This window comes from Mercenaria mercenaria, chromosome 9, assembly GCF_021730395.1.
Source record: "Mercenaria mercenaria strain notata chromosome 9, MADL_Memer_1, whole genome shotgun sequence".
NCBI classification, from domain to species: domain Eukaryota; kingdom Metazoa; phylum Mollusca; class Bivalvia; order Venerida; family Veneridae; genus Mercenaria; species Mercenaria mercenaria.
In genome coordinates, this window is record NC_069369.1 from 27,941,843 (window position 1) to 28,013,931 (window position 72,089).

Here is a 72,089-nt window from a genome sequence, read left to right on the forward strand (position 1 = left end):
CCAGCATGTCTTTTATAATTTCATCTTCTTCTTGATGAACATTTTTCTTTGTGGTATAGTATTCAGATTCAGCAAAGCCCGACAATTCAGTCAACTGTTTAGCAATAGATAAAAGTTCTTCATGTTCTGGTTCATTCTCTTGAACACGTACTACTTGGTCTTGCCCAAACTCTTCAATTATTACCTCTACTGGTTTAATGCTTGTTTCACCCTCTACATCTGGCTGACTGATATAAACTGTTTCTGCAATGGGCTGATTACTTGCATACACTATCTCTGGACCAGCTGGTTTCATAGAATTTCTCTTTGCTCTAAATTTCCTTCCCCTTTTCTCAAGATCCTTTACTCCTTCCTGAATTTCTTCTAAGAGAAAATGTTCTTCCTTAACTTTGTGGAAATACATAGAAACAAAGTTTGAAAATTTCTCTTTACAAGCCACACACTGAAAGGGCTTATCAGGATTATGGGAATCAATGTGTTTCAACAGCATTGGATAATGTGGAAATGATTCTTCACAAATGTGGCATGGATAACTCTTTTCAGATGTTTCTGTTTGATGACCTTTGTTGTACTTCTGCATGTGTCGAGAAAGCTCACCACGTGTAGTGAATCCTTTTTGACAATACATACATTTGTAAGGTTTAAGAGTGTCGTGGAAAACAACATGTGATGTAAGACCTCCACGCTGCCGGAATTCAGTTTTGCAATAATAGCATTTATAATCTTTGGAATTTGTATGAACTCTATAGTGGTCTCTGAGATTTGCTTGTTGTTTAAAAGCCTTATCACAGTAGCGACATTTGTACGGACGAAAGTCTGAGTGTGACCGAGAGTGTTTCCTGAACTCTGTTAACCGCACAAAACCGGAACCACAAACTTTACATCGATATGGCTGATCCTCATCTCGTACATGGGCACGTCTTATATGCAATTTTATGTATTTTGATTTTGTGAAACTACGACTACACAGTAAACATTTATATGGGTTTTCTGCACCTTTTTCAAAGACAAGTAACTCTTTAATGACAGCATTCATACTGGATTCACTCAACTTCGGTAAATACTGTTTTCCTTCATCCTGACCAATGTGAATAACATGTGTTGTTGGATCATTACTGTTGTAAGTACTGGTACTGCGACTAGCAGATGCTGCAGGACTTGGAATCGATAGTTTCTTCTTATGATGTTCATGACAATGGGCATCTTTCATGCGCTTTGTAAAAAAGTACTGAGGGCATGCTTCACAAGAGAACACCTTGAATTTTGATATATCACAATGGGTAAGTTTGCTGTGCACATAAACCATGGGCTTCTGACAGAATGACTTGTTACAAACTGTGCACTTGTAAGCATTTTGACTACATGCCATGTCCCCTGGTCTACATATATCACACATTGACAGTTTAAAATTTCTTGATGCTCATTAAACACATGTCTGTTAAACATCTTTACTGTGAAACACTGATCACAATATGGACATACTTTATTACCAGACTGGTCTTCCTCATGAGTTTTTATGTGCTTCTTCAGGTTAGCTCTTGTATATCTGAAATTGAACAAGACTTTCCATTAACAAGAGTAATGTCAACATTGTAAGATAACAAGAGCTGTCCGTAAGACAGCCAAGCTCGACTATTCGAAATATTGTCCCAGAAGCAGGAAAATATTACCCAAAAAGGTTAAATATCAAAAGAGTTTTAAGTTTAAAAGGGGGCATAATTTGACCAAAATGCATATCAGTTATGGGACTTGCTGCTATCAACTAGTTTTATAACCCCGAAGACACATGTGAAGCTTCAATTCAATATCTGCATTAGTTTTGTAGATAGAAACTCGCATGTAAAACTTTAACCAGAATTTTCAAATTCGAAAAGGGGCATAATTTGCCCAAAATACATGCCAGAGTTATGGGACTTGACCCAGTGAGGTTGGTAATTGATCTAGAAAAAGAAAAAATAAGTTTCAAATCTATATGCCTTTTAGTAATAGCTATATGTACTTGCAAGCATAACTTTAACCAGAATTTGCTAAGTCCAAAAGGGGGCATAATTTGGCAAAAATGAAAGTCAGAGTTATGGGACTTGATGCTATCAACTAGTTTTATAACCCCGAAGACACATGTGAAGTTTCAAATCAATATCTCCATTAGTTTTGGAGATAGTAACTTCCATGTTAAACTTTAACCAAAATTTTCTAAGTCCAAAAGGGGGCATAATTTGCTCAAAATACATGTCAGAGTTATGGGACTTGACCCAGTGAGGATGGTTATTGATCTAGAAAAAGAAAAAATAAGGTTCAAAGCTATATGCCTTTAACTGATGGCTGTATGTACTTGCATGCAAAAACTTAACCAAGGTTTGACGCCGACGCCGACGCCAGGGTGAGTAGAATAGCTAGACTATTCTTCCAATAGTCGAGCTAAAAATAAGCCCTCTGAAAACAATATTTTAAAAGTCCAAAAGAGGAATATTTTTGAGTTTTAAGTTGAAATGAGTTAGTTTAAATGCTCATCATAACAACCTAATTATCTCCAAGAACAAGATCACAATTATCCTCTGATTATTACATCTATAGACAGGAATCATGATACTTTAGAGATAGACACAAGGAAGGATGGATAGACACTGTGATTTTTATATCCAACACTTCATGGAAATAAGCTTCAGAATTCATTTATTTTCAATCCATCTTTGTTGCAAAACCAAAATAAGCGAAAGAGATTAACAATTCATAACAACTTGCATCCTTGTGAAATTCAGCTAAAAATATCATTTTCAATGCAAATCTTTGATAAAACTAACACAACTGTTCTAACGTTCATATCCACACTCCATTATATATGGCTCTTCTATGTTCTGGCAGTTAAAGATGTTGACGTTAGTGGGAAAATAAATGTTTGGTACGGTTTATTTCACACCAATATAATTAAGGTCAAGCAACTTTGCAGGTGCCTCTCCAGGCATTATTATTTCAGCACCTCGGTAAAACCACCGACCTTCCACAAGTCAGTTGGATGATTTTCTCAAAAGACTGGGCTTGAACCCACACAGTTTGGCGGCTACGGATTCACACCCGGCCAACAAATCCACTAGACAACAGAGGCCTTTAAAATGTGAAACTTTTTTCTTTATATATATATATGTTCTGATATCTTAATGTTAAAACCCAACATTTACAAATACTCACAGGTTTCCACATACATCACACATCTCTAATTTGTCAAAGTGGAATGTTTCAATGTGTGTGTCTCTGAGACTGCGAGTCAGGAACTGTTCCCCACATGTTCCACATTCAAACCTTACTGGACGGCTTTTTTTGTGTAGGTCAACATGCTGCTTCAGCTGGTCTGCACTGCTAAATGTCCTCAAGCACATTTCACATCTGACTGAACCCTCAGCACCTACAGAAACAGAAAGCTCTTGCTGCTTATTTCTTGCATTTTTTAAAATACTTACTGTATTTTATATTTAACCCTAAGCCTTCTCAATTTCTAAAATGGACTGGTCCATCATTCAACTTGGGCAATACCATTTATGATTTGTTCACTGAAAATTTACAGACTGAATAGCGAACAGTGCAGACCATGATCAGCCTGCATGGATGTGCAGGCTGATCTTGGTCTGCACTGGTCGCAAAGGCAAAATCATATGCCGCTAGCAGGCTAAAGGTTAATTATCATAACAGCTGTCTTTTCAGTGGTGTGTTTTACCTGTAAAAAGTCTCCCCATACTTTGATTCAGTGTTGTTATACTTCCTAGTCCATTGGATTCATGGAGAACATTCAGTTTCACTATTATAATAGAATTCCTACTAACATTTACCCTGCTAAATTTCTATAATGAACTTGTCCATCTTCCAATTTGGACAATACCATTAACTGTGAAAAGGACTGCTTACCAAAAATACACTGACTGAATGGCGAATAGTGCAGATCTTAATCAGACTGCACTGATGTGCAGGCTGATCTTGATCTGCACTGGTTGCAAAAGCAGAATCAATTGTGTCTAGCATCATAAGGGTTAAGTTGGTGCTAGGGGGCATGAGGGGAGTTGTACATTCCTCTACCTCTCAAGTACAGACTCAAACAAAGTCAGCTATTATTTCGATTGGTTCTTTCAAACGATCTTCTTATAGATTTTATTCATACACTTCAGTATTTATCAAGATGGACTGCATTAAGAGTTGTAAATACATCTGATTAAGAAATGATAAGGATTTTTTTTCTCAGCTATTGATTTAAGGCAACTACATCTCTTGCTAAAGAACTCTTTGCTATCTGCGTAAGAAAGCTGTAGTAAGTCTGGGCCTCAAACCTGGGACCCTTCTACCAAAGGAGCTAACTGACTGCCTGACACATATTATACACAAATGTAAAAATTTGTCCTCTATTTCCAGAGGTACAAAACTGCAAGCAAAAAACTGACAAAGTAAAATATGCCATGGTCCAATGTAATGATGTTTGGCACCAAATGTTAAAACTAGATGCCCACGGGCAACATGTCTAGCCTGCCCTTTGACCCCTAACTGTGTACTTGACCTCCGAGACTGAGTCCGTCTCGCTGAGTTAAACATTCATCCCAAATATATTTATGTTAAAAGTTGCACCAACACAATAATAGGTCATATGGCAACTTTCCAGCTTTGATGGTGGAGAAAGACCCTAGATGCCCCTCCGTGCATTATTTTATCATGAGCGGGCACCTGGGTTGAACCAACGACCTTCCATAAGCAATCTGGATGGCTTTCTCACATGAAGAATTCAACGCCCCGAGTGAGGCTCGAACCCACATCGATAAGGGGCAAGTGATTTAAAGTCAGCGACCTTAACCACTCGGCCATGGAGGCCCCCTTCATTCCAAATAAACAAGATTCCTCAATGCATGTCAAAGTTATGGGCCAGACAAGATCTGACATGAACTTTGATCTCCAACTTTGACCTTGACCTTTGAGATATAGGAACCTGGGGTTTGTGCATGACACTCCGTCTTACTGAGGTTAACATTCATGCCAAATATAAACAAGATTGCTCCATGCATATCAAAGTTATGACCTGTACAAACAAATGCACCCACATACACCGAACCGCCACTTGGACAACTATATCTTCGCTTCTGTAATGGGGCTCGACAAAAATGTACAACCTCTGCTAATAAGCTGCCTAACATATTTTCCCCTAATGTGACTAAGTTGATAAATTCTATGTTTTAATGTGCCTTGAACATAAAATCTTAATTTCACAATCCAATATAACAGTATTACTTACCATATGTTGAGAAGGTTGTATTTCCAAGTATTGGTATCTTTAAATTGTGACTGTAACTATAGTGATTCTGTAGTACCTTATGGAACTTACATCTGAAAATATAGTTCCAATTATCATCATGATGTTCCACAATAAACACCCTGTGTTTAACTTTTCATATACAGTCTAACCTGCACTAACGGTCACCTCCGTTTAGCGGTCATTTTCTGACGTCCCCGACAGATTTTCCTCTTTTTCATCACTTTATTCAGCGGCCACCTCTTGTCCGCGGCCAGCGACCACAGAAATTGCCTCCTGACCACCGTATTTGACCCCTTTCAGCGGCTATGTTTCTTCCAAAACCTATCATTTTTAGGCGATAATCGCCGAAGATAACCGATTTTTGAGAAAAACTTGATTGCTAAGTTTCGCGTGACTTCACCACAAGAAAAACAAAATGATATGTGCTTCACAATTAAAACTGATAACCAAAGGTATGATCCCCTTTTTGTTACTATCAAGTGGCCAGTAATTATCGGCAATTAGCGTGTCACCTCATGTCAATTTTGTTGTTCACAGTTTGATCTCGGTTAAAGATAATACTCGATATCTAATTAGTGGCATAATACTGGTGATTTTTTACATTTTTTTTATCATAATACGTTTAAATTTATACGAAATTTATTATGTTTGAACGAAATATAAACCACTCGATCTTTTGCGGAACGTTACGGCAATCTTAGATTTTTAGCACAGACTGTAAACGCGGAGAGTAGCTTCCCTTACCAAAATGGCGAAAATTGAAAACAAACTTGTTTTCAAATTGGAAAATTGTCTGTAACAATTTTTGTTGTAAAAAAAAGATAACGCCGGAGTTTTAGATTGCTAAGAAGACCATTCGTATTGCGAAGGCAAATACACGTCAGTGTATCCTGAAATAATACTAGAAAACAGAACAAGAGATCACAGAGTGATCTTGGCGCCCACCAATGTGCCATTTTTGAGTGTTCCAAATTTCAAGACTTACTGACTAGCTCAAGGTCAAATTTCATTTCCGTACACAACACTGTGCATGTGGTCCAAATTCAAAAGCTGTAGCTTGAGAAATGTAAAAGTAGGTCACTAGATCAATTTCAAGGACAAAGTTCTTTGTACACAAAACTATGCATGTGCATCAAGTTTGAAGGCTGTAGTTTGAGAAATTTGAAAGTAGGTCACTAGGTCAATCTTAAGAGCACAGTTTATTTTGGTACAAAAAACTATGCAAGTGGTCCAAATTTGAAGGCTGTAGCTTGAGAAATGTGAAAGTAGGTCACTAGGTCAATGTCAAAGTTTGTTTCGGTACACAATCCTATGCAAGTGGTCTAAATTTGAAGCCTGTAGCTACAGAAATGTGAAAGTAGGTCACTAGGTCAATCTTAAGATCAAAGTTCATTTCAGTACACAAAACTAAGCAAGTGGTCCAAATTTGAAGGCTGTAGCTCGAGAAATGTGAAAGTAGGTCACTAGGTCAAAATCAAGGTCAAATTTTATTTCGGAACACAGAACTATGCACGTGGTCCAAATTTGAAGCCTGTACCTTCAAAAATGTGAAAGTAGGTCACTAGGTCAATGTAAAGGTCAAAGTTTGTTCGGTACACAAAACTATGCAAGTGGTCCAAATTTGAAGGCTGTAGCTCGAGAAATGTGAAAGTAGGTCACTAGGTCAAAATCAATGTCAAATTTTTTTCGGAACACAGAACTTTGCATGTGGTCCAAATTTGAAGCCTGTACCTTCAAACATGTGAAAGTAGGTCACTAGGTCAATGTAAAGGTCAAAGTTTGTTTCGGTACACAAAACTAAGCATGTGGTCCAAATTTGAAGGCTGTAGCTTGAGAAATGTGAAAGTAGGTCACTAGGTCAAAATCAAGGTCAAATTTCATTTGGGAACACAAAACTATGCACGTGGTCCAAATTTGAAGCCTGTACCTTCAAAAATGTGAAAGTAGGTCACTAGGTCAATGTCAAGGTCAAAGTTTTTTCAGTGCTCAAAACTATGCACGTGGTCCAAATTTGAAGGCTGTAGCTACAGAAATGTGAAAGTAGGTCACTAGGTCAATACCAAGGTCAACTCATGTCAAGGTTCATCTTGCCACTCAAAACCATACATGTGGTCCAAATTTGAATATTGTAGGTTACTGACAAGAAGATTTTAAAAGCTTTTCCCTATATAAGTCTATATGAACCATGTGACCCCCAGGGCAGGGCCATATTTGACCCTAGGGGGATAATTTGACCAAACTTGGTAGAGAACCACTAGATGATGCTACATAACAAATATCAAAGCCCTAGGTTTTGAGGTTTGGGCAAGAAGATATTCAAAGTTTTTCCCTATATAAGTCTATGTAAACCATGTGACCCCCGGGGCGGGGCCATATTTGACCCTAGGGGGATAATTTGAAAAATCTTAGTAGAAGACCACTAGATGATGTCACATACAAAATATCAAAGCCCTAGGCCCTATGGTTTTGAACAAGAGGTTTTTCAAAGTTTTTCCCTATATAAGTCTATATAAACCATGTGACCCCCGGGGCGGGGCCATATTAGACCCCGGGGAAATAATTTGAATCATCTTGGTAGAGGACCACTAGATGATGCTTCATACCAAATATCAAAGCCCTAGGCTCTGTGGTTTTGGACAAGAACATTTTCAAAGTTTTTCCCTATATAAATCTATGTAAATTATAGAAATAAACAAAGGGCCATAACTCACTAAAAATTGTTGAACCAGTCTGATTTTCAGGGGGACACAACTAGAGTACCAATACATCATTCTGACAAAGTTTGGTCAAAATGCCCCTGGTAGTTTCTGAGGAGATGCAATAACGAGAAATTGCTAACGGAAGGACGGACGGACGGACGGAAGGACGTCCGACCACGGACGCAGAGTGATTTGAATAGCCCACCATCTGATGATGGTGGGCTAAAAAGAAATTGGCCTAAAGGCTAAAAAATACATATACTGGCTGCACCTCTGATCAGCGGTCACCTGGCTTTAGCGGCCAAATTGTCTGCTTCCCCTGGCTGGCTGCTTAACACAGGTTAGACTGTACTGTGAAACAGTTCAATTTCATGTGCATGAAATTTCGTCATTCGGTGAAAACAGCTGTTTTATGTGGATATGAACTATGAACTCTTGTATTTCAACGTTTGAACATAAAATAAATGTGAATATTAACAATTTGTTCCCTGAGATTCAATTTCATATCAAAATCCACTTAAATTACACACCTTTCCCTCAATTAATAGTAATGTATTCACAGTGAATAACATAATATTATTCCACCTCTGATTTGTGTAGTGAAGTTGCCAATGACCAGCCAACTTCCGTCCCTAGTTGACATTCATTGGGAATAACTTTTTTGTTACTTTATATGATTCTCATATGTAGTTCTTATTTGGAAAGACATTTGAAGACACCATCAATTGTTTCTTAGAATTGAAAATCTTTCATTACAACTGAGTTAATTAAAAAGAAGTACTCGTAAAGATTTATCAAAGTAATCATTGTTTTAAAATGAGCCACACCATGAGAAAACCAACATAGTGCATTTGTGACCAGCATGTATCCAGACCAGCCTGCGCATCTGCGCAGCCTGGTCAGGATCCATGCTGTTCGTCAACAGTTTCTCTAATTGCAGTAAGCTCTGAAAGCGAACAGCATGGATCCTGACCAGACTGCCTGGATGTGCAGGGCCTGGATCCATGCTGGTCTCAAATGCAATATGTTGGTTTTCTCACAGTGCGGCTCAAATAGTAACAAGAGCCATGTCAGACATGGCTAATCCCCCCACCGGGCATATCATAATTGAAGGATGTGGTCCGCATCAGGGGTTTTAAGATGTGGAAGAAAGAATAAGTCAGTAGTGAGGTGGTTTACTGCTAAATTTTATTAAGTTTCATGAAGAGTATAGCTATGATGTTTTTCTATATGGCTACTGTAAAAAGAAGGAATGGAAAGCTAACAGGGAACAAGAGTGCCAGAATGTCACAATATATGCCCGTCAAAGCAAATTTCTTTACTCTAGCAGCTGTATTTGCAAATGGAATGTTAATTTTGTGGTTGTTTAGTAATCATTGTAAGTCTTTTGTTTTTTAAAGTCCACAAAAAAACTCCTTACTAGGTAGAAATACCTTATATATAATAAAATTAATAAAATACACCTAAAACTGGGGAGTAACATCTATGCTGTACCACAGAAAAGTGGTCTTGTTTTTTCCCTAGGGTCAATTATAAAAATGTTACAATATAAGTTATTTATAGTAACAACTAAGGGAAGTTAATCTTTAAAAAAAAAAAAAAAAAAAAAAAAAAAATTGCAAGTCCACACAAAAATCTTTATCAGGAAGAGACTGGTCAAAATACACCTCAAAATTGGATTTAGCATGTTTGTTGTACTACAGAAAAGTGGTCTCGCTTTTTCCCTACGACTAGTAGTGAAAAAGTTACAATAAAAGCTATTTAAAGTAACAACAAAGGGAAGTAATTCTAAAGAAGGGAACTGCGCATGACACTTCGTCTCATGATGGTGTATAATTGTGCCAAGTTACATCAAAATCCCTCCATGCATGAAGAAGAAATGCTTCGGACAAAGTCATTCTTGTATCTGACCTTTGGCCTCTAAGTGTGACCTTGACCTTAGGCCTAGTGACCTGGATCTTGCGCATGACACTCCGTCTCGTGGTGGTGAACATTTGTGCCAAGTTATATCAAAATCCCTCAATGCATGAAGAAGAAATGCTCCGGACAAGGTTTTTATTCTTGTATATTTTGACCTCTAAGTGTGACCTTGACCTTAGACCTAGGGACCTGGTTCTTGCGTACGACACTCCGCCTCGTGGTGGTAAACATTTGTGCCAAGATATATCAAAATCCATCCATGCATGAAGAAGTTATGCTCCGGACAATTTTTTTTAAGAAAATATGATAAAGGGGAATAACTCAAAAAATAGGCAAGGTAGAGTTATTGTTCTTGCACACTGCACTTCCTCCCAATGTGTTCTATCAGTGTATGAAGTTTGAAGAAAATCCCTCCAGTACTTTTGGGGTTATGCTCCGGACAAAATGTTTTAAGAAAATATGATAAAGGGGAATAACTCAAACAAGAGCTGTCTCCGTAGGATGACACATGCCCCCGATGGCACTTTGAATGAATAGTTATGGCCGATGTTAGAGTTTAGGACCTTTGACCTACGGAGCTGGGTCTTGCGCTCGACACATCATCTTACTGTGTCACACATTCATGCATAGTTATTTTAAAATCCATGCATGAATGACAAAGATATGGACCGGACATGCCCATCAATGCACTATCATGAAAAATGATCTTTAACGTCTAAGTGTGACCTTGACCTTTGAGCTACGGACCTGGGTCTTGCGTGTGACACGTCATCTTACTGTGGTACACATTCATGCCAAGTTATTTGAAAATCCATCCATCGATGACAAAGATATGGGCTAGACACGCTCATCAATGCACTATCCTTTAACATCTAAGTGTGACCTTGACCTTTGAGCTATGAACCTGGGTCTTGCGCACGACATGTCGTCTTACTCTGGTACACATTTATGCCAAGTTATTTGAAAATCCATCCATCGATGACAAAGATATGGACCGGACACGCCCATCAATGCACTATCCTTTAACGTCTTAGTGTGACCTTGACCTTTGAGCTACGGACCTGGGTCTTGCGCACTGCACGTCGTCTTACTGTGGTACACATTCATGCCAAGTTATTTGAAAATCCATCCATCGATGACAAAGATATGGACCGGACACGCCCATCAATGCACTATCCTTTAACGTCTAAGTGTGACCTTGACCTTTGAGCTACGGACCTGGGTCTTGCGCACTGCACGTCGTCTTACAGTGGTACACATTCATGCCAAGTTATTTGAAAATCATTCCATCGATGACAAAGATATGGACCAGACACGAAAATTGCGGACAGACCGACAGACGGTTCAACAAGAGCACCGCCTTGCGGGTGCTGACGCTCATCTGATTTTTTTGTTTAATAGAAATATTGTCCTACCCATGATTTTCTAAGTCTAAAAAGGGCCATCATTCTTGCAAAAGCAGGATAGAGTTATGTTTCTTGATGTACAGAGTCCACTTATGATGGTGAAAAACTGTTGCAAGTTTTAAAGCAATAGCTTTGACAGTTTATGAGAAAAGTTGACTTAAACATAATACTCAACCAAGAAAATGATTTTCTAAGTCCAAAAGGGGCAATAATTATTGCAAAAAGCAGGATGGAGTTATGTTGCTTGCTGTACAGGGTCAGCTTATGATGGTGAACAAGTGTTGCAAGTTTCAAAGCAATAGCTTTGATAGTTTAAGAGAAAAAGTTGACCTAAACATAAAACTTAACCAAGAAATCTGATATTTTCTAAGTCCAAAAGGGGCCATAAATCTTGCAAAAAGCAGGACGGAGTTATGTTTCTTGCTATACAGGGTCAACTTATGATGGTGAACAAGTGTTGCAAGTTTTAAAGCAATAGCTTTGATAGTTTAGGATAAAAGCTGACCTAAACATAAAACTTAACCAAGAAAACTGATTTTCTAAGTCCAAAAGGGGCAATAAATCTTGCAAAAAGCAAGATGGAGTTATGTTTCTTGATATACAGGGTCTGCTTATGATGGTGAACAAGTATTCCAAGTTTCAAAGCAATAGCTTTGATAGTTTAGGAGAAAAGTTGACCTAAACATAAAACTTAACCAAGAAATCTGATATTTTCTAAGTACAAAAGGGGCCATAAATCTTGCAAAAAGCAAGATGGAGTTATGTTTCTTGCTATACAGGGTCAGCTTATGATGGTGAACAAGTATTCCAAGTTTCAAAGCAATAGCTTTGATAGTTTAGGAGAAAAGCTGACCTAAACATAAAACTTAACCAGGCAACGCCGACGCAGACGCCGACGCAGACGCCGACAACCGCTCAAGTGATGACAATAACTCATCATTTTTTTTCAAAAAATCAGATGAGCTAAAAACTATATGCCTCCCTTCGGGGGCATAAAAATAGGCAAGGTAGAGTTATTGTTCTTGCACACTGCACTTCCTCCCAATGTGTTCTATCAGTGTATGAAGTTTGAAGAAAATCCCTCCAGTACTTTTGGAGTTATGCTCCGGACAAAATTTTTAAGAAAATAAGATAAAGGGGAATAACTCAAAAAATAGGCAAGGTAGAGTTATTGTTCTTGCACACTGCACTTCCTCCCAATGTGTTCTATCAGTGTATGAAGTTTGAAGAAAATCCCTTAAGTACTTTTGGAGTTATGATCCGGACAAAGATCGTTGCGGATGCACAGACGGACGGACGGACGGAGAGCATTTCTAATATCCCCTTCACCTTTGGTGGGGGGATAAATAATCAAAACACGAAGTACAAGAATTAGGATGTTTTTAAAATGATTTAGAGCCAAAATTCTAGACAGATTTTGTCACAAACAATTAATGCTGGGGTCTACTTCTTTGTTAATTTAATGGTTGAGTCAATCTGCAGAATTTAATCTCAACACGTGAAGTTCCTATTATGTTTAAGTTCAACTCCCAAGAAAGATTCATTTTTTACGAGCACCTCGAAATTTTATGCCAACAAAATTAAATGAAATAACTGTAACCCATCTTACAGTATGGACATTCATAAAAAATTTCTTTTGTATCATCCTATATCTTTTTAGAGAATGTAAAACCTAATAAAGATATAAAGTCTTAAACTTTTAAACTGTGGCAAAAAAACTTTTAAAAATACCTAAAGTTACATCCAGCAACTGTACAATGCAATGTACTTCCACATCTTTGATACCTATGGCAACGGATCTTGTGTTTTAAACGTAAAGACTGTGTTCGGAACGACAAGCTACATTTGCTGCATGGAAATCTACAAGTAGAAAAAAGCAATAGTTTCAGTCAAAACATGTTGGAATCAAGGGTACTAATATACAAATAATTTACTGAAAAGTTAACTGGTGACCATTTTCTACATTTAGTTTTTTTTTTGTAGTTTACTGTGACTTGCATTCTGAACATCAAATTCTTAACACTCAGTTGCAAGCAAATCCTGAATGAATTTCTTAGGTCAGATCATATTCATGCAACACATTGCTATTTACGATGTACATTCATACAAAGTAATTTCAAAATCCCTTAAAAATGTGTGAAACTAGAAGATGCTTTTGTAGAAAAAAACATGTCTCCCCCCCCATGCACTGTAATAGGCAAGAAGTCAACAGGGGACAGGAGCAAAATTCGAAGAGACACTGATGGTTGGCTGCAATAGGGATCATTCACCCAGCATGTCCAATCATCCCATGAAGTTTCAACATTCTGGGCCTAGTGGTTCTCAAGTTAAGGATTTGGAAATGGTTTTCCATGTTCTGGCTATGTGAACTTGACCTTTGATTGAGTGACCCCAAAACCAAAAGGGGTCATTTACTCTGCATGTCCAATCATCCTAAGAAGTTTCCTACTCTGCAAGTCCAATCATCCTATGAAGTTTCAAGATTCTAGGTCAAGTGGTTCTAAAGTTATTGATCGGAAATGGTTTTCCATGTTCAGGCCCCTATGACCTTGATCTTTGACAGGCTGACCCAAAAAAAAATAATAGGGGGTCGTCTACTCCATAAGCCTTATCATCCTATGAAGTTTGAAGGTTCGAGGTCAAATGATTGGAAATGAAGTGTGATGGACGGACGGACAGGGCAAAAACAATATGTCTCCCCCAGTTCGGGGGGTGGGGGGGGAGGCTATATGCATTCCTCTGTAGAGTGGGGGCACAAAATGAATTTCTCTTTCTGCATTCATCTAGAGGGCATAACAATACTGCTTTGCAATAGCCTTTAACTGTCTAAAATTCTTACATTAACACTGTTACTATATGAATGTGCCTTCTTTTAAAGCTTTGTGTAAATTTACCTGTTCTTCAAAGACTTCCTATGTTTTAATCTTGCATGTACATTAGCATCCCATTGTGACTTAAACACCACGTTGCATTTCTCACAGCGTCTTGTCTTAGGAATTTCTAAAATGAAAAATAATAGTATTTGCATTTTTAGAATATAATGTACAGCTTTTTTTCTTCTTTTTAATTAGGAAAGCATACTTTTGCCTGATTATTTTTTCCTATATGTCAATGATTACGTAGCAAGTTGTTGAGTTTTAATAAAGTTTATAAGAAGATCCCATTGAAACATAGAACTCTACCAAGACTTGATTTGTATGAAACATCCTTTATACCACCTTGCATCAACTTAATTAGAATTCTATTATACATCAATAATTTACATTGATTTATGTCATAAGTTTGACCAAAAGCAAATTCCAGATTTAATGGTGGAAGAGAGGAAGACATCGAGTGCTCCTCAAGGCATTTTATAGGCAGGGGCAGGCATCTCCATATACCAGCTGACATTCAGTAAGACAGCTGGATGGCATCCTCATGTGAGAGAATTCTATATTCCTTGCAGAATATCAAATCTTCAGCAGCTAAAGGCAAGATGATGCAACTGTAACCATTAATCAATGAACACCCAATTAATTCTAAGAAATTCAAAATATACCTGTATCTTTCTTTACAACTTGTGGCTTTGAGACTGGAGTGGGCTGATTTGTAGCAGAAACATCAGGCTGTTCAGCATGCCATTGACCTAAAGTTTAAATTAAATAGTGGTATATGTGCTTAAAGACAATAAATATCAAAGCTCTTACAACTACTCTTGCAAGATAAATCTGCATTGTTTCAAGAAATTTAAAATATAATATATAAATATGTTTGTTATGATATAAAATTCTGTAGTGAGTTTAAAAATTACTATATGGAAAATACATTCAAATTGCAAATATTTTTTCATACCTTGAGCTCATATGATCATACAGGCATAACGGAACTAGAAGTGTGTCCACTGGACATAGATGCCTCTACATATTGTGTGATCCTCTAAATAGCAAAGGTTTTAGTACAGACCATCTTTAAATGAAGGATGTCTGACTTAAAGTTCGAGGCAAATTGTATTCAGATAAGGTTGTGCATCTTAGCAACTTCTTCAAGAAGTGTGTGAGGAGCTGAACACACCAAATTCCTTCACTATAGCCTATTTTGTGACATTAAGAAAGGGAAATACAGTAATTCTAGAAGAAAAAAAAAGAATCACAGAAAAAGTCCATTATTTATGGTCATCTTCACATTAAGGTTCTTCATCTGTGAAACTTTCAAGCATATCCTTTAAGTAGGGTTTGTGGAGTTAAAACACACAGGAGTTTCTCTATACATGTAGATATCCTACACAGTGAAACTATCAAAGGGCCATAACTGCAGTTAAAATGGTCACAGAAAAAGTTCCTTTCTTTACAGACATCAATCTTGTTCATCTGTGAAAGTTTGAAGCAAATCAGGCTAATAGTGTGGGAGAAGCTGGACACACAAGATTTCGGACGGACAGATAGCAGCAACAATACAATGTTGCCTCCCACATACATAAATGTAGGGTCATTAAAACTAATAGTTTATCCTTGATTTTGTCAAGTTTTACTCAGGGAAAAATAACATTTTGGATATAAAATTGACAATACATGTATTCAAGTATTTTAAAAATCAATAAAAAAATCCTACCACCAACCACGGCTAACTTTGGTATAATGTAGTTTGGGACTGTGACTCAATGCAGACTTGGAGCGCCGGTATAAATTACAGACTCCGGTACATACCGGATTAACTAAATTTTAACGAAAACATCATAAATGTATATATTTTGTAACCATGGTGATACTAACCCTAACCTTTAGTCAGTATTTTATGCATATTGTACACTAAATGCATGCGGACATGCAAAAATATGCATATTTTTGCCGTGCACTACAACTGATAATCACTTTCGGGCATGCGCAGAAGACCGCTCCAAGTCTGCAATGAGTTACATCGGTAGTTTATATATGGATCTTGCTAAAAGCCGCAACTCACCATAAACAGTAACAAGGCAGTCTGAAAGACAGCTAAATCCCCCGCCATTGTTATGGATAGTGAAAGGGTAAACCTTTGACCTTGAGCTGTGATCTTGAGCTTGAACTGACATGGCTGACCCATGAATTCTGTACATCATCTTGATGAGGTGATCATTTGATCCAAGTTTCATGAAAATCCTTCAAGGGGTTTAGGAGACACAGAGCTCAAACCTTTAACATTGAGTTGTGACCTTGACCTTGAATTGACATGGCTGACTCATGAGTTCTTGATGAGGTGATCTTTTGACCCAAGTTTGATGAAAATCCTTCAGGCAATTTAGGAGATACAGAGTGGACACAAAATGAAAGCCTTAAACCTTTGACCCTAAGTTGTGACCTTGACCTTGAGCCGGCATGGCTGACTCATCAGTACACACATCTTCTTGATGAGGTGATTACTTGACCCAAGTTTTATAAAATGCCTTCAAGGGGTTTAGGAGATATAGAGCGGACACAAAATGGAAGGCTAAAACCTTTGACCTTGAGTTGTGACCTTGACCTTGAGCCAACATGGCTTACTCATGGGTTCTGCATATCGTCTTGATGAGGTGATCATTTGACCCAAGTTTCATGATAATCCTTCAAGGGGTTTAGGAGATACAGAGTGGACACGAAAATGAAGGCTCAAACATATGACCACGAGTTGTGACCTTGACCTTGAACCGACATGGCTGACTCATGGGTTCTGCACATCGTCTTGATGAGGTGATCATTTGACCCAAGTTTCATGTTTATCCTTCAAGGGGTTTAGGAGATACAGAGCGGACACGAAAATAAAGGCTCAAACATTTGACCTAGAGTTGTGACCTTGACCTTGAACCGACATGGCTGACCCATGGGTTCTGCACATCTGCTTGATGAGGTGATCATTTGACCCAAGTTTCATGTTTATCCTTCAAGGGGTTTAGGAGATACAGAGCGGACACGAAAATGAAGGCTCAAACATTTGACCTCGAGTTGTGACCTTGACCTTGAACCGACATGGCTGACCCATGGGTTCTGCACATCTGCTTGATGAGGTGATCATTTCACCCAAGTTTCATGAAAATCCTTCAAGGAGTTTAGGAGATACAGAGCAGACACAAAATGTTATGGAAGGACAGGAGGACGGAAGGAGACCATTATTGTAACCCCCCGCCACAAGTGGCGGGGGATTAACTACTATTTATACATGTATCAGCAGCAGAATTATAATTATACAATAAATACAATAAATTCTATTTAATTACAAGACGGAATGTACTAACCATCAGTGCCACCAGCTACTATATCCACCACATGATCCAAGGCCTGGTATACATGGAACATCTCTCGGTGCCGACACTTTATGTGCACAAGTAAACTCTTCTTCCACATATATTTTGCACTGCACAAAACACAAACATAGTCTAATTGTCTTCCATTTGAAGCATCATACACCAATTCTGTATTACCCTTACCCAGATAATTCTTTGCTAACTTTGGGTGTTTTGACAAGAAATGTTTTCTCATTTTCTCTATACTTCTACACGATATTCCACACCTCAGACATTTAATCTGCTTACTACTTTTTCGGCAAGATCGCCCGCCAGATTTTACTGATGCTGCTGGGTTGAAATGAATTTCTAAGTCCTGTCGCTCATTGGGGTGCACTGTCTTGATATGACGTATAATGCTCTTTTTCCAGTGGTTTACCGTATTGCAGTATGGACACTGAAAGCCACCTGAACCTTGAAGCTCTTTTTCTTGCACAATTTCACAAATTACATCTTTCGCTTGGAAATTCTTAATGTCACTATGATGAATCTCAACATGTTTGATTATTGCTTTTCTCCAACCTGAACTATGATCACAATACATACATTTGAAAATATTGGTAAGTTTCTCACTTACACGTACCGTTTCTATGACAATTTTTGCTTCGTCAGGATGAACATGCATACAATGGGCACTAACCCCTCTTGTAGTCATGAATAATTCATTACACAGCTTACACTTGTACATATCATCTGTGTTCCTTTCGCTGTTAATAAATTCAGCACGACAAAGCTCAATGCGGAATTTTTTAACCTCTGGATGAGCTTTCCTTACATGCAAGACAACAGTTTTCTTCCTCTTGCTGCCACTGTTGCAAGCTAAACATTTATAGACAAAGCCCTTGTTAGAGATATCTACTTCATCCCAAACAGCTTTTTTTACTTGACTTCGATTAATGGTTGACTTTTTTGGATGATACGTCAATGTGTGTTCTACAACTCCCTTTTTAGTCTCGCTTATTGCATCACAATAAGGGCATTTGAAATAATCCAATTTTCTGTCATTGTCTTTTTCAAGCTCTGAGTTTTCATCAAGATTCACAACAGATCTCTTTCTGTATTCGCTTGGAATGGCTCCCGTTTTTAAGTGCATAACATCAGGATGATTAATGTCCACATGGCGAATAACACACTGCTTCCATCGACTATCAAAATCGCAGTATGGACACATATAAATAAGCCCCTCAGCAGCTGCAATCTTTCTTTTCAGTGATCTCAAACAAATGACATCACTGTGTGTGAAGCCTTTCATCTCACTATGAGCTCTATTTACATGTCTGATAACACATCTTTTGTATTTACTTTTAAGATCACAATATGGACACTGGAAATTATTATCAACTTTGTCTGCAATATCAACTTCCACAATGTCATCTTCAGTAACCTGTGGTTGATCTGAATGTGTATCTGTGATATGAGCAAGAACATCTGCTCTTTTTTCATACTGCCAGTTACAATAAACACACTGGTATAGATTCTTGGGCTTGTTCTTCACAACTTCCTTTTCACAAACAATTTTGTGTGATTCATCTTTAACCTCTGGATGTGTTTTACTAATGTGCCTCAACATACCCTGTTTCCAGATGTTCTTTTTTTCACAATGTGGACAATTAAATACATTTTTTATGATGTCCTCTTTGGATGGCTTGTATCTTTCTATATCACTCAGGTGAACTTTTTCTAACGGATGTTGTCTATTTATATGTGAAAGTACATTTTCTCTTGACTCTGATACAACACTACAGAAATGACATTTATAAAATTCAGTGTTTTCATCTATAGCTTCTCCTGAGGATTTCCCAGAAGTATCCACTAATTTCTTGCCATGTTTATTTTTTACATGAGCCCTTACATGTGATCTGCTCGAGAAATTTTTCTTACAATATTTGCAGGTATGTACTAAATTTGAACTCTTTACTGTGCCATCCAGCTCTACTTTAGTTTTTACATCAATAACACTGAAAGTGTTGGCCTTTTCCGGATGTTTTTTCTTAACATGGGATTCAAGGATGCTAAAACTTTGGAAAAGCCCATTTTCACAATATGGGCATTCTAGCATTACAGATATTGAATAACCATCATCAACATCATCATCTTCCAAGTCATCTAAATCACTATCACCATCATCATAATCATCTTTGTCTGGTTTATAATCATCATCAGAATCACCAAATTCTATGTCATAATCTTCTTCATCATTCATTTCATCTTCTATTTCTTCAATTTCATTCTCTAGTTCTGCAACTTCTCCTATACTGTTCTGAATTCTATTAGAATTTGCATTATCGTTGTTTTTCATTTTTGCAAGACTATCTGGATCAACTTGACATTTTTCCATTTCTACTGCTGTTTTACCTTTTTTCTCCAATTCCGCACCTTTTCTTGTTACAAATGTATCTCCAGATTTATCAATATCCTGCTTGCCTTTGTTTGGTGTTTCCATATTTTTTCTTGAAACAACTGGGTAATCTGATGTACTTGTTTTCTTTGGAGATTTAGCCAATATTTTTCTTGCTTCTTGTTCTTTAATATCTGTTTTAACATTAGCATGTTTTAAGTTAATGTGGAATGTTAATGCAGAAGATCGTCTTGCAACAAAATCACAGTGAGGGCATTTGTTCTGGTTTTCTGTTTTGTCTTGTGTATCAGAAGGACCTTTCCCTATATCAGAAGGTTCAGGTTTCTTGAAAGGTTTCTTACCTTTATTAACACTTCTTGGTGACCTTTCAACTTCAAGACCTTGAGAATTGTCTGAACCTGATATATTTAAATCCTCGAGTTCAACTACATCCTTAGTTTTTGGAGTGTCTTTAGTTTGAAATTGTTCCTTAGTTTTCTTAACACTGCCAGTACCTTCTTTAGCTTCTTTTACAATTTCAGCTCCAGTTGTTTCTTTACTTCTCTTACTTATATCTGCTATGTTGCTCTCTCCTGCAAATTTTGACTGTTTCTTCTCCCTGGGTCTTGATACGGGAGTCAAATTGCTGGCCTTGGACATTTGGTTATCATTTCCTGGATTTTGGCCTTTTGTCTTTTTTGCAGGGCTGGAATCAGCACTGGCTTCTTCAAGCCACTTTGGTACCCTTCTTTTCCTTCCAGATTTTCTTACAGCAGAATCAATGCTAGTGTTTACACTTGATCTTTCCACATCTCTATGTACAATATACATGTGTTTTACAATATCATTTATACTACGGAAAAAGCATTCACAAAAATGGCAGTTAAAAGCTAATACAACTGTTTCACTGGCCGTAGGTCTTGAGGTAACACCACTTTCTTGTTTGATACATGTTGACTCAATATTGTCTGAGTGGTCTATAATAACATGCTGCTGAAGTGTAGCTGACTGAGAAAATAACATTTCACAGTATGGACAATCATACGTTGTCACAGGTTTTGAATTCATCTTTACAAGATTTGTATGTACATCTGCAACGTCATTTTCAGAACAGCTCCGATTGTGTTCTTTCTTCATATGACTCTTCAAATCTTTTAAAAATGGAAACTCACATTCACATTCTTTGCATCGGAATATAACTTTGATATTTACATGAGATGGCAAATGTTCTTTAAACACAGTGAAGGAGCTGAATTCTCTATGGCAAACCTCACACACCAATGAATTTGCTTTGGTATTCGTTTTCCCTGAATTTCCATTGGCTGCTTCAACTGGTTTACTTTTACTTCTTAAAGGCATTTTCTTTTCACCAACAGATGTAACTTTATCTGCAGCCGAAGCACTCTTGTTTTGAATGTCCACAACTCTCTGTTTGTTACCTTGATTTTCTCGCTGGTTATTTTCTCTCGAGTTTTTCCCATTTAATCTGTTGATCTCTTGTTTACTTGTAACTTTATCTTCTGTGTTAAGTTTTCTACTGCTTGTATTTGGTTCACTTCTGCAACTACTTCCAAAATTATTCAACTGAACAGTATCAATACCTGTGTCTGTATCTATATCCATTTCATTGTCAGAATCGTTTTCGATATTTGTATTTTCAAGTGGTAATATTTCTATCATTTCAATATCTGTTGTAGTGATATCACTTTTCTGGCCAGAGTTTTCTTCCTTTTGCTTTTTATCTGTATTTTCATTTCCTTTTGCTGTCACTTGTTCAGTACCATCTGTCATATGTTTTGTGCAATTCAAAGTTTTAATATCTATATTGTCAGCATGTCCTATAATATTTCCATTATCTTTTTCATTCTTCTCCTCTGTTTTTTGTTCAGCAGTTTTTGCATCCTTACTCTTTCTTGTTCCTCTCTTACTGCTGGTCTGTTCCAGTCGACCCTTTTCATCATCATCATCATCCTCCTCTTCATTAAAGCTTTCCTCTGATTCATCTTCAGCTACATTTATTATATTATCAATGTCCATATCACTAAAGTCATCCTCATTTTCCCCTCCATCTATTCCATTCTCTTTATTTTCCAGTTTCCGTTGTTTCAAGATTTCATATTTTGTCATCACGATATCTAGTAATTTTCCCTTCAGCCTCAACTTTGATAATCTCTTGTTTAAAGTTCCATCAAGATTTTCTTCCTCATCAGCATCAGTCACCATCTTTTGTTCAACCTTAAAGGAATTTATTCCAATATCTTTTATTTCTTCAGGTGAAAATATATTACCATGTTTAATTGAGGTCAAGTGTCTAATTAGGTTGGAACTCTGTTTACAAGCATATGTGCAAAATGGGCACCTGAAAATGAACCGACAATAATTAAGTCTTTCTTCAGCTGGTCGCTTATCTACTGTTTTTAATTCAATATCAGTAGCAGCATCCGCTTCTATTGTTGGCAGCTGTAATTTTGAAACATCCACACCTTTTACTTTTTCTGGGTGTTTTCTCTCCATATGTTTTCTAACAGCACAGGCATATTTGGATACCAGACTGCAATGCGGACACTGAAACACTCTTGGTCCTTTTTTATTACGTCTAGAGCGCAAAGTAGGTTCATTATGAAGTTCTACCATATGTCTCCTCAAACTCTTTTCCCATAAGAATTTTCTCGGACACTCTGGACATGCCAATGTGACATCTTGATTTCCGTCATTCAATGAACGCCTGTACCTCCTGTTGGGTGTCTGCACATCTTGAACTCCAAGTTCTGCAAAGATATCATCCCCCGTTTCTTCAAGTATTTTCGGATGTTGATCTTTCATATGTCGTATGAGACTTTTCTCCCAAAAGAAGCCTACATCGCAGAAAGGACAATTAATCTTTTCTTCTAACTGGTCTTCTTTGTCAGCTAATGAGGACACTACATCAACACTTTTTCCTGGGTGAGACAAATTAATATGTTTAATCAGAGATTTGTTATTTCCCCTGAGGACGTACATCTTATGACAATATGGACATTTTGTAAAGGAACTGGATTTGATTTCCTCTGGTAAACTTTTGTCTGGATGTTCAGTTGCAACATGTTCACGCATCATACTTTTGTTTTCGAAGTAATTATCACAGAATCTACATTTAAAGTTAGCCTTTCTGGCTTGTTTATCTGCTCTACTACTTTGATCAGACTTTGTATTAGCGCATGAAGGATCAAATTCTCCAGCATGTACCTTTTTATGTTCTTGTAATTCTTTCGCATCTACAAATGTTTGGGAGCACAACTGACAAGTAGGAAAGAGTGTTAGTACATTTTCGCTATCTGAAACGCCTCCCACGTCAATAATATCATGCTCACTCTTAAGATGCAATCTGAAACTCTCCAATTCTTCAAATGTCTCTGCACAGTGTTGACAATAAAATGAAAGACTTATATTTTCGTCATTATTTCCTTCAGCAAGCTCATTTTCATTCTGAGGTTTAGCTTCCATGGAGTAGTCTCCCTTTATAGACTGACTGGTTCCTGTCCCTGAATTACTAGGTATGACTGATCCAGCAAATTCCTGAGTTGCAACTCGTGATAAGGTTTCTATTCCACTCATGTCCTGTATACTGGTGATATTTGTGTAGTCCACTGTCTTTTCACTTCTAGCATCTGTACTGCCAGAAGAAACAGTTTGAACGGCAAAAGAAGAACCAACGGAACCTGATTCTCCAATAACAGCATACTGCATTCCATCAGTAGTACCACCCTAGCACAATGAAAATCAGTATATAAGCATGATTATATGAATTTGGTTTAGCTAATAAGATTCTCTTAACTTGCTGTAGGTGCACATGGGAATTTCCAGCTTGAAAATATCTGTTTAAGTAGTAAAGACGCTGTGCTGAAATACTGCTCAATCAGTTACACAAGAGCTGGCTATTTCCCATTTGCACCTACAACCAGTCATAGAATCTTTTTCCTGCGTGCCATATTCAACAAAAGATAAAAGTTAAAACAGTTAAAGATAGATGTGTGTCCATAGACACAGGTGCCCTCTCTTCCTGTCACTGTATACACAGTTTCATGACTCTAGGTGAAATATTTTTAAGATATATGCACATAAACTTTTAAACATGTTATGTGTATTTTTCACTATGTCACAATTTCACCCGTGTATCCTTTAAGAATTTAAATGCAATACCATTTAACATTAATACAAGAGCTGTCACTAATGGTGACAAATGCCCCTGCAGCGCCTTGACCTTTGACCTGGTGACCCTAAAGTCAATAGGGGTCGTTTACTCAATAAGTACTATCAGCATGTGAAGTTTGAAGGTCCTGGGTGCAGTGGTTTGCGAGTAAAGTGCCTTCATGCAAAAAGTTAACATTGGCCCCTGTGACCTTGACCTTAAACCTGGTGACCCCAAAGTCAGTAGGGGTCGTGTACTCAATAAGTACTATCAGCATGTGAAGTTTGAAGGTCGTTGGTGCAGTGGTTCGCGAGTAAAGTGCCTTCATGCAAAAAGTTAACATTGGCCCGTGTGAACTTGACCTTTGACCTGGTGACCCCAAAGTCAGTAGGGGTCGTGTACTCAATAAGTACTATCAGCATGTGAAGTTTGAAGGTCCTGGTTGCAGTGGTTCGCGAGTAAAGTGCCTTCATGCAAAAAGTTAACATTGGCCCCTGTGACCTTGACCTTTAACCTGGTGATCCCAAAGTCAGTAGGGGTCGTGTACTCAGTAAGTACTATCAGCATGTGAAGTTTAAAGGTCCTGGGTGCAGTGGTTCGCGAATAAAGTACCTTCATGCAAAAAGTTAACATTGGCCCCTGTGACCTTGACCTTTGACATGGTGACCCAAAAGTCAGTAGGGGTCGTGTACTCAATAAGTACTATCAGCAAGTGAAGTTTGAAGGTCCTGGGTGCAGTGGTTCGCGAATAAAGTGCCTTCATGCAAAAAGTTAACGTTGTGACGAACGGATGGACAGTTGAAAACTAATATGCCTCCCTTCGGGAGCATAAAAATATCAAAATAAATAAAAACTATGACTATAAATTTCACTGCATACATGTGCAAGGAGTTTCAAACTCTTCCAACCAAAAAGGCAAGAAATAAGAAGATAGTACTGACTGAAGATTTCTACTCTTTCTCAGCATGAAGATAAACTATGCTGAAAGGAAGATAAACTATGCTGAAATACATGTTCTCTTTAAAAACTTTATGAACAAAAGGGCCAAGATGGCCCTAGGTCGCTTACCAGAGTAACACACCATAATAACTTGTAAACATGTTTGTCCTAGTTACCCAGTTTTTGACATCACATGACCCAGTTTGAAACTTGTCCGAGTTTTCATGGAGATAAACATTCTGACCAAGTTTCATGAAGATTGGGGCAAAATTGTGGCCTCTAGAGAGTAAACAAGATTTTTCTTCTACTTGGCCTAGCGACCTAGTTTTTTTACCCAACTGGACCTAATTTTTAACCTGTCCGAAATTTCATGGAGACAAATATTCTGACCAATTTTCATTAAAAACTGGACCAAAAGATGTGTCTTGAGTGTAAACAAGCATTTTCTTTGATTTGACCTAGTGTTTGAACCAACATGACCCGGATTAGAACCTGTCCATGATATCACTTAAAATGTGGTCTCAAGACTGACAAAGTTTCATGGAGATTGGAGCAAAAAAGTGACCTCTTGAGTGTAAACAAGCTTTTCCTTTGATTTTACCAAGTGACCTAGTTTTTGACCCTACAAGACCCAGATTCAAAAACTTACAGTTCTTAATTATACCAAACATTCTAACCAAAATCATACAATACTTAATGATACTAAACATTCTGACCAAGTTATATGAAAATTGAATAAAAAATGTGGCCCATAGAGTGTAAACAAGCTTTTTCTTTGATTTGACCTGGTGACCAAGTTTTTGACCCCATGTAACCCAGATAAAAACTCATCTGAGATTTCATGGAGACAAATATTTTGACTAAGTTTCATGCACGTCCTGTTGAAAATGCAGCCCCTATTGCATACACAAGGTTTATCTTTGGTTTGACCAGGTGACCTAGTTTTTGACCCCAGATGACCCATAATCAAACCTGACCTAGATTTCATCAAGATCATTCACAAATATCCATTGAAAATGCAGCCTCTATTGCACACACATAGGTTTTCTTTGACTGACTGGGTGACCTTGTTTTTGACCCTACATAACCATATTCAAACTTTACCTAGATTTCATCAAGACCAATTCTCATGAATTTCAAAGTTAAAATGTGGTCTCAAGACTGTTAACAAGACTTCCTTTGATCTGGCCTAGCGACCTAGATTTTGACCCCACATGACCCAGATTCAAATTTTGCCTAAAGATCATCAAGATGAACATTCTGACCAAGTTTCATGAAGATAGGGTCATAAATGTGGCCTCTAGAGTGTTAACAAGATTTTCTTTTGATCTGACCTACTCACCTAGTTTTTGACCCAAAATAACCCAGTTTCAGAGTTTAACTAGAGGTGATCTAGACAAACATTCTGACCAATTCTCATGAGTTTCAAACTTACAATGTGATCTCTAGAGTGTTAACAAGATTTTCCTTTGATCAGCCTAGTGACCTCGTTTTTGCCCAAACAAGACCCAGTTTCAAATTCGACCTAGAATTCATCTAGACAAACATTCTGACAGATTCTCATGAGTTTCAACCTTAAAATGTGGTCTCTAGAGTGTTAACAGGATTTTCCTTTCATTGGCCTAGTGACCTAGATTTTAACCCCACATGACCCAGATTCTAACTCGGCCTAAAGATCATCATGATAAACATTCTTACGAAGTTTCATGAAGATAGGATCATAAATGTGGCCTCTAGTGTTAACAAGCTTTTCCTTTGATTTGACCGGGTGACCTAGTTTTTGATCCCACCTGACCCAGATTCGAACTTGGCCTAAAGATCATCAAGATAAACATTCTTACAAAGTTTCAAGTTCATAAATGTGGCCTTTACAGCGTTAACAAGATTTTCCTTTGATCTGACCTACTGACCTAGTTTTTGAACCCACATGACCCAGTTTCGAACTTGACCTAGAGATCATCAAGACATATATTCTGTCCAAGTTTCATAAAGATTGAGTCATAACTGTGACCTCTAGAGTGTTAACAAGGTAAATGTTGATACACGACAGACAATGACCGTTCACAATTGCTCACCTTGAGCACTTCAGGCTCTGGTGAGCTAAAAATATTGCACTATGCAACCTACTGTTATTTTTTCAGTACTTTTTAAGACACTTACCTCATGCTGGACAATGTAGACAACATTCTCTGTCCCATCATTTTCAACAGCAATATTTTCTAGGGTTGTTGGTTCTGCGACATATTCTTCTGTAACAAACAAAATCTTATTTTTGTATTTTAATTTGTTTCTTTTGGGTTTAACGCCGTTTTTCAACAGTATTTCAGTTATGTAACGGCGGGCAGTTAACCTAACCAGTGTTCCTGGATTCTGTACCAGTACAAACCTGTTCTCTGTAAGTTACTGACAACTTGCCCACTTGAATAAGAGGTGGAGGACGAATGATATCAGACACAATGTTTTTTACGAAATCATTATGAAGAACATAATGCCCTGCCCGTGGATTGAATTCACGACCCCATTGTCCATAGGACTGTGCTCTCTATTGAGCTAGCAGGTGGGCTTTGCATTTTAATAGGATGCAATGACTCATTACATGATAATAAAGACTGTCAAGTTTTCAAAATGGAGCTCACTGGAATATATTTACTGATTTCTTTTTCATGCATTATAAAGAGGCAACAAAATGATGACCCAGCTGAGTCAAAACCGTTACGCACCTCATAGAATAAAAACATAAAACATAAATATTTCTATGATGATATTAACTATACAATTTGTTGACAGCAGCCTGAAAGACCACAGCTGGATATAACAAAGTAAAAATGAAAAAAAATTCTGCCACTGTAGGCTTGATAAATCTATATTATACATCACAAAATTGGATGAAAAAGATTGCAAGTTATATTTTCATTTACACTGTCAGCAACTAAACCTGTGTAGTCTATATCTGTTCAGTGATTTAGTTCTGAAATTAATACCTTGTGCTGACTCATTTCTATCTGTGTAGGTCTGATTCTGCAAGCTAGTGCTATCAACAACATACGATGTACTTGGGGTACAACTGTCCTGTACCGCACTGGATGTGCTAGCTAAAACGCCATCCTGAACAATATATGAAGTGCCGGGAATTGTCCCATCCTCAAGGGCGACAATTTCTCCATTCTCTAATCGTAAGTAAACACGCTGGTCCATGCTCAATCAACCTGAATATAGATAATTATGGATTCAATGTCAGTTTTAAACTGCTTGATGGCAGTACCAAGCTGTGATACTTTTCATCATAAATGAGAAATAGAATAATAAACATTATCATGTAGTTTCAAATCTATATTATTAAGACATGATAACATATCCCTGGTCGAGTGGAGATAATAATAATACAAAGTGCAGGAATGATAACCATGGCAAAAGAATTTGTTACCAAGAACGAAAATTTGTGTGTGTGTGTGTGGGGGGGGGGGGGTATTAATAGCTGCGTAGTTCTACATTGCAATTTTCATGGTTTATTAGAATGGGAAAACAAAGATTTTTCAGGCATGTAAAATGTTTTTTTCACTACTCGCCCTGTATGTCTAGGTAGCGAAGTTTATTTCTGGCTAGGTTTCAAGTCGGGGTTCATTTCAGCTTAGAGATAGCAAAACTAGCTGCCTCTTTTGAATAAAATTTGGCGAGGTCCTTCTAATGATGCTACAGGCCCAGTTTGATGAAGATCCATCAAGCGGTTCATGAGAAGTCTTTTAAAGGTATTTCCTATTTTAGCTCTAGAGGCTCTTAAAAGGGGTCAAGTGCCCCCATTTGAACAGACTTGGGAAAGGACCTTATAATGAAGTTACAGACCAAGTTTGATGAAAATCCATCTAGCAGTTCATGAGAAGAAGTCATTTAAAGGTATAAATTTCTAGTGACCTATAAAAGGGGCCAAGAGCCCCATTTAAACAAAATTGGGAGAAGACCTTATAATGATGCTACAGACAAAAAGTTTGATGAAGATCCATCAAGCGGTTCACGAGAAGAAATTCTTCAAAGGTTTTTCTATTTTGTTGCTCTGGTGGCCCCTAAAATAGGCTGAGGTGAACCATTTGAACAAGCTTGATAGAGGTCCAAGCCAGGATGCTACTGATCAAGTTTGGTGTAATTCTGACCAGTAGTTTTAGAGGAGATGTTTAAGTAAAAATGTTGACCCAGGGACGATGGACGAAGACGACAGACCATCCAACTATGCTAATAATAATAAACATCTATGAAGCTTAAATGTTTTAGCTAGTTCCTACTAGTGGCTTCTAAATCATGGCAAGATTGAATAATTTCAGCGATTTTTAAAAAAAAAATGTGAATGGGTACGGTACCTAAAAATTGTGAAAATTAGCGCCATTTTTCTCAAAATTGTGAATCAAAATGTTTAATGATTGAATATGAATATATGGGTGTAAAAAGATAGGAATCAAAAACTTACATTCATATATTTATTATTCCAAAACTAATGAGAACACCATTTAACAGATTTGTACCTAAATGCACTATGAATAAACATTTCGTACCCAAATGCACTATGAAGTAGCATTCAAGGGTGAATAATATATGGTGATGAATGTAACAAATCTTGACCGATTAGACGCTTTTCCTCGCAAAAGTCGATAACAAACTTCTTTAAAGGTTTTCAATGCTTTTTTTACATTTTTCTACTATTTTCAGAGATTTTCACACCAATTGTGAATGGGTCCGGATGACCCAATCTGAAAATTGTGAAAGATCGTTTGCAATTGTGAATGGGTCCAATGTTTGGTATTACTTATATGTAAGGAAAAAAATCGCTGAATTTACTGTCATTATCTTTGCTTGTGGCACAAGTTAAAATAAATATTTGACTTATTTTACCAACTACTTTTAAACACATTGTTTTTCTTAATTCCTAACATTTACTAACAATGAGACATACAATCTAAAAAATTGGTGAATCCACACAATAATTGGGGCTCATAGGGTTGTATTAATCACATACAAGTTAAGTGGCGATAATTTAAATGTCTGCAGACAAAGGATTCTGAAGGAAAAACAGCATGAGGTCATAAAAAAAATTATGCTTAATAGCAGAGCTACCGGACAGGGTCGCATTACAGTTAGACGTGTGAAAAAGAAAACAGACAGTGTAAACTGTCGAAATTCTTGGTATTTATTGAAATTGGTGCTGTTCGGTTTTCTTCCAGACACACAGAATCCAGTAGACTATGCACATAGTAATGAACGGGGTCAGCAGATGCTTGCTGTTTACGGATTATAAAAGCGTCCCACTTACTGCTATGAACATTGAATAACAATGTAAATGCCTGTTTGATGATAAGAAATTAGCACCGAAATTTTCTACGTAGAAAAACAGAGGTAACATAAATTTCAATGTGAAATGGTTTAATCCCACTGCCGTATTACTGAAATTTTTCATAATTATACGATCCATCTGTATTGTCGCGACACTTGACATTCGACTTAATGACATTAAACAAGGAACAACACAACAGAGTATTTCTTGTCTTTACCACAATATTTCATGTCATATGCATTAATAACTGTGTGAAAATGAATCAGATGTCATTCAAGAAACAAACAGGTGTACTTTGAACAACAACAGTCAGCCATTGTCAGTATATTGTCGGTATAGGTCAGTAACTGTGGCAATCAATCTATCATAGGTTAAAGAACACTAAATATTATTTAAACACTGAAAAGCTATCTAAGTCAAACTAACAGGAACACTCAAAAGTCATTAAACGCCAATTTAAATGTTTTATATGAACTGTTTACATTGGCACTAGTTATTAATATACTCCTCGGGGCAGTTTACGCACCAGATATTTTGCAAGTATACCACAAGGTCGTGGGCATGGTCATTATGTATCAGCGCCTAAATATTGCACTATTACTAACATGTTCTAATTCACTGTTCAGTCTGTGGGCGTACTTTGAGGAGATGGTCTCGGGGCCCACATCCCTTCCTCCCCCTTAAAATCTTTCAAGTTTAGACGTTTTTGCACATATCAGCGACATTTTAAGAGCCTAATATTGATATTTCATTCATTTTTGTCTAGCTGGAGGATGTTTGAAATTCATAAAAGTTGGTGTTCTCTGACTTATGGGCGGGACTTAATTTGCATAATTAATGAGGATAAATGCCCAGCAGCTGGTAGACAAGCTTGTAAACACTTCAAAGTTTTGCTTAATCAATGGATTTGTTTTGGTTTTCTGCAATCGATATGTGAAAAATACGATTTTAATAAATACTGGCAGATATTTAGCAAGATAACTACAGGCAAGATGGTTTTTCGCTAGCATGAGTAAAATAGGTCACAAACTTTTGTCATGCAAACATCACGTAGGTGGTGCAACTCTAATACCGCAAAATTACTTTTTATTAGTGATGACGCGAGATTAGTGATGGCGAGTATATCAGTATCTCGAGCTCCATCTATCACAACTCCATGATCAGACCAATATACAATATACACAATATTTTGGGGAATACGGACAGAGGGCAGCAACAATACTAGCTAGTCCAACTAATTTGACACGATCCTAGGAAATATTGAGATACAATTTTCATATGGGCAATATCCCCACTCGCGTCAAACACTCGAAAGACCAAAATAGTGGAAGCAATTTCCGATGAAACTTTCATCACTGCCAAAACTTTACATTCTTTAGGTTTAAATGCTGATTATTTCACTAATTGGCCATGAATTCAAATAAAACTTACATGTATCGAAAGGGGATTGAATTCCTCAATGATTTATGTAAACATTTTCAAATAATATCCAAAATTACGAATTTTCTGGTGATCTAAACCTATGTATGTACTGTACACGATTAACATTTACTGTGTCTACACGCCAATATGCGCAAGCAGTAAAACCAAAGAGCTATAATAATAAATAGATCGGCAACTTGAAAGGCATACAGAGCAAATCTCACCAAAATAACCTGACAAATAAATGAGATCTCCTTTACCGGAAGCGACGAGTTCTCCACTCGCCATTTTGTATGCAAAAGAAAGACTGTCAATTATTCATGGGTAATTAATTATCACCGTATGACCACGCTTCTTTTGATTGGTAAGTAACGTGTATTTTGGGTATTAAGACTATTTCATATTAAATAAATGTTGTTTTAGACGCTAACATGTATTTTAAAAGTACAGTACAGCCAGTGCGGCACCTTCAAAAACCCTTCGGCCCTCGCGGGTAAAAAAAAATTCGGGTGTTCAGTTGCGATGGCCGGACACTAAACATCTGAAAACTGACAAACAAGCGGAACAAAAGAGCGTATAAGGTACCGTAATAAATAAAACAGAGTAAGAAACAGGTGTTAGTAAAACATAATTTGTAAGGTATTTGTTAGAAGAGGTGCGAATAGCATAAAATTAACTCAAAAATCGATTTAGAAATGAACAATAGGATAAAAGATTTATACGCTTGCAATGACCTGAAAATAGAAATAAAACTGTTGGAACAAAACAAAGAATACCGTATTTTGGTGTGTATAGGTCGCACTTTTTCTACCCATTTTGCTGCCTGAAAAAATTCCTGCTACCTATACGACAGAACATTGCTAGCAGTTTTTTTTTCGGGCCAATTTTCTGACCGTAGCTCTCGCAAAATTACGTGCATCTGTTACGAACGAACAAAATGGATAAAAAATATCAATATCGGCGGCTTTTCAACCAATAGCAGTTACTTTCAATAAAATATATCGTAAATAACCCATTCAGACTATTAAAATTATGAATGACTTTAATTCAAAGATGTTTTTGCAGTCTGAATTACGTTTGTTTCTACTTTCATTTTACTGGAAGCCATTGACATGTACTCCGGGTTGGATAAAATCCGGACAGATCCAGACAGATCCGCCAGGGGTTCCATTTGACACGGGACCCCGGGTCCGGACCCGGGAGATTTTCAAAAGACGCTCAAAGGACCCGGCATGATAATTGCCTGTGCGTCACTCGGGACCCGGAGGCATTTTCCTTTGATAATCCTTCCTCTTATCATTCATTTCCTACAGTAAAGCTATGTCCACGATAAACATGTGTATTCAAATAAACACTCGCCGTCATGCCCTCCAGCCTTTGATCTTCTGCTAATTCCAGCCCTTTATCCTGTGGACATGCCTGGCTGATATTTCTTTATCAGCAAGTTACGTCACGGCGAGTGCACATAGGTAATGAGAATCAATTGATAAAGCGTATTGTATTGATTGTGTACTGTCAAAAAGGCGCCAATTATTAAATTATCTGTATTCAAGCGACCAGCTGATTACCAAGCATGTGAAAAGTGCCCTGCAAGATTTCTCCATGCAAACTTTAAATTAGACCATTGTTTAGTGATCGTACCTTAATTTCAACAAGAAAATCCACAAATTTTAATGAATTTTGAAAGCAAAAATAAGTTTAGAATGTCCGTTCACGATTCTAATTGCTTCCGATGACATACTGCAATTTTTCCAAAATTCACTAAAAAAAAACTGACTTTCAATGCAATTGTTAATGAAAAGTAGCATCATTATTTGAGTAACTATCTCTGGTTAACCTTAGTGGACCAAGTTAACTGAGCAAAATCAACATTACAGACGACATTCCGAAAGTGTACCAGTATCCGGATAGTACGTTTTGGATACATTTTTACAGTGTTTTAGCACTTTTCTGTTAAGAAATAAAAAATATTGAAAAAAACCCTCATCAAATTAATACAAATTTTGATAAATATTAATTTACAATATGAGGTTATATGACCTGAAACAGACACTTATTATGCTGTAACATGTTCTTGGTTTTATTGTTTTATAAATTAGCTTTTTATTACATAGTATTACTATATAAGAAAATATAGTCAATTGTATTGACGTATTGGGACAGGACTCTTGTATTTTGAAAAAGGACCCTTCAAAATTTGGACCCAAGGGTCCTGGGACTCTTGGGTTTTCAGGTCTAGTGGAACCCCTGATCCGTCCTCCATTCCAAACATTGTTTATAATAATTCTTAGCGTATTAAAAAACTTGAAAGATTATTTGTTACTTTTGTTTTTAAATAAAAGAAAAAAAATCCAAAAAGAGATATTTTGTTAATCTTTTTACTCTGAATCAAAAGAACGCGGTTAATTACATAACACGGAAAGGTGTTATAATTGCTTTGCAAACAATTCACACTTAAACTTGCATGATAACAGAATGTAGCTGCCAATTAGTGTCAAAAAGCCGCTTTTTCTTTGATGTAGTCTGTTACCGATACTACTGTTGGTACGAAATGGTTGGGAATGAAAATAACACAGTCCGATTTCCACCAATCAGGTTCTGATAATAATTCAGTCCGTGGCATCAATATGGCCGCCGCCACAACTTTTTTGCCGGTAAATATTAAATATTGCTGGGGAAAAAATCCGAAATTTAACTGCGTCTAATACGCTAGAAGTTAAATTTTCCGACCATTTCCAGAGCAAAAATTAGATGCGGACTATACATTACCGCAACCTATACACACCAAAATACGGTATGCATCTCTATTTAGATTTTACAGAAAATACAAAATAATGTGATAATTACTATCATCACAGCGCGACTGATTACGAGTATACGGACGAGGTATACATTCTAAATAATTAGTTAGTATATACATCTAAAGACAATTTAAGCATTTATATTTATAAATTATGAGAAGAATAATTCTTTCAACAAGAGCTGTCACTAATGGTGACAAATGCCCCCGCAGCACCTTGACCTTTGACCTGGTGACCCCAAAGTCAGTAGGGGTGGTGTACTCATAAAGTACTATCAGCAAGTGAAGTTTGAAGGTCCTGGGTGAAGTGGTTCGCGAGTAAAGTGCCTTCATGCAAAAAGTCAACATTGACCCCTGTGACCTTGACCTTTGACCTGGTGACCCCAATGTGAGTAGGAGTGGTGTACTCAATAAGTACTATCAGCATGTGAAATTTGTAGGTCCTGGGTGCAGTGGTTCGCGAGTAAAGTGCCTTCATGCAAAAAGTTAACATTGGCCCCTGTGACATTGACTTTTGACCTGGTGACCCCAAAGTCAGTAGGGGTCGTGTACTCAATAAGTACTATCAGCATGTGAAGATTGAAGGTCCTGGGTGCAGTGGTTCGCGAGTAAAGTGCCTTCATGCAAAAAGTTAACATTGACCCCTGTGACCTTGACCTTTGACCTGGTGACCCCAAAGTCAGTAGGGGTCGTGTACTCAATAAGTACTATCAGCATGTGAAGTTTGTAGGTCCTGGGTGCAGTGGTTTGCGAGTAAAGTGCCTTCATGCAAAAAGTTAACGTTGGCCTCTGTGACCTTGACCTTTGACCTGGTGACCCCAAAGTCAGTAGGGGTGGTGTACTCAATAAGTACTATCAGCATGTGAAGTTTGAAGGTCCTGGGTGCAGTGGTTCGCGAGTAAAGTGCCTTCATGCAAAAAGTTAACATTGACCCCTGTGACCTTGACCTTTGACCTGGTGACCCCAAAGTCAGTAGGGGTGGTATACTCAATAAGTACTATCAGCATGTGAAGTTTGAAGGTCCTGGGTGCAGTGGTTCGCGAGTAAAGTGCCTTCATGCAAAAAGTTAACGTTGGCCCCTGTGACCATGACCTTTGACCTGGTGACCCCAAAGTCAGTAGGGGTGGTGTACTCAATAAGTACTATCAGCAAGTGAAGTTTGAAGGTCCTGGGTGCAGTGGTTCGCGAGTAAAGTGCCTTCATGCAAAAAGTTAACGTTGGCCTCTGTGACCTTGACCTTTGAACTGGTGACCCCAAAGTCAGTAGCAGTGTGTGAAATAAATCTGAATTTCAACTTGCCCATAGGGCAACCTAGAACCGATTTCAACTTGCCCCCTTAGATTCCAACTTGCCCTGGATCTCTTCTTTAAAAACACGTTCAATTCCAAAACAGTTGGGCTAGTGCCTTTGAAAACATACTAGCCAAAATTCAAGTTAACTTTGCTAGTTTGAAAAATAATTCGTATTTCAGCATTGTATGAAATGAAACAGCATTGCTTCTAGAAATTTTATACATTCCTGTAAATGAACAGTCATTACATTTTCTTTATTATTCATTCTCTGAAAGTCAGAATAAACGGAAGCCGTATCCTGTCTCATCATTATCCTAATCAACAAAGTTATATTTCTCATTTGCAAAAGGGCTTCCATAAGGATTCAATTTCATGGAGTCAGTACTGCCTAACATTCAGATTTTGCAGTCCCTTTTAAATTTTTATGGAGTTCTAGTATAACTTTGTACAATGACTCTTATCATCGTCATCATGATCACCATCATCATCAGGAGTATCATCTTCATATTTAACTGGTTCAAAACGTGGTGTAAAGTAATAAAAATTTAAAGAAAAAGACCACTAGAATGATAAAAAACATTGTATTTAGCAAAAACTATTTTATAATTTTATCATAAGTATAGCATCAGTCAGCATTAAATATTAAAATCAACAAACTTACTGTTCTTTCTCTACATGAAAATCCACAAAAAAACTAAAGTACATTTTATACTCTTGATGTAGAATTACGTCAAATTACCTGGCAATGTCCGACCAGTTTACTTTCATCCCACATCAAGAGCAATACCGAAAATCAATAAAGGAAAATTTGCCTTTGAAGTCAGCTGCCATGTGCTGGTGGTTTATTTCAGGCTGTCAAAATTTGTCATAGATATCAGTTGTGTAACCTAAATAGGAGAGGATTGAAGTGTGTGTGTTTTTTTTTACTGTAAAAGTAGGATTTTTAATTTTCGAAATTTCAAAGTAAGTAGCAAATTTAATACTCATCGGAAAAATGTTTTTAACTTTGAGCTGTCTATTTAACTCACCAATTTGCAAATAAAATTGATTAATTTATCTTTTTTGTGCTGAAATTTTCGGTATCATAGCGACAATTATTTCTATTGTCATTCGACCGGACAAAACGACTAACAAACTAATCTGAGTCAAATGCATGTACTTCTTTTTATTATCGGCAATCAGCGCCTTCTAAACATGTCAGCTGAAACATGATTCACTGACGGACTCTTTAACAAACATGATGCTTTAGAAGGCAGTCAGACATCAAGAGTTAAACACCGCCTTGAATAGTTGCGGGGCGGAGCTGAAGTTACGTCACAGTGTATTGATTTTTTTCTCCCTCGAAAACAAAAATGTACACAATTGACATTTGTTGGATATTAGGGTCGAGCGGGAAGGTTGGATTTTATACTCGACTGATTTGCAAATTACTTGACTCGGGCTTTCGAGCTGGCGGTTAAGTCAAAGACTATTTTTGCAGCTTGCCCGTCGGGCAATTCCACAGTCAGTTTTACTTGCCCGTCATGTTTTTTTACTTGCCAGGGCAATCGGGCAGCGCTTATTTCGAACACTGCAGTAGGGGTGGTGTACTCAATAAGTACTATCAGCATGTGAAGTTTGAAGGTCCTGGGTGCAGTGGTTCGCGAGTAAAGTGCCTTCATGCAAAAAGTTAACGTTGGCCCGTGACCTTGACCTTTGACCTGGTGACCCCAAAGTCAGTAGGGGTGGTGTACTAAATAAGTACTATCAGCATGTGAAGTTAGAAGGTCCTAGGCGAGTGGTTCGCGAGTAAAGTGCCTTCATGCAAAAAGTTAGCGTTGTGACTATCGAACGAACGAACGAACTAACGGACGGACAGTTGAAAACTAATATGCCTCCCTTCGGGGGCATAAAAAGGATTGAATGAACACCAGGTTTCCTCGCGGCCGACCACCACGGACCATCGTGGCCGTCCATTGCAACGCACAGCGTTCGCTGCCTCCGGCAAAGACCATTCCTGAACACCTGAAATATCCTATATGACACCCGTCGTGGTGGACAGTAAAAACGAACACGCGAATTGGAATCGTGGCGACAGGTGTTCAAATGAAGGTGCCGCGCTGGCTGTACTGTAGTTTTAAAGGTTCGAATTGTACGCTTCACTAAGATAATGCCGATTCACGCTCTGACACATGATCATGCGAGATTACAGTCAGTTACCATTCTGTGTATTTTATAGTTCTTTGGTAAAACCAGTAACTTTACTCGCACTGCAATTTATCCTCCATTATTTGGTCCTTCAAAGTTTTGATGTTTAGATTGCCAGACACAAAGTATAAAACAATCTGAACGTAGAATTAGTTTGACTACAACAATACATGCCCCACACTCACATAAATATTAGGCCAAAAGTTAAACATAAAAAATTTACAAATAACCCAGATAAATTCAAACAAGTCCGCCATATTGGAAAAATTATTCGATTTTGGCAAAGTCATGTATCAAGTTTTCCAGCACTAATTTAAAGTTTCTACGGTAATTATTGGATTTTGTCATAATATGGTGAGCTGTATTCAAATGTATTTATAATATGGCCATTGTAAGAACCTTTTATCTCCATTTCTAGCAGAAATTTTGTCGAGTTACATCTTTGCAAAACGCTAAACTTTCAATATGGAAAAACACAAAAACAAGCCGCATGAGATAAATTGCGAAATGTGCTCATTTTCACCGGAATGAACATTTAAAGTTGCATAAAGTGTACTTTTTCAGGCTTTACTATCCCAGACTCACCGGTTTCGACGCACATAACAAGCAACATGGCCGCGCTTTTTCATTCAGTAACATACGTGACTCCATTAGATGTTGCATGTGCACTAACCTTTTATGCATTGAATCATACCAATAACATCTTATTATAAACAATTGACTGCCAGAAATCAAAAGGTAAACAACAACTAGTGTGGTCGGCCATACTTTTTTCTAACACACCTATTTCGACGCATCTTACATGATACTTGTTACGAAGCTTTTGATTGGCTTAAATATTTGTGCAATCACTATAAGTAATGTGCTACACCATAACTGTCATGGATGCTGCAATAAAACTTGACACAAAAGCTGGTTCAAGTAGATAATCAATATTGAGGCCAAAAATGATATAAATAAATCTGAAAACATTTTAACATTCGTGAACATAAGGGGCTAAGAACATAAATAATCACTCTGCATTTTTAATACACTGTCTGATGTTTTTTCTTTCATTTTTCTGGACTGCAGTGTTTACAGAGGAATTTGGCACATTTTGTTTTATACAAAACTTTAGATGAACCCAGTGTTCGCAGCCTACATGACAAGAGAAAAAAAAATGAAGTGTGTAGTAATGATGGCACTGATATATAATGCGTACACCTTCCAAAACAGTGCATAAAATAGTACGACTACATATGTCACATGGCAGTGATGTGACCTTGATAGCACTAAAGTCGGCTGCAGACGAACAACAAAATTTCCAGTAACTTTTTTAATCTAAGCTTCCACTGGGACGTTTTTAAAATGGATGAAAATTTGCATTAGTAGAAACACTAAAAATCATGTATAGGGTAAATGTAAGTTGATCAATATCTTCAAATCCTGAACTTTCCAACTTTTTTATCGGTAAAAGTAACCATGATGTTTTCTGCAATTACACCGAGTAATTACGTCATCGGAAACCCCAAGTTAATCGAGAACGAGGTCAAAACAAAAATGGCGTCGAAATAGGTGTGCGTAAAATAACGTGGTGCGACGATATATACACACGGAAATGCATAAGTTTAATGTTAATTATATTAAGCAAGCATTAAAACAAAATTTGTAGATGAGGAATGTGGCTTTTTTTCTTAAACTGTGCACATCTCCAGACGGAACTTGAAAAAAATAAAACTTGTTTTTTTCTAAAATCATAATGAAATTTGTAAAATATATATTCCGTTTTTTTATTATTTTATTATTATTATGTATGATCAACAAATATTTTTCTTTTTATTATTCCAGCTATATATTACCATTTTGTGGCGATTCACCGTAAAATACCAAGAATACCTACATCTACAAACTTTCAAGAAACTGTATACAGCCTTAGTCCGCCCGCATGTTAAATATGCACACCCTATCTGGAGCCCTTAAAAGAAAAAAGACATTTTAATGGTTGAAAACCTGCAGAAACGAGCAACTGAAATGGTTCCTGGATTATCCCATCTCAACTATGAAGAACGACTTCGCAAATTCGAATTACCGACACTAAGCTACAGAAGAGCAAGAGGGGGTATGATAGAAGTGTACAAGTTGCTTAACAAAAAGATACTATTTCAACGAAAAGGAACTTTTTACACTGAATAAACATTGTTCCACCAGAGGAAATTCCATGAAATTGTATAAATCTAGACCCTGCTTAGACATCCGAAAGTATTCATTCAGTCATTGTGTGGTGGGTATGTGGAACTCGCTGCCAGATAGTGTGATAAGTGCAGGAACACTGATAACCTTTGAATCGAGAATGGATAAATATTGGCAAAACCAAGAAATTTTATATAACTTTGAGGCAAAAATGACAACCGGACACGATATTAATTGCCGAGAGCTGGTGTCAGAGGAATTACACCTTCTACCAGAAATCAACTAAGGTAAACTAAGGTAAGGTAAAACCCAACTCACTCAATCTTTTCATTATAAAAATGCCAAAATCTAACTTTTAAAGTTAACAAATATTTTTAAATAAGGTACACTGTTTCCCTTCTCAATTATTGATACACTTACAAGGTAGAATGACTTTCCAATAAACAATGACCGTTGTTTACTGTGATCGTCATTAGCCCCAAAATGTGCTAATGAAGACAGGAATCTCTTGGTCCATTGCCAAGATATATATGCCTTTAATGTAATTCTGCACTTTCGGATAAATAGTTTTTTCTACAACGTATAATTCGATTAAACCCTGATTTTTCAAAACTTCAGAATATACTTAAAAAACTCGGAAGGGCCGTGTGCTTAATTTTGTGCTAGACTGATTTGAAAAATTTGGACCACAAACAAGTTTTCATAATGGGAGTCTATGGGAAAATCACAATTTCGACATTTTCGCAATGTATAGATTTTTTTCACCAATGTAGATTTAACTGAAACCTCTCACGATCGTAAATAAACAAACGGTCTAAATTATGGTGATATAAAATACTTGTTTAATGTTATGTGCCCATGATTAAAGAGATTCGCACATTACACAATATATTTATTATATATAATATTATTTGGAATAATTTATAACGTATCAAACGTTTTAAAACCATATTTCATTTTAGAAAGATAATACGTTGCCGTTTTAATCAATTTACTCACGGATTGTCTTAATTCACAAACAGTTTACATTTCCATATACCAAATCCAAGCTTTATTCAAGTTATCCAGATAAATGATTTCACGCAAGTACTTACGGTTCATCAACCGTGCAAAACTCCCTTAATATATATAAATATATTTTTTGTAGCAATAATAGCTTGAGTCTGTTCATGAGGGGTAATGAAATGTGCAGCACACTCAATCCCTAACCAATCCCAAGGACAGATTAAAACTATGTAATGGAAATTTTACAGCCGTCATACAGCAGTTAAATACTTAGTTTATGAGTCCATAAAACGTATGTTCTGTAGAAACAGTGGTGATCTATTATGGTCTATAACTTTTAGATTGACCAGTGAGAGCCATTGCATGTAAAATAATAAGGATGGTTAACAAAGTGCAGTCCGCTGGAAACCTTCTACTGAGGAAACACAAACTTTGGAAGGAAAACTTGCTATGTACAGTGGTTTGATTTTTGTGTAAACATAAATGAGAGACTGTTATCTTCAAAAGTATGTTCTGTATTCTATCAGTACATAATGTAAACGTCACGTGTTTTTTCTTAACGTCCAGCATTGCATGGGACTTTATGAATGTAAGTTTTTCAACAGTTACTGTTACTGTTTTGAAAATGCAAATTTAGCAAGAAATTTTAACAAAGTTACCAATGTCCTCCACCAAAGGACATTTTTTCACAAAACATACTGCATGCCAATACAACATCTTCTAGGTAGTAGGGCAACATATTAACAATGTTTTGTAAATCAAAACTATATATCATATAATTCATGAAGACATTATGAAGTTTGAAAATGTCTGGAAATCTATAATTGGTGAATGCTTTCAAATGCTAATATCTGTATTTCACAGATTTATTGTGATTTTATTTTGAAGGAAAAATAAATAAATATTTATAGTTACAATAAAGGGAAGTTAATCCTAAAACATTCTAGATAATATGTCCACAAAAAGCTTCTTTCCAGGTAGAGATAGGACAAAATACTCCTAAAATTGGATGTAACATGCATGTTGTAGCACAGAAAAGTGGTCTCGGTTTTTCCCTATCCCTCCGGCCAGTAATAAAAAAGTTACAATATAAGCTATTTATAGAAAAACAAAGGGAAGTAATTCTAAAACAAGGGTGCCTCATGTGAACATTTGTGCCAAGTTACATCAAATTCCCTCCATAATGAAGAAGAAATACTCCGGACAAAGTAATTCTTGAATTTCACCTTTGACCTCTAAGTGTGACCTTGACCTTAGACCTTCGGGCATAGTTCTTACGCATGTTTTTACTCATGAAATTATTTGCATGTATTTTTTATATATTTCTTTTTTTTTTTTTTTGGATAATTTGTAACAATGTCTTCTAGTGGTAGTTGGCGATGAAACCTTAGTGTTTGCATTGTAGACTTTTACCAAATACACGCATCATTCAAAAGAGCCGTTTGACATTGATACGTTCACATCAGTTATACTCCAGTGGCATACCTTGTCTGAGTCTTTCTTCATATGTTAAGCCGTTCATTCCATTCACAAATTTTGTCGCACGCCCCTAAATGTTTTCATTGAAAATGCTTTTTTTTCTGTATTTATTGTGGAGACCATACTACACTAGCATATTCCAGATATGGTCGGACGAATCTTTTGTAAAGGGGGAGAAAAGTATCAACATCCAAGGAAGAAACTTGTCTTATCTTATTTTATCTTTTGTCCCAATTTTTACGCGGGAAGAATACCTGCTGGCAGTAGAATGTAATCAGTGTCACTGGATTCTGTACTAGTACAAACCGGTTCTCTGCAAGTAACTGACAACTTTCAAAAAGAGGTGGAGGACGAATGATTTTCATCACGGCGTCGGCGTCGGCGTCGGCGTGAGCTTTCTTGGTTAAAGTTTTTTGCAACCTTTGTTTTTCTGTCATATCTTTGTTATTATTGCTTATATCTTACTGTATCTTCACATAAACATAGTCCAGCATACAAACAAAGTATGTGCAGGGGCTGGGCTCATTATTTCCACTGTCAAAAGTCACCGAGGTGTATTACTGCCCATGAACAGACTCAGTCAAACCGAGTCTGCAATTTTCACTGTTTGCCTTGTTCTCGATGCTTCCGAGGGATCTAATTTCCAGATTTTATACTTGGGTTATTTTTAAGGTTAAAGTTTTCCGGCAACCTTTGTTTTTCTGTCATATCTTTGTTACTATTGCTTATATCTTATTTTAACTTCACATAAATATTGTCTAGCATACAAACAAAGTATGTGCAGGGGCTGGGCACATTATTCCCACTGTCAAGGTCACCAAGGTGTTATACTTAAGATATTTTTAAGGTTAAAGTTTTTCGGCAAGCTTTGTTTTTCTGTCATATCTTTGTTACTATTGCTTATACCTTACTGTAGCTTCACATAAACATTGTCCAGCATACAAACAAAGTATATACAGGGGCTGGGCCCATTGTACCCAAGGTCAAGGTCACCAAGGTGTTACACTTGGAATTATTTTCATGTTAATTTTTCGAAAGCTTCGTTTATAGACATATCTTTGGTACTTTAAAAGATAATGTCTTGAAATTAAAACTATTTCTTTATAATCATCATCTGCATGTGTGGTTACAATCCCCATAACTCTTATTTTATTTCTGGCAGAATTATGCCACTTTCATACTTAAAGTTTTTCGGCAATCTTTGCTTTCTGTATATAACTTTAGTACAATATAAAATAATAACTTGAAACTTAAAACGTATCTTTATCATCATAATCTGCATGTGTGCTAATAATCCCCATAACTCTGATTTGTAGTTTTGACCAAACTATGCCCCTTTCATACTTAAATGTTTTGAAAAACTTAATTTTCTGGGCTTAACTTTGGTCCTATATATAAGATAATGACTTGAAACTCAAAATATCATCAGTACCCCTTCCATACTGGTGTATTTTCCTTTTTAAGTAGAGATCTCTTATTGGGATATAAATTCATTTTATTGTCAAATCGCCGAATAGTGGAGCATGCTGTTATACGGACAGCTCTTGTTCCTCCACACGATCAGATACTGGAACACCTTGCCTTATAACATCAAGGACATTGTAAACCTTCAGTGCTTCACATCTGACTTATTTATGTCATCGTCCTGGTTTTATTTTTAACTACGCTGTACATATTACTGCTCTTACTCGCGTAAAACATGCATATCATATGTCTTGTATCATGTTACATAGATACATGTTTTTAACAACTGCCCCGACTTCCCGGCCAGTTATGATCAGAAATTGATTGTTTGGAGTATCCCCGTAGATGTAGATGTAGATGTAGATGTAAATAAAAAGACTCTATACATATACACGATGCCTACATGTATGCAGAAGACAGAGTGAGAACAGAAGCACCATTTATGGTCAGACGATAAACAAATAAAGTAACTATTGCGTGTAGGGGACCTGGCCAGATAAATTTTATTTACATTGTAACATACTGTGGGTTTGCACGCAATGAACCGGTGACAATTTTACAGTATATTTCTAGAATCGACCGAACTAAATATTTTTTTATATTAAGTAGCCTATTAGCCTGGGTCCCGTCGTGTACTATTAATAGTCTGTGTAGCAGTTAAGGGGCAGGTAATTAAGTTTGCGTTTAAGAGATTCTTTGAATTCATTTGTAATCTTTGGGGTATTCTGTTTGACATGTCACGTGATACCTTCGTTTTAGGTCAAATTATTGGACTTTCCTTTTGGCTATCCCTCTACCGTATACAATTATGGCTAGCGGTGGGGGGTTTTCGGTTGTGACCACTAAATTAAAATCTTCAAAATTATACTAAACTATGAGGCTTAGTTAATCCCCCCCACGCCCAGGCTACGGGGGAGGGAAAGAAATTTTCCTTTGTCCATCTGTCCGTACAATCTGTACCACTTTGTTGTTGATATAAAACAAATTCAGGGTGGCTTTTTAAACCTTTTTCATCCATGGCTGTGAAATATAAACAAAGCCATTGGCGTTTTACTATTCTATCTGGGGCCCTGTAAAAAACTTCGATATTGATGATATCCTTTTAAATTCTTTCTTTATTTCGCCTTAATACGCTTCAATAGGGTGAAAATCCCATCTCTTTTAATAAAATTTTAAAAAGAAGTCGAAATGTCGTCTTTTAGGGGTATTCATGGCCGGGTTTTTACTGGACACAACGACACAGCCTAGAACTTTAACTTTGTCTATTCTTTTTACGGAAATTTATACATCCTAATTGCGTATAAGGAAAAGGGAGATATTTTTATTTCACTGGGGTATCCTTGGCCTGCCCTACCTTATATATTGGTGAAAAAAAAATAAAGTAAAGTGTTATTTCACTGTGGTACCCTTGGCCCGTTGTATAAGAATATTTTGGGAACAAATAGAAAAAAGGGAAAGTGCCCTTTCACGGGCGGCTACCCCTGGCTTTTTGTATAATGTTATATTGGACAAATCGAACAAGAAAAGGGCGTCATTTCACTGGGCTTCCCTTGGGTCTGTAATATATTTAAAAATTTTGGGACAATCAAAACAAAGAAAAGGTCCCCTTTCACGGTGGCTATCCTTTGGCCCTTCATAGGGTTTATATATTGGGGAATAAAATAAAGAAAAAGTGTTATTTCACTGTGGCAAACCCTTTTGGGCCCGTTGTATAAGAATATTTTGGGGACAAATCAAACCCAAAGTAAAGGGGCCCTTTCACTGGGGGCTATCCCTGGTTTTTTGGGTAAAATGATTATTGGAAAAATTCGAACAATGTAAAGCTTAATTAAACTGTGGCTACCCCTGGCCCGGTAAATACTTAAATATTGGACAAATCGAACAAAGAAAAGTCCCTTTCACTGTGGCCCTTCCAGGGCCTGTCAAAACCCCCCCTTATATATTGGGGAAATCTACAAAGTATGTGTTAACTCCCCCCTGTGGCCCCCCCCCCCCTTCCCGTTGTATAAGAAATTTTGGAAAAATAGAACAAAGAAAATTTCCCCTTTTCACTGGGTACCCCGGGTTCTTTTTTTAAAATGTTATACGGAAAAAATTCGAACAATGTAAAGCGTCATTTCCCCCCTTGTGGCTATCCCTGGTCTGTAATATACAAAAAATTTTGGGGAAAAATTGCACAAAGTAAAGTGCCCTTTCACTGGGGCTATCCAGGGCCTGTCTACCTTATTTTTGGGGGGAAATCAAAATAAAGTAAAGTGTTATTTCATTTGGGCCCTACCCTTGGGCCCCGTTGTATAAAAATTATATTGGACAAATCGAACAAAAAAAAGTCCCTTTTTACTGGGGCTACCCCTGGTTGTTGTATAATGTTATATTGGACAAATCGAACAAGTAAAGCATCTTTTCCTGGGGCTTTCCGGGCCCTGTAAAAATACTTAAATATTGGAAAAATGTAAAAAGTAAAGTCCCTTTCACTTTTGGCTTTCCAGGGCCTGTCATCGCTTTTTATTTTGGGGAAATCAACAAAGAAAAGTGTTATTTCACTGTGGCTACCTTTGGGCCCCGTTGTATAAGAATTTTTCTGGAAAAATAGAACAAAGAAAAGTGCCCTTTCACTGTGGCTACCCCGGGGTCTGTTTTTTTTAATGATTTTTTGGGAAAAATTTGGGAAAAAAAGTAAAGTTTCCTTTTCACTGTGGCTATCCTGGTCTGTAATATACTTAAATTTTGGGAAAAAACAAACAAAGAAAAAGTGCCCTTTCATGTGGTATCCAGGGCCTGTCAAAACGCTTAAAAAATATTAGTGAAATCAAATAAAAAAAGTGTTATTTCACTGGGGCTACCCTTTGGCCCGTTTTTATAAGAATATATTGGAAAAATCGAACAAAGTAAAGTGCCCTTTCACTGGGGCCTATCCCGGTCGTTGTAAAATGATTATTGGAAAAAATCAAACAATGTAAAGCGTAATTTCACTGTGGCTTTTCCCTGGTCTTAATATACTTAAAAAATTGGAAAAAATCAAACCCAAAGTAAAGTCCCTTTCACTGGGGCTATCCTTTGGCCTTCTTACGCTTATATTTTTGGGGAAACCAAACAAAGTAAAGGGTTATTTCACTGTGGCTACCCCCTTGGCCCGGGTTGTTTTAAGTTTTATTGGCAAATAGAACAAAGTAAATTTCCCCCTTTCACTGTGGCTACCCCCCCGGGCCCGTTGGAAATAATGAATACTGGACAAATCGAAAAATGTAAACCCCGTCATTTCACTGTGGCTATCCCTGGTCTGTAATATATTTAAAATTTTGGAAAATCGAAAAAATTTTAAAAGGTCCCCTTTCCCAATGTGGCTATCCAGGGCCCTGTCATAGCTTATTTTATTGGGAAATCAAATAAAGTAAAGTGTTATTTCACTGGGTTACCCTTGGGCCCCCGTTGAAATAAGAATATAAGGGCCCCCCCAAACCCAAATTTAAAGTGCCCTTTCACGGGGCCCTACCCCTGTTGTTGTATAATAATATTGGAAAATCGAACAATTAAAGAAATCTTTTCCCACTTTTGGCTACCCCGGGTCTGTAATATATTTAAATTTTTGGGGAACAAATCGTAAAAAGTAAAGTGCCCTTTACTGTGGCAAACCAGGGCCCTTTGCATACGCTTATATATGGGGAAACCCAACAAAGTAAAGTTTTATTTCACTTGGCTACCCTTTTGGCCCGTTGTATAAAAAATATACTGGAAAAATTTCGAAAAAGGGTTAAAGTGCCCTTTCACGGGGCTACCCCTGGTCTGTTGAAAAATGATAAAATTGGAAAAATCGAACAATGTAAAGCTTTTTTCCATTTTGGCTATCCCTGGTCGTAATTTACTTAAATACGGGGCAAATCGCAAAAAGAAAAGTGCCCTTTCACTGTGGCTATCCCATGGCCTATTTTACGTTTTATTTTTTGGGTTTAAAATTTTAAAAACAAAGAAAAAGTGTTATTTCACTGTTTTTTCCCTTTGGGCCCGTTGTATAAGAATATTTTGGCCCAAATAAAAAAAGAAAAGTCCCCTTTCACTGGGGCTTTTCCCTGGTCTGTTGATAATGTTATTTTGGGAAAAATTTCGAACAATTTACAGTTTTCTTTTCACTGGGCTACCCGGGTCTGAAATTTATACTTAAATTTTGGGGCAAAATCGCACAAAGAAAAGTGCCCCTTTACTGTGGCTATCCATGGCCTTCATACGCATATATTGGTGAAATCAAACAAGTAAAGTGTTATTTCACTGTGGCTACCCTTTGGCCGTTGTATAAATTATATTGGAAAAATAGACAAAGAAAAGTGCCCTTTCACTGGGGGCTATCCCTGTCTGTTGTATAATGATTTTTTGGACAAATCGAAAAATGTAAAGCTTCATTTCCCCCTGGGGCTACCCCTTGGCCCTGTAATTTATTTTTTTTATTGGACAAAATCGAACAAAGAAAAAGTCCCCTTTCACGGGGGTATCCAGGGCCTGTCTTACGTTTAAATATTTTAGGAAATCAAATAAAGTAAAGTTTAATTTCATTTGGGGCTACCCTTTGGGCCCGTTGTATAAAAATATTTTGGGCCAAATCGAAAAAAGTAAAGTGCCCTTTCACTGTGGCTACCCCCGGGGTCTTTGTAAAAGGGAATATTGGCCCCAAATCAAACCAATGTAAAGCGAATTTAAAGTGGCTACCCTGGTCTGTAATATATTTTAAATATTGGACAAATCGAAAAAAAGTAAAGTGCCCTTTCATGGGGCTACCGGGGCCGGTCTTTCGCTTTTAAAATTGGGGAAATCAAACAAAGTAAGTGTTTTTTTCACTGTGGTATCCTTGGCCGTTGTATAAAAAATTAATTTTTTGGGACAAAAATAGAAAAAAAGAAAATTCCCTTTCACTGTGGCTATCCCGGGTTTCTGTTGTAAAAAGATTTCTGGAAAAATCGAAAAATGAAAAAGGCGTCTTTTTCACTGTGGCTACCCCCCGGCCCTGTAAATACTTAAATAGGGGAAACAAAATCGCCAAAGTAAAGTGCCCTTTCACTGGGGTAACCGGGCCCTGTCATCCGTTTAAATTGGGGGAAAATAAAAATAAAGTAAAGTGTTTTTTCCCTGTGGCTACCCTTTGGCCCTTTGTATAAGAATATATTGGACAAACCCAAAACAAAGAAAGTCCCCCTTTCACTGTGGCCTACCCCTGGCTTTTGTAAAATGATAATTGGACAAACCCGAAAATGTAAAGCTTCATTTAAACTGGGGCAAAACCCCGGGTCTTTTAATTATATTTAAAAATTTTTGGACAAATCGTCAAAGTAAAGTCCCCTTTCCTGGGGCCCTATCCAGGGCCCTGTCAACGCTTAAATTTTGGGGGAAATCAAAAAAAAAAAGTGTTATTTCACGGTGGCTTTCCTTGCCCTTTTTTAAAAAAAAATATATGGCAAATAGAACAAAGAAAAGTCCCCTTTTAAACTTTTGGTTTCCCGGGGTCTGTTGTAAAAAGATATTTTGGCAAATCAAAACAATAAAAAGGGCTTCTTTTCCTGTGGCTACCCCTGGTCGAAATTATACTTAAAAAAGGGAAAATCGCAAAAAGTAAAGTCCCCTTTCATGTGGCTATCCGGGCCCTTTACATACCTTTTTTTTTGGTGAAATCAAACAAAGTAAAGGTTTTTTTTCACTGGGCTACCCTTTTGGCCCCCGTTGTTTTTAAAAATTTTAAAATTGGAAAAATAGAACAAAGAAAATTTGCCCTTTCACTGTGGTTTACCCTGGTCTGTTGTATATGATATATTGGAAAAAATCAAAACAATTTAAAGCTTAAATTTCACTGTGGCTATCCCTGGTCTGAAATTATACTTAAATATTGGGCAAATCGCACAAAGAAAGTCCCCTTTTCCCACGGGGGCTATCCAGGCCGGGGTCTTTCGTTTTTAAAATTTTGGGTGAAACCCAAACAAAGTAAAGTGTTTTTTTCCTGTGGCTACCCCTTGGGCCCCGTTTTATAAAAATAAAATTAAAAAAATTTAGAACAAAGTAAAAGTCCCCTTTTCCCTTGGGCTATCCCTGGCCCGGTTGTATAAGGATATATTTGGACAAATCGAACAATTTAAAGCGTCATTTAAACCTGTCCACCCTGGTCTGAAATATATTTAAATTTGGAAAAAACAAACAAAGTAAGTGCCCTTTAAACTGTGGCAAACCAGGGCCTGTCTTACGTTTATGTTTTCTTAAATAAAACAAAGAAAAGGGGTTATTTCACGGGGGCTATCCTTGGCCCGTTGTAAAAGAAATATTGGACAAAATGAACAAAGTAAATTTCCCCTTTTCCTGGGGGCTATCCCGGTCTGTTGAAATAATGTATATTGGACAAATCGAAAAATTGAAAAGCGTCATTTCATGTGGCTATCCCTGGTCTGTAATATATTTAAAATTTATTGAAAAATTTCAAAACAAATTTAAAGGCCCTTTCACTGGGGGCTACCCATGGCCTGCTTTACGCTTTTATTTTTGGTGAAATCAAACAAAGTAAAGTTTTAAATTTCACTGGGGTACCCTTTGGGCCCTTTTAAAAATTAAATTGGACAAATAGCCAAAGAAAATTTCCCTTTCACTGGGGCTATCCCTGGTCTTTTGTATAAGTTTTAAAATTGGAAAAACCCAAACAATGAAAAGCTTCATTTCCTGGGGCTACCCCGGTCGTAATTTCCCTTAAATACGGGGCAAATCGCAAAAAGGAAAGTCCCCCTTTCACTGTGGCACCCATGGCCTTTTTCATACCTTATTTTTTGGTGAAATCAAAAAAATTTAAAGTGTTTTTTTCACTGGGGGCTTTTCCGGGGCCCGTTGTAAAGAAAAATTTTGGGCCCAAATTTGAACAAAGTAAAGTGCCCTTTCACGGGGGCTATCCCTGGTCGTTTTTTTAATGATATAGGGAAAAATCAAACAATGTAAAGCGTCATTTCACGGGGCTATCCCTGGTCTTTTAATTTATTTAAAAATTTTGGGGACAAATCAAAAACAAGTAAAGTGCCCTTTCACGGGGGCTATCCTTGCCCTGTCATACGTTAAATTTTTTGGGGGGAAATCAAACAAATTTAAAGTTTTATTTCACTGGGGCTACCCTTTGGGCCCCGTTGTTTAAAAAATTATTTTGGACAAAAAACAAAGAAAAAGTCCCCTTTCACTGTGGCTATCCCGGGGTCTGTTGTTAATGTTATTTGGAAAAATTTCGAACAATGAAAAAGCGTCTTTTTCATGTGGTTTAATCCCGGGTCTGAAATTATATTTAAATTTATTGGAAAAATCGAACAAATTTAAAGTGCCCTTTCACTGGGGCTTTTCCGGGCCTGTCTTTCGTTTATGTATTCTTGAAATCAAACAAAGTAAAGTGTTTTTCCTTGGCTTTCCGGGGCCCCTTTGTATAAGAAAAATTGGACAAATAGAACAAAGTAAAGTCCCCTTTTCCATGCGGCTATCCCGTCTGTTGTATAATATATTTTGGACAAATCGAAAAATTTTTAAAGCGTCATTTCACTGTGGCTATCCCGGGTCTGTAATATATTTAAAATTTATTGGAAAAATCGAACAAAGAAAAAGTGCCCTTTCACTGTGGCACCCATGGCCTGTAAAACCCTTTTATTTATTATGAAATCAAACAAAGTAAAGTTTTAAATTTCATGTGGTATCCCGGGTCTGTAATAATTTTAAATTTTTGGAAAAAATCGAAAAAATTTTAAAGTGCCCTTTAAAATGTGGCTACCCCGGGTCTGTTGAAAAAAGATATATTGGACAAATCGAACAAAGAAAAGTGCCCTTTCACTGGGGCTCTCCAGGGGGCCTTTTAAATTACGCTTATTATTGGTGAAATCAAACAAATTTAAAGTTTTTTTTTAAACTGGGGGGCTTTTCCCTTGGCCCTTTGTATAAAAAATATTTTTTGGGAACAACAGAACAAAGTAAAGCGTCTTTTCATTTGGTATCCCTGGCCCCTTTCTTCACTTATATATGGGTCATAACTAGAAAATTTTGAATTTTATATAGTTAAATGCAGCTTTTCAGGGGCCCTTAGTATATTTCCTTTTTGGGCCCAGATCGAACGTTTTTAAATGTTTTTAACTGTGTCCTTTCCTTGTTTCCAAATTATTCTATAATAAACAAATCGAAAAAAAAAAAAGTGTTAGTCCCCTGCAGCCGGAAAATTTACTAATATTTTTGGGACAGAGAGAACAAAGTAAAATGTTATTTTACTGGGGTACCCTTTGGCTTGTGATTATTAACTACTGGTCTAAATTGGATACGCTTATGTCTTTAAAGGGCCCAAAAATTTCAAGGAAATATGTTTTGGGCCCAAACCCCCTTGCCCCTTTTGGTAAAAAATGACGTTTCAAGTGCCGCCCCAAAGGTAAATCTGACAAAAATTTGACTTTTATATGATTAAAATTAATAAACCCACGGGCTCAAACCTCAAGAAATGTATTAACCAAAACAAATTATATGAAGTAAATGAGGGGGGTTTGGGCAACCCACAAGGTTAAAAATAAATGAATTTTCCCAAGATCAATGGGGGAAAACCCCCATGTGGGTTTTCCGACAAAATTTCCCACACTAAATAAAATAAAATCTTTAGTTCAACTTGCTCAAATTTTTGGGGAAAATTTAAAAGGAAATAGAATATTTTATTCAAAATTAATGGTTTCCACTGGCTCAAACTTCGGGAATTTTCTTAACTGCTTTTTTTAAAAACGATTCGTATTTTTATTTTAAAAAGGGTTAAATTTTCCTTATCTTTAAGAAATTTTGGCAATTTTTTGTTCTTTTTATTTAAAAAGAATTGGGTTTTGAAGAAAACTGTTGAAGTCTTTGTTTTTTCAAATTTATTTGTCAATAGTAAAGGCAATTAATAATCGAAATGGGCGGGATTTTAAAATTTAAAGGGGCATACACCTTTTTAAAATTGACAGATAAGTCTAAAAAAATTTTTTTGTACATTTAAAATATCATGTTTTTAAAAACAGTATAAAGTTTAATTTTATTTTTTTATTTTGGGTAGGATATCGGGTTTAAAATAAGCTTCCAAAAACTTACTTCTGCAGGGGGCCCAAAATTTTCAAAAATAATTTTAAAAAAAAAACCCATATGCAAAAGGACGCCTTTTCTTTACAAAACCATTAAAAATTTCAGATATTATATTGGGAAACAAAAATCGTTAATTGGGAATTTTCCCAAAAAAACTAGGGGGGGTATCACTAAAGGTGATGAATGTAAACCCCCCCCCGCACTGACCCAGTACATTGCCCAATTTTTTCGCAACAAATTGCATAATTATTGGGGTGTTATATATATAGACTTTAAAGTTTTTCAGTATAGTAACAAAAAACAAAGTCCCATAAATAGGGAGAATTTTTTTTCCCAAAAGAATGAAAAATGCACCCTGCAAAAACAGGGGGTTTAGGTATGATCACTTTTGTGAAGTTTTTATTAAATTGTGTGCAAGGGTTGGTAGATTTGGCATGCACTTGATTGGGGGGGGGGGGCAGACTGTATGTACATAGTATGGGTTTAAAAAGATACAAAAAACCCATAAATCTGCAAATTTTTTTCACTAAAAAACCTAAAAATGCCCCGTGCACAACTACTGTTGTTTTCTGATCCTTGTGGTAATTTCATTAAAATTGTGTAAAGGGGATGAGGGAGATGGGGCGCCCAAAATTGTGTCTATTTAAAAAAAGTATATTTAACAAAAAAAAAAAAGTCCCATAACTCTGAAATTTTTTTTTTTAAAAGAAGCTAACAAAACCCCCTGCACAACTAAAGTTTTGGGACTGATTTACTTGTGTGAAGTTTTGTTAAATGTGTCAAGGGGAAAAAAGGGGAGATGGTGGGGCCCAAAATTGGGGTTTTTTGTATTTTAGTATGTAACAAAAAAAACAAAGTCCAAAAAACCCCTTTTCAAATTTTTTTTCTAAAAGAACCTAACATTTCCCCCTGCACAACTCCCGTTGGGACTGATCACTTGTGGTGAAGTTTCATTAAATTGTGTCAAAGGGGGTGAGGGGAGATGGTGCCACAAGATTGTGTCTAGTTTATAGTATAGTAACAAAAAAAAAAGCCCCTAACTCCCGCAAAATTTTTTTTTAAAGAACCCAAAAATGCCCCTTTCCCCAACTACTGTTGGTAAATGAAAACACTTGTGGGGAAGTGTCCCTTAAATTCTGTCAAGGGGGTAAGGAAGATGGGGCGCACAAAAATGGGTCTACGGACAGCGGACAGACAGAAAGGGCAGACAGACGACAAAAAACCTGAAACCAGTTTAAACCCCCCCCACAACTTTTCTGGCGGGGGGTACAAAAGAGTTTTAAACAGAAATGACTGCCAAAACATATAAAAAAAATTTAATTAAAATCCGCCGTTCAGAAAATTACAAACAAAATTTTCCCCAAATTTTAAAAAATTTTTTTTAATATGAATTTAAACCAAAGGGAAAAACCCCTTTCAAATTGTGCACATCCATGCAGTAGTTAAATGGTGCATTTTAAATTGGGGGGAATATAATTCTGCAATAACTTATTTTTCCCAAACAAAAACATTGCATGATCCGGGACAAAACATGAAAACATATGGTGTAACTTTTTTTCAAAGGGATGGGCACGGAATAAATTTTTTTCAAAATTTTTGACAAAGTAGAGCAATTGTTACAGCCGGGGAAAATAAAAAGTCTGGGGACTTGACTTTAAAAGACCTCTAGTTTGTTGAATTTAATTTTAAACAGTGTCAAAATAACTTGTAATTTGGGGCTTTTATGCTTTTTTTCCTCTTGTTTTAATTTGGGTTTACTTTTCTCTGTCGTTCATGATATCTGTTTTAAAAAAAAACACATTTTTTATATCTGTTTAAAAAAAAAACATGCACATTTCTCACATAACAGAATCCCATAGAAAATGTTATTTTTTAGGATACTTTTTTTTTAAATTTTATCCATTAATTGAATTCCCATAAACTTTTGTACTAAAAAAGGGGAATTTGGGAAATAAAAGATAAAAAAAATTTTTTTTTTTAAAGTTTTCAGGGGTTTTTCTTAGAAAAAAGATGCACTTCAGGGAAAAACATATTTTGTTTGATTTTGCCTTTTAAAATTTTTTTGGGTTTTTTTTTTTTTCTGGATTTAAAAAAAATTTCCACACAAAAATTTTTTGTTTTGTAAACAAAAACCCGTGTTTCAGATTCTGTTAAACCCGGACAAAAACCTTTTTTCCGCAAGTAATTCCAAGTTACCCCAAGAATTATCAAGGTTGAGGAAGAATGATTTCAGACCCCAAATTTTTTTTTTCAAATAGAGCCTATGCCCCAAACCGGGAATCGTTGTCCGACCCGGGTCTCCATGTTAACAAAGTGGGAGGGGTACAATTTTTGCATTTAGTTTTATAAATTTTGGGTTTTCTTACAATTTTAAAAGAAGTGAATTGGATTTAATTTGTAGTTTTCCCCTCTGTTTCCGCAGCTTACTCCTACCCTTTTTATATTTGTCCCTTAAAGGGCCCAACCCAAAGGAACAAAACTTTAATATACAACCAAAGTTATTTTTTTTTAAAAATTTTTTTTGGGCACTAATAACGAACTTAACCCCAATTTTTTAAAATTTTTTGGTAGTGGGATTCCAAAATTATCTTTAAAGGTCCATTTAAAATTGGTAACTTGTTCTAGAAAATGCCAAAAACTCCTAACCCCTAAATACACAAAGAGGTGGAGGAAGTAAATTATTTATCTATCAAAATATTGAAATTTTTTATTTAATTTTTCTTATAAAAAAACAAAAAATGTCTTTGTTCCCAAATCTAATAGCCTTCCCCCTCCTGGGTTTTTTGTTTTCATTTGCCTTCCCTTTACCATCACTTTAAAAAAATATATTCTCCCCCTTGACGAAAAAAAGTAATGGGTTTCATTTCTGTATATATTCCAAAAAAAGGGAAAATAAAAACCCGAAAAATAGAAACCACAGAAAACACAAAGAACAAGGTAAAATTGAAAATAAGGGGAAAATTTATTTTAATTTATTTTGTTCATGAGGGATAATGAAAATTGCAATACTGCCCCAAAACCCCCCACACCCACTTTTAAACGGATTCAAACTTGAAAACTAAATGAGTTTAAATCAAAGAAACCCCAAAGGGCCGGGAAATTTAAGGGAAAAACTGAAATGAAGTTGGGGTGACTTTTTAAAGGCCCAACACAGCAATTAAAACCCGCTTTTTAAGTAAATTTTAATAGGAAAAGTTTTTTCTTTCTTTTTCTCCCCCAAAAAAGCTGTAAAGTAATAAATTGTACTTCAAGAAAATCTTTAAATAACACATGGGAAAAAAAGGTATTTTTTGGGGTTTTAATTTAAAAGTAATATTTAAAAAATAAAAACTGTTACCCTGTTTTTCTTCGAAAAAAAATTTCAAATCCTCATTTGCAACAGAAAGGTAAACCATAATGCAATGAATTTATTGAACTGGAACAAAAAAAAAAAAAAAAAAAAAAAAAAACCAAAATTTATCATTTTTCCGGGGGTTTTGGGCCCTTAAATCACCCACACACGCCCAAAAACACACAACAACACACAATTTATATATAAAAATAATATTTAAAAATTATACTGACTGAAAAATTTTAAAAAAAAATCAAAAAACCTTTGACTGATTAACCCTACTGCTAAAATTCACTTCATAAAAGATGAGTTTTTAAAACACTGAACATTTTTGGGTAAAAAAATGGGCATGGGCTAACCCTATACCAAGGGAAATAACTAACAATGGCAAGGAATGAGGGGATAAAAATTTCTTTGAAACATAATGTTTTATTACCTTTTTTCAAAATTTTGGAATCTTTTTCTTAAATTTACCTTTTTCCCTACAAAAGGCCCGTAAAAGAATTTTGCAGTAAAGTGAAAAAATGAGGATCCCCCAAATTATTTTTAAAAAAATCATTACTTTTAAAAGAATAAAAAAAAACAACAGCTGTCAAAAAAGACAGGGGGTGGTTTTCTTGTGGGTAAGGGGTTGGGCCCCTCAACCCCGGGTAAAGGGGTTTGAGCCCCATGGTTCACGTCCATGGGCTTCTCAAGGGCACCATTTCTGGGGTTTTTTCCCGGAAGCGGATTGTTGTTAATATTAAATAAAACAAATTAGAAAAAACTTAAAAGGGGGACAGCGTGCTCAAATTTTTCGAAGCTTGGGTAGTGAAATTGGGATATTTTAAAAAGCTGTAGCTGTCACTAGAGTGTTTTTGATTTCATTTTTTGGGTGAAATATTGGGACAATAGCCAAATTTTGTACAAAAAATTTTTAATTTAATTTAAAAGGGGGTAAAGGGTTAAATTTTTGTATTTATTTGGGTTTTTTTCGGCGCACCAACACGTATAGGTTTTATAGGGCCAAAAAAAGGACTATAAAATTTGGTTTTCCCCATCTATTTAAAAATTTAAAAAAAATTTTCATACCTGGAAGCGCAGAGTTACTGCAAAACCCAAATTTATTTAAACCCTATTATTTCGCCCCTTACGATCCCGCAAGGGTAAAGGGAGGGGGAAAAATAAAGTGTATCAAAAAAACTATACAAACAATGGTGTGGCTGATGATGTTGATCAAATATTTTTGTTTGAATCGATCCCCTTCAGTAATAAAGGACAGAAAGAAAATTTCAATAAAAACTTTTTAACCCGAAAATTTCCCCCCAAATTCATTTGGTTTAAAAAAAAGAGGTTTAAAAATTTGGATCTATTTAATTTTGGCCCCCTTTCCTCTAACAAGGGAAAACCCCTTTTTAAAACCCAATTTGTGACACCCATTCTCTTTTAAAAATTAGTTTTTCCTACCCGTGGTGAACAAAGCTTCCCCAAAACCTTGTGAAGTGGTAAGCCCCTCTGTTTTTTTGAAATTATGTGTCCCCTTTAAACCCAAAGGGAAGTAGCGGGAAAACAAAATTTCATCCAAATCTGTTTTTTGGATGCAAGAAAATGTGTTAAATATTTTTTTTGAAATTGTTGTTTTTGATAAAACTTCCATTAGAAAAAAATTATTTTACAAAGTTAAAATTGCGTTTTATTTATATATTAAAAAATCAAACCAGGGTAGGGGCAGTTATTACATACTTTTTCTATTTCCCGGTTTTAAATTTTTTGTGTTTCAGGAAGCGTCAATATATTGGGAAAAAATTTACCGCCCAGTGTCATACTGGGGGCTTGAAACAATTCAGTGTTATTGTTGCCTAATTTTTCTACTTAGTTCACTATTGCAAATTTTAAATTCCCGCTAAATTTAACATAAAAACTTATTATTTAGGTTATTTTCAATATATATTTTTTCCTGTTGATGTACATTTAATAAAACGTTTTTTTCCCTTTTACCGGGAAATATCCACTTGTTCTTTTAGCGGAAGAATTTTTGCCGTCCCTTTTGTCCCCCAAAATTTTTCCGGGGAAAAACTCATGCTTTTTTCCTGAAACCCAAAAATAAAAATATAACTTGAGCTAAAAAAAATAAAACTATTACCTTCTATTTTTCCCTTTAAAAACGGGCTGAAACCAACTTTGTGCATATGGGCCCCCCTCATCTGTAATATTTCCCTTAAGATAACATCATTCATACTGCATTCACTGGGAAAAATTTGGGAAAATAAAGTTTTTATAAAACGGTATGATTTGTTTGTTTGTTTGTTTTGGGTTTAACCCCTGTTTTTTTAAAAAAGGTTTTTGTCAAGTAAAGGCGGGGCAGGTTAAACCCAACCGGTGTTCCCGGGTTCTGTCCGTACAAACCTGTTCTCTGCAAAGGAAAATGCCAAACCCGCCCCAAAATGAATCAGAGGTGGAGGACTTTAAAGGGTTTTAGCACAATTTTCTTTTTTCCAAAAAGTCACGAGAACATATGCCCCCCCCTGAGGGTCGAACTCGCGGCCCCGCGATCTGTAGACCAACGCTCTTACCTACTGAGTTTAAAGGGGGGGGCAAAAAACGGTATGAAAAAACTACTTAATGTAGTTCACTGAAGATTTTAAAAGCTTTTGGTACATTTCTGCTTTATTATCAAAGGTTTCTGATCATAATTTTTGTACATACTACTGTTTTGCTTTTTTTTAAAAAATTAAAATTTTTCAACCTACAGCTTTTGTTTCTTCCTCCATTTTGATCAAAAAAAACCTCTTCGCTAAATCTTTTTCACGCCCGTAGAAACCCAAAAAATGATTCTATTCCATCTACAGACCATTCTTTCAATTGCTCAGTTTGAAAAGCAAAACAGAAAATTAAAATATTGGTACTATGTCAACATTATGTAAGGGTTTGCTAAAATACTTGTTGGGATTGAGTTCCGTAACTTAATTCCAACTACTTGAACTATAAAAAGAGAATGCAAGAAATTTGGGGAAAGAAAAATCCAAAGGGCCCCTGCACAACACAAAACGTTGTATATCTACTCACTGCACAAAAGGCCTTTAAACAAAATGTTGGGGTAAAAAAAACGTGAATTCCAAATTTTAATTTAAAAAAAACACCTGAGAATATACTACTCAGAAGGATACTCCTGTCGCCAAAACATTTAACTTTTATTAAATAATTTTTTTCGAAAAACGAAAAAAATCAAAAATTGATATCATCCAATATGACCAAAAAGTCAGCCCCAGTCGATATAAGACGGGAAAAGGGAATATTTCTGGATACAACCCCAAATTTACACTCCACCCCAGTAGGGACAAAATTTCCCCGGAAAGGGTGGGAAAAACACCCCCCATCCCCCCCCGCCACTGCATTCTATAATAAAAGAATGGTCACAATTAAAATTCAAAATGGAAAAAAAAGGGAAAAAAGGGAAATCAAATTTTATTTTTTATTAAAACTAGAATGGTCTGAAAGGGCACAGGGGGTGCCCCACCCAAAAAGGGGGAAAAAATTCCAATTTTGCATTCTTAATTTGGGGGGATAGCCCCCAAACAATTATGAAAAGGATTCATTATTCAAAACCATATACTTTTCCTTTCCCATGAGCATCACAAAAAACAAAATTCATAAATTTTGGGTATTTCAAGGGTCATAACTCTATAATAAACACAAGATTCTTGAAGAATGCCAAGTGTGGGAAAGGGCAATTTTATAAGGACTTTAAACAAGGTTACTTTTTGAGTTAGGGACTTTAAATTTGGTGAAAATGTGCTTTTTTTACTATTTCCCCGGGGGATAACTTTTAAAAAAAAAGGGGGGGGGCCAGCAAATTTAAAAGGGGGGTGTGCAAGTTCCCTTTTTATGAAAGATTTTTTGAAAATTTTCATCCATTTTTTATATACACTTTTTGAGCTAGAAAGTTCCCCAAGCCCGAAAAAGTTTCATGTTTGGAAAAAATTTTAGGGGGCCAAAAACTCTAAAAAAAGGGGGGGGAGCCAGCGAAAAAAAAGGGGTGCCCCCAAGTTATATTATGATTTAAAAACTCATGCAAGGTTTTATCAAATTTTTATCAAATACTTTTTGAGCTAGGGCATCACAAAAAATCGGTGGACACACGGGCGGATGCACAGACAAGAGCAAATTTTTTGCCACCCCCCACTCATGGGGGGGAAAAAATTTTGTAAAACATTACATTAAAATTTTTTTTAACGATGCTTTACCCGGGCAAGGCTTGCCGGGAAAGCGTTTTATTTCTGGGGGGTTTTCCCTTCGTCATCTCTACCAATACATTTTGGGGGGAAACCCTTTTAGGGCATGAATCGCCCAAAACCACATCATTTACTATAAGAAAAAAAGGGAGCTGCATTTAATAAAAGCTTTTATGCCCCCCCTTTGGGATCCTTGGGCCATTTCAAAACAACCCCAAGTCCCCTAAAGGAAAGGTCAAGGTCCCAAAATGAGGGCAGGGGTTGTAAAGAAGTGAGGAATGGTCACAGGTTACATCTGTTTTTAGTAAAAAATTCATTCATGAAGCAGTTTTTTTGCAAAACAAACGGTCCCAATTTTTTTTTTTTTAAAACAAGAATGGCCCATTAAAGCAACCTAAAGTCCTAAATAGGTCAAAGGCTTTGGTTAGGTGATGAGAAACGGGGCAATGGTCCAGCTTACTTTTGCATTAGTATCAAGTTTTTTAGTTTAAGGGGGGATTTATGCTAGACGAAACGGTCCAATTTGGTTAATGTCCCTTTGACGAAAGGACGGGCCGGACTACACTATATGTCTCCCCATCAGTAGATCCGGGGGGATAAAAATGCATGTCATCAATTACTTAAAATTTAAAAATGGTCCGGTTTACCCGGGTATACCCAACTACAAAGTTTGATCATACCGACTGACATAAAGCACAAATTTTTAAATTTCAGGGTGAAAATTTTGATAAAGAATCAAAGCTGTGTTGATGACATTTCATTCTTTAAAAAAAGCCCCATCCTTTGTATGTAATCAAATGGGTCTTTAAATATTGCTTTCCCTTTCTTTATTCAATTCTATTCCCCGTGGGGGACAACACCCAAAAAAGACAGAAAATTAAAACCTTATAATAAACTATCCAGTTAGCCCGTTTTTTACAATCTTTTTCAGTAGTTGTAATATTTTGGCTTCAAAATTTTTTACAATTCACAAAAATATCTCAAAACAGTCATGAAAAATTTTTTGTTCTGGTGTACAGAACTACCCCTTTTTTTATTATTCAAATCATCATGTGAAAATTTTTTAAAAAATTGTAAATGGTTCCCTTTAAAACCAAATTTAAAAAAGAGCACTGCCCTGCGCTCATCTGATTTTTGTTTTTGAATTTAAAACAAAATTTTTGTCCAACCAAAGACTTTCCCCAAATCCGAAAAGGACCAAAAATTTTGGCAAAAAAAGTTGATCTACAGTATGGATGTGCATCTATAACTTTTTAAAGGCGAAAAAAACGCTCTTTACTTTTTTAAAACAATTTCCTTTTGACCTTCAGGAGAAAAGTTTACCTAAAAAACTAAACTTAAAAAAGAAAACTTTATATTTACTAAGTCCATAATGGGGCCTTTAAATTTTTGCAAAAGCAGGATAGAGTTTTGTTTTTTTTTGAACAGTGTTAGCCCTTTTTATGGGGAAAAAAGTATTACAAGTTTAAAAATAATTTTCCTTTTTTAGTTTAAGGGTAAAAATTTTCCTTAAAAAGGGGGCCCTCATTCTTGCAAAAAGCAGGATGTTGTTATGTTTTTTGCTTTTAATGGTTCGCTATTGATGGTGAACAAGGTGGCAAGTTTCAAAGCACTAGCTTTTATACTTTAGGAGAAAAATGGGAAAACCCAAACATGGGAAAATTAACCACGTAAGGGTGAAACTCATCATTTTTTCTTTTTGTTCAATAAATTTAGATGGGGCTAAATTAAAAAATTAAGTTTTATAGATGCCTTTCTTACTTATTTTCTTCCCCCAAAAAGGGTTTAGAATATTTTTCCCCATTAACATTTCCCTCTTTTTATGGGGTGGAAATTCAGCGGGAAATTTACCCTAAATTTTGGGGGGAAACCCGATATTTCCCCAAATACACATCTCGGGTGGGGAACCAAAAATTTTTTTTAGGTCCCCTTTTAAACAAAAAATTTTTCCTTTTTTGGGACCTGTGGTTTTTCCTCTCTCTAAAATTTAAACATTACATGTAATCAGGAAGTTAACACTACGGTTTTCTTGCTATTTACCCTTGAAATAATTTTAATTTTAAACTCTACGTATATAAAATTCTTCCATTAAAAAAATAAAAATTTTTTTAATAATATTAAATAGTTACTGATATGTAAAAAAGTCAATTTTTACATAGGTTAAGCAGTTCTAAAATTTTTAAATTAAACTGCAATTTTTTTTTTAAAAATCATAAAGTTTTTTTAAAATTTAAAGGGAAAAAAATTCTAAAAAGAAATTGTTTTCTTCCAAATATACATGTAAAGGTTATACAAGAAAAAATTTCCCTTTTAAAAATCTTTTGGGAATTTCCCTTTTTCTTTTCCCGTTTTTACCAAAATGGCAGTCAATATTTTCCTTCCCAGTATTACAAATGGTGTACCATTTTTAAATTTAAATTTTCCCCCTGCAACACCTCGGAAAAGGGGCTTCCCAAAAAACACTTTCTTTGCTGTCCCCCAAACCTTTTTTAAAAAAAGAAAAAGATATTTTTTTTTAGAAGAACCCGACCCCCCTAATAATGTTTACAAAATTGTCCACCACGTTTTTAGTATTTTTCCATAAATGAACTTACTAATACCAGCTCATTCAAGAACAAAGGCTTTGGGCCCTGGTTTCCCCATTTTCCCCCCGCTTTAGACACATGGGACATCAAAAGAATTTTTTATATGTTTCATTTTTTTTATAGGAAAATTAGGGCAGTGGAAAAATGTTGCCGCTGTCGCACATACAGCAGCCGCAGTGGACTGTTCAGAAAACCCTTTTCACGTGGTGCCCCTTTTCTCTTCTCTTAAATCTTTAAATACTGACCAATGTACAAAGTTTTATTAATGTAAAAAATTGGAACAGTTTTAATGTTTTAGCACATGTATAAATCTGTTGTAAAAACACGATCAAATTTTAATCACCACCTGAACATAATCTTCAGTTATGAAGGAATGTAGTAATTTTAAGAAGAAGGATCTCTTGATTTGACAGCGATCGATCAAGTTGGCAAATGCTTTGAAATAAAGCAAGGCGCAAACACAAGCTAATTAGAGATTACAGATCCGTACCCCTAGACACTTCCATAAATATAATGTAACAGATCTATGCAAGTAAATATCTACACATCCAGAATCTGTTTTTTCTTCTTCTTAAACATTTGGCAGCTAATGACACTAAACTAAAGAAACAAAACACAAAATATGCAACATTCCAAACGAATTTCGTTCGAGATTTCCTAACAGAACATATATTTTGGACATGAAGCCAGTAGAGGCTTTTCAAATATTTTTTCTTAATCAGCTAAGTCAATTTTTCTGATATAAGTAGACCATACTCATGATAAAAGTAAGACACATGTCATGTATCGCAGCATAATTTTATCCGGAAATATGTTCTATCCAGCTGCTACTAAACTTTTCAAACATGGGGAACGGAATGTAAGTGATACTTCATAATAAAACGAAAAAATTCAAATACGAACCAATCTTTCCGAAATCCTTTGTAACCTTAGAAGAAGCATATCTGCTGTTGGTCTGCAACTCGTGTTGCCTTAAATTTTCGTATGCATCTTGCACATTACTAAATTCCGCCATTTTTCAGGGGAAGTAATCCAGTTAGCTCAAAACAGAATTTGGTGGTACGAAACCGTACCCGTTCACCGATAGCCATAATGCATGCGGTAGCCGTCTAGCCAAAAGGCGTGTCCAAATTATTTCGCGAAAGCTTAATCCGTCTAGATGTCCATTTATTATTTTACTTTCTGGCAGTTTATTTATGAGATGTAAACTATGTAGTGCTACATGGAATTACTTACAGTAATATTTTTCACTGACATAAATTCTGAGACGGTAAAAATTATTTGACATTTGGCGGGATGACACGTCAAGAAAAATAAACAAAAAAATAAAATAAATAAAAACACGCAGGGACTGCAAAAAGAGACTTACAGACCATGGCAGTCTGGTTAAAGGTATCATTATAGTCCATTCACCAATCTGTTTTGTTTTGTGCTTTGGTAACATACCCATACCCTTTGGATTGGGGAATTTTAGGGGTGCATGATATGTTCAAACCCAAACATTATCCCAACTAATTCGACGCCATCTTTGGAAATATTGAGATAATTTTTTTTTTCATATGGGCAGTATCCCCACTTGTGTCAAACACTCGAAAGACCAAAATAATTGAAGCAATTTACAATGAAATTTTCATCGCTGCCGACGCTTTACATACTATAGGTTTAAATGCCAATTATTTCACGAATCGCCCATAAATTCAAATAAAACTTACATGTATCGAAAGGAAATTAAATTACTCATTGGTTTGCAAGCAGTGTGACAATTAATAAGTTGAATTTTGGTGTATTATATTCTAAATATATCACAACATGCAAATCCGAGACTATTGATTATGTTCAGTTAATGTACGAGTTTTAGCAGAAATATACAGTACTGTGGATCGGTATCAAGTCAACTTGTCCCCTAGTCAACTCGTCCCCCAGTCAACTCGTCCCTGATTTGGTCATTTCGTCCCCTAAAATTGGTCATTTCGTCCCCCACATCAAAAAATTTGGTCAACTCGTCCCCCTTTTGGTAATTTTGTCCCCATTAATATTTTAGACATTTTTGCTTTCTTATGATATTTTTATGCCCCCGAAGGGAGGCATATAGTTTTTGAACCGTCTGTCTGTCTGTCAGTCTGTCGGTCTGTCAGTCTGTCCGCAATTTTCGTGTCCAGTCGATATCTTTGTCATCGATGGATGGATTTTCAAATAACTTGGCATGAATGTGTACCACAGTAAGACGACGTGTCGCGCGCAAGACCCAGGTCCGTAGCTCAAAGGTCAAGGTCACACTTAGACATTAAAGGATAGTGCATTGATGGGGGTGTCCGGTCCATATCTTTGTCATCGATGGATGGATTTTCAAATAACTTGGCATGAATGTGCACCACAGTAAGACGACGTGTCACGCGCAAGATCCAGGTCCGTAGCTCAAAGGTCAAGGTCACACTTAGACATTAAAGGATAGTGCATTGATGGGCGTGTCCGGTCCATATCTTTGTCATCGATGGATGGATTTTCAAATAACTTGGCATGAATGTGTACCACAGTAAGACGACGTGTCGCGCGCAAGACCCAGGTCCGTAGCTCAAAGGTCAAGGTCACACTTAGACATTAAAGGATAGTGCATTGATGGGGGTGTCCGGTCCATATCTTTGTCAACCATGGATGGATTTTCAAATAACTTGGCATGAATGTGTACCACAGTAAGACGACGTGTCGCGCGCAAGACCCAGGTCCGTAGCTCAAAGGTCAAGGTCACACTTAGACGTTAAAGGTCATTTTTCATGATAGTGCATTGATGGGCGTGTCCGGTCCATATCTTTGTCATTCATGCATGGATTTTGAAATAACTACGCATGAATGTGTGGCACAGTAAGACGACGTGTTGCGCGCAAGACCCAGCTCCGTAGGTCAAAGGTCCTAAACTCTAACATCGGCCATAACTACTCATTCAAAGTGCCATCGGGGGCATATGTCATCCTATGGAGACAGCTCTTGTTTACTTTGAAAACTTGTATTTAAAATCATCGTGAGTTTTGAAGGAGTTATATTGGAAATAGTTAACTTTAAATAATTAGGTTTTATAAAATGATAAAAAAAATACTGTAAATATAAGACAATTAACTGAAATAAAAGATAAAAATACAATGTCCTTAGTATTAAAAATATAATATAATAGAAGATCTAATTAACTTTTTAAAAACCATAGTAAGAAAAGAGAGAGCAATATAAATCATAATAAAAGACAGTTTTAATTAGAAATACAATAAAGAATAATTAAACATTAATATCTGTCACATACATATGTTTTACTAAATATAACCAACATGCTTTATATTCATTTTTGTCATTAAAATAAAAAAGAAATACTTCTAAAGTAGGGAGACAGTGGTTTCTAAAAAAGTAGAATGAGCATATACCTGCATACGAAAGGTGTTAAAGGTTATTAATCACATTAAAAGGCGTTGATTGGGCTGATTGGTCCAAGGTGTTAGTGGTATTTAATTGCATGAGAAGTTGTTGATTGACCGAATACAATGTACAATGTAACTTGAGAACCACTTGACCCAGAATGTTGAAACTTAATAGGATGATTGGTCATGCAGAGTAGATGACCCCTAACGATTTTGGGGTCACTCTGTGAAAGGTCAAGGTCACAGGGGCCTGAACAATGTAACTTGAGAACCACTTGACCCAGAATGTTGAAACTTAATAGGATGATTGGTCATGCAGAGTAGATGACCCCTAACGATTTTGGGGTCACTCTGTGAAAGGTCAAGGTCACAGGGGCCTGAACATTGAAAACCATTTCCGGTCAGTAACTTGAGAACCACTTGACCCAGAATGATGAAACTTCATAGGATGATTGGTCATGCAGAGTAGATGACCCCTAACGATTTTAGGGTCACTCTGTTAAAGGTCAAGGCCACAGGGGCCTGAACATTGAAAACCATTTCCAATCAATAACTTGAGAACCTCTCGACCCATAATGTTGAAACTTCATAGGATGATTGTTCATGCAGTGTTAATGACCCCTATCGATTTTGGGGTCACTCCATTAAAGGTCAAGGTCACAGGGGCCTGAACATTGAAAACCATTTCCAGTCAGTACAATGTAACTTGAGAACCACTTGACCCAGAATGTTGAAACTTAATAGGATGATTGGTCATGCAGAGTAGATGACCCCTAACTATTTTGGGGTCACTTTGTGAAAGGTCAAGGTCACAGGGGCCTGAACATTGAAAACCATTTCCGGTCAGTAACTTGAGAACCACTTGACCCAGAATGATGAAACTTCATAGGATGATTGGTCATGCAGAGTAGATGACCCCTAACGATTTTAGGGTCACTCTGTTAAAGGTCAAGGCCACAGGGGCCTGAACATGGAAAACCATTTCCAATCAATAACTTGAGAACCTCTCGACCCAGAATGTTGAAACTTCATAGGATGATTGTTCATGCAGTGTAAATGACCCCTATTGTTTTTGGGGTCACTCCATTAAAGGTCAAGGTCACAGAGACCTGAACATTGATAACCAGTTCCGATCAATAACTTGAGAACCACTTGACCCAGAATGTTAAAACTTCATAGGATGATTGAACATGCAGAGTAGATGACCTCTATTGATTTTGGGGTCAGTCTATTAAAGGTCAAGGTCACAGTGGCCTGTTCATGTAAAATCATTTTTTGGAAATAACTTGAGAACCACTTGACCTACAATGTTGAAACTTAATAGGATGATTGGACATGCAGAGTAAATGACCCCTATTTATTTTGAGGTCACTTGATCAAAGGTCAAGGTCACAGGAGCCTGAACAGTGACTTGAGAACCACTAGGCAAAGAGTGTTGAAATTTAGCGGGATGACTGGACATGCCAAGTAGATGATCCCTATTGCAGCCAACCATCAGTGTCTCTTTGATTTTCGCTCCTGACCCCTATTGACTTCTTGCCTATAGGACTTTGCATTGGGGGAGACATGCGCTTTTTAGCTCACCTGAGCAATGCTCAGGTGAGTTTTTCTGATCGCTGGATGTCCGGCGTCCGTCGTCTGGCGTCTGTCGTCTGTCAACATTTAGCTTGTGTATGCGATAGAGGGTGTATTTTTCAATTAATCTTCATGAATATTGGTCAAAATGATAACCTTGATAAAATCTAGGCCGAGTTCGAAAATGGGTCATCTCGGGTCAAAAACTAGGTCACTAGGTCAAATCAAAGAAAAACCTTGTGTATGTGATAGAGGCTGTATTTTTCAATCAATCTTCATGAATATTGGTCAGAATGATAACCTTGATGAAATCTAGGCCGAGTTCGAAAATGGGTCATCTCGGATCAAAAACTAGGTCACTAGGTCAAATCAAAGAAAAACCTTGTGTATGCGATAGAGGCTGTATTTTTCAATTGATCTTCATGAATATTGGTCAGAATGATTGCCTTGATGAAATCTAGGCCGAGTTCGAAATTGGGTCATCTCGGGTCAAAAACTAGGTCATTAGGTCAAATCAAAGAAAAACCTTTTGTATGTGATAGAGGCTGTATTTTTCAATTATTCTTCATGAATATTGGTCAGAACGATAACCTTGATGAAATCTAGGCCGAGTTCGAAAATGGGTCATCTCGGGTCAAAAACTAGGTCACTAGGTCAAATCAAAGAAAAACCTTGTGTATGCGATAGAGGCTGTATTTTTCAATTGATCTTCATGAATTTTGGTCAGAATGATTACCTTGATGAAATCTAGGCCGAGTTCGTAAATAGGTCATCTCGGGTCAAAAACTAGGTCACTAGGTCAAATCAAGGAAAAACCTTGTGTATACGAAAGAGGCTGTATTTTTCAACTGATCTTCATGAAATTTAGCCAGAATGATTACCTTGATAAAATCTAGGCCGAGTTCGAAAATGTATCATCTGGGGTCAAAAACTAGGTCACTAGGTCAAATCAAAGAAAAAAATTGTGTATGCAATAGAGGATGTAGTTTTCAGTTGATCTTCATGAAATTTGGTCTGAGTGATTGCCTTGATGAAATCTAGGTTGAGTTTGAATATGGGTTATTTGAGGTCAAAAACTAGGTCACTAGGTCAAATTAAAGAAAAATCTTGTGTATGCGATAGAGACTGTTTTTTTCAATTGATTTTTATGAAATTTGGTCAGGATGATTGCCTTAATGAAATCTAGGTCGAATTTGAATATGGGTCATCTGAGTTCAAAAACTAGGTCACTTGGTCAAATCAAAGAAAAAACTTGTGTATGTGATAGAGGCTGTATTTTTCAATTGATCTTCATGAAATTTGGTCAGAATGATTGCCTTGATAAAATCTAGATCGAGTTTGAAATGGGTCATCTAGGGTCGAAAACTATGTCATATCTAAGAAAATGCTTGCTTTATCGCAAGAGACCAATTTTTTGGTCCAATCTTAATGAAAATTGGTCAGAATATTTGTTTCCATGAAATCACTAGGTCAAACATGTTTTACACTGTTATGGTGTGTTTCTTAGGTGAGCGACCTAGGGCCATCTTGGCCCTCTTGTTTACAAAAGCATTTTCTAGTTTATACATGATAATCATTTAACTATAATATAAAAGTCTTTTTAGCTCATCTGATTTTTTGAAAAAAAATGATGAGTTATTGTCATCACTTGAGCGGTTGTCGGCGTCGGCGTCGGCGTCTGCGTCGGCGTTGCCTGGTTAAGTTTTATGTTTAGGTCAGCTTTTCTCCTAAACTATCAAAGCTATTGCTTTGAAACTTGGAATACTTGTTCACCATCATAAGCTGACCCTGTATAGCAAGAAACATAACTCCATCTTGCTTTTTGCAAGATTTATGGCCCCTTTTGTACTTAGAAAATATCAGATTTCTTGGTTAAGTTTTATGTTTAGGTCAACTTTTCTCCAAAACTGTCAAAGCTATTGCTTTGAAACTTGGAATACTTGTTCACCATCATAAGCTGACCCTGTACAGCAAGAAACATAACTCCATCTTGCTTTTTGCAAGATTTATTGCTCCTTTTGGACTTAGAAAATCAGTTTTCTTGGTTAAGTTTTATGTTTAGGTCAGCTTTTATCCTAAACTATCAAAGCTATTGCTTTAAAACTTGCAGCACTTGTTCACCATCATAAGTTGACCCTGTACAGCAAGAAACATAACTCCATCCTGCTTTTTGCAAGATTTATGGCCCCTTTTGGACTTAGAAAATATCAGATTTCTTGGTTAAGTTTATGTTTAGGTCAACTTTTTCTCTTAAACTATCAAAGCTATTGCTTTGAAACTTGCAACACTTGTTCACCATCATAAGCTGACCCTGTACAGCAAGCAGCGTAACTCCATCCTGATTTTTGCAATAATTATTGCCCCTTTTGGACTTAGAAAATCATTTTCTTGGTTGAGTATTATGTTTAAGTCAACTTTTCTCATAAACTATCAAAGCTATTGCTTTAAAACTTTCAACAGTTTTTCACCATCATAAGTGGACACTGTACATCAAAAAACATAACTCTATCCTGCTTTTTGCAAGAATGATGGCCCTTTTTAGACTTAGAAAATCATGGGTAGGACAATATTTCTATCACACAAAAAAAATCAGATGAGCGTCAGCACCCGCAAGGCGGTGCTCTTGTTTTCTATTTGCATCAAATAAAACCTGCATATTCACTCACAGGTAACACTGCTGCTTATCTATTTGGCTGTACTGTTTATTCTTGCTCGTCTCCTGGAGGCAGTAGCATGGTATGAGCAAGGACAGATTTCTCGACGTCTTATTGACCCAATGGCTTTGTCGGTACTGAAATTAAAAGCCCTTCTTGAACAGAGAGGAGTCAGTTATGACAATATGGTTGAGAAGACAGAATTGACAGAACTTGTGGAAGCTACAGGTAAATCTGACAGTTTAGGTGCTTAACTACATAATGATACAGCTTAATTGCCTGCATACTTGGTTATAAAAATACCTTAAGGTTGTATATTTATAGTGTCAGATTCTTAAACTTAATTGTTACAAAAGAAGGCACTTGATTGCCTTCATACATAAATAATGGATTTTTTTCTGTGGCTATTTTTTCTAGAATTATGACCCTTTCTTAAATTCACAAAACATGCCACAGTGAGTCCCACTCCGCATACACTTTTCGAAGGAATGGATTCAAAGTTGCTCAGGTGCTAAACTATTTCAATTATGGAGCTGATTAGTGGAAGGAGCAGCACAAAATTGTTCACAAGAGAGAGATTGACAAAAGTCTATTTCATGATCCTGATATAATGAAAAATGCATGTCTGTAAACATATTGAAATGATTATTGTTTATTATAAATTAAAACAAAAAGTATGGAATTTCATTTGTGGATGAACAGGAGCAGTAACAGATGAAGAAGTACAGTCTACCAGTGTGAAAGGGGATGAAGATATGCAGATAACAAACTATACAAGTGATATTGACTTCTATGAACAGGTAAGAGTGATATTGACTTCTTTGGACAAATAAAAGTGATATTGACTTCTGTGAACAGGTAAGAGTGATATTGACTTAATATATGAACAGGTAAGAGAGATATTGACTTCTATGAACAGGTAAGTGTGATATTGACATATGAACAGGTAAGACTTAGAGTGATATTGACTTCTATGGACAGGTCAAAGTGATATTGACTTCTATGAACAGGTAAGAGTGATACTGACTTCTAGTAACAGCTAGGAGTGATATTGATTTCTATGAACAGGTAAAAGTGATACTAACCTCTTCAAA

General features: G+C 36.5%; 2 protein-coding genes across 2 annotated transcripts in view; one reads left to right on the forward strand and one right to left on the reverse strand.

The window, feature by feature from the left end:
* Window positions 1-1,059: 1,059 nt before the first annotated feature.
* LOC123546790 (uncharacterized) lies at window positions 1,060-38,529 on the reverse strand. Its single transcript, XM_045333350.2, has 10 exons — window positions 38,443-38,529; window positions 28,007-28,231; window positions 27,186-27,274; window positions 17,533-23,662; window positions 14,848-14,934; window positions 14,204-14,309; window positions 13,041-13,169; window positions 5,264-5,355; window positions 3,187-3,400; window positions 1,060-1,546 (listed from the first exon to the last, which is right to left on the reverse strand). The coding sequence occupies exons 2-10, from the start codon at window positions 28,218-28,220 to the stop codon at window positions 1,207-1,209; spliced, it is 7,401 nt and encodes a 2,466-aa protein (XP_045189285.2). The 5' UTR covers window positions 28,221-28,231; window positions 38,443-38,529; the 3' UTR covers window positions 1,060-1,206.
* A 25,969-nt stretch (window positions 38,530-64,498) lies between these two features.
* Window positions 64,499-72,089, forward strand: part of LOC123546074 (E3 ubiquitin-protein ligase RNF103-like) — a 20,182-nt gene continuing 12,591 nt past the window's right edge. Inside the window, exons 1-3 of the mRNA XM_053551103.1 lie at window positions 64,499-64,757; window positions 71,010-71,223; window positions 71,698-71,795. Of these exons, the coding sequence (XP_053407078.1) occupies window positions 64,740-64,757; window positions 71,010-71,223; window positions 71,698-71,795 (330 nt within the window). The 5' untranslated portion in view covers window positions 64,499-64,739. The remainder of the gene's footprint in view (window positions 64,758-71,009; window positions 71,224-71,697; window positions 71,796-72,089) is intronic.

What these genes read in the sequence shown, in the direction of transcription:
- LOC123546790 (XM_045333350.2), bottom strand. Translation starts at nt 28,220, where the DNA reads ATGGACCAGCGTGTTTACTTACGATTAGAGAATGGAGAAATTGTCGCC. An exon ending in TCTACATTGTCCAGCATGAG is followed by an intron (nt 23,663 to 27,185) that starts GTAAGTGTCTTA and finishes TCATTGTGCTAG; the next exon opens with GGTGGTACTACTGATGGAAT. An exon ending in AGGAAGTCTTTGAAGAACAG is followed by an intron (nt 13,170 to 14,203) that starts GTAAATTTACAC and finishes TTCTACTTGTAG; the next exon opens with ATTTCCATGCAGCAAATGTA.